Here is a 72,089-nt window from a genome sequence, read left to right as displayed (position 1 = left end):
GCCTATCACTCAGTCTCAAACCAACGCGTGTTATCTTGTAAAAAAAAAAAACTTTAAAAGAAGATTAAAGAATAAAAGAAAAAGAAACAAGCAAAACCGTATTAAATGTCCTCAGTATTTGACAAAAGTTTTAATTTTACCTCAAATATTTTTAAAGGATTTTAATTTATCTCTCTTCTAAAATTATGAATGATTGAATAGAATTGTAACAAAAATTACAATTTATAAAATTGAAAAACAAATAAAGAATCAAATTTAAGTTACTATATGGCAATACTAATAAGTTCAACATAAACATCAAATAGTGGCAAAGGTAGAAACACAATTTTACCATTAAGTGTATATAACTAATAAATAATTTCTTCTAAAATCAAGCTTAGCCAATAGGTGAACAAAATGCAACAAGCAAGCAAGCATGATAAGTAATACTCACATCACCAGGTACAGCTGATAATAGCGCTAAGAGAGTCACTGCAGCAGCTTGATAATCAATTAATACCTTGTGTGCTGACTCATCCAGCTTATCCTGAAAAGTTTTAAAGCTTGAAAAAATAAATCTTCGAGGACTTCTGAAATATGTTAATGTAAAATATTAGGTGATTGCTATATTATTAAATTTTAATATTAATAATAATAAATAAATCGATTTGCTGTTTAACTGGGAGTGTGATGATAACATAAAAACGTGCAAATTGTGTTCTCAATTTTTGAACTCTGTATGAGAAGAATTGAATCTAACATAAGACTCGAAAATCTCTTTATGAAATAGATAACAAAGTCCCAACTAAAGACTTGAAAACCAACAACTCAGTTACCTGCTGAAGATCAGAGACACGTTGTTCCAATCCCAGTTAGTTACAAAAACAAGTGCTACAAACAAACCCCCACAATTGAAAATGAAGTCCTGCAAATAAGCTTCTCAAAATTAGTAGAGAGTCAGTATTTGAAATAAACATTAAAAGAACACAGAATCTGTAAATTAAGGCGAAAAGAATTTGCAAAGAGGAAAGTCGAGATGAAGTTGATAACAAATGGATGTTGATAATAGAGAGTAAAATATAGAATCAAGTTAATTATTGACTTTTTTTTCTTTTCAATTACCAGAGAGACCAATAAACTAATATATTTATCACTCGGCCTTTCCACGGCTTAGCTTCATCAAATGGAACTGGACATGCAGCTTGAAGTTCAGGGTTGTAAAGTAGCTATTTTATCAAGGATTGTGTCTTAAGATCCTCAATAGGGTTACCAATATCATACTCAGCCTGTTCCAGATAATCTGCAGCCTGAAGTGGTATTCCTATAAAATAAATTATGCAAAATGCTTATACTTGTTACTATTATGCCAATACACTTATCGATAACATGTTAAATCTTATTTTAAATCTAAAGTATCCTTCATATATCGTAAAGTCTATTTTTCTGAATATGGATCTTTTATTCTACCAATGAACATCAAAAGAGGCAAAATGTTATCCAAGAAAAGAACCTAACACAAGCAATCAACTAAGATTTGTATGTTGCATTCTAGAAACAAAATGACTCTCCATTCTACCAAGATTTATGTATCTCTGTGCCATAATGAAAAGTCTAACGCTTTAGAAAAGCATTATGAATGTAGGACCTTGTTTGATGATTGAATCCTTGTATCTGATTAAATAAGAGATTAGATAGATAGCATTTGGGTGATTGAATCCTTGTATCACAAAAAAAGCAAGGTATATTTATATATATAAACCATATAAACTACTCGTCATTAATGATAAGTCAAATAAATGAATGATACACATCACTCAAGGCTTCAATTCATTCATCATCATCTCATGATGCTCCATTTTGGTAGCAGGGGAAGCACGTATATAATAATTATTGTAAATGAAGTTATCCCTCTAATAAACCATGCTTGCTTGAAATAACATAGAAATCTTAAAAACATAAAAACTGCAGTACACCTTGAAACTAACCAATAAATTGCAGAATTAGTGACCAATGGCAGAGAAGACAGAATAGGGAATGGCAGAGACGAAGGCACCAGTAGGGACGAAGGAGCAAAACCGAAATAGCGGAACCTCTTCAAACTTGTTCTTCTTCTCTCTCAATAGCTTCAGTGTTGTTATTGCATTGTTAGTGGTTGTTACTGCAAAACACAAAGCAGAATAACATTACTTTGTTAATTAGTTTCTATCATAATTTTCTATTTTCAATAAAATAATACATCAAAAAATTCATGTAAACGACAAGCAAAAATACACACAGAAATCAGATACAGTGAAATAATTGAAATTACCAATTCTGAATAATATAGTCACTTATCATAAAAACCTAGCTATAACAAAGGAAAAAAAAATCACTACCAAAATCAATTTGCAGGTGAACCTTGATAATGAAATTTTTTGAGAAGAAAAATCACTACCAAAATCAATTCGGTCATCTTCAATAGAAGAACAGGAAGATAGCAGGAGAGCGGCGAAATGACAAGGGAGGCGAAATGACGACGCTGGCACATAATGGAGATGACGACACAAAGTAGAGGCTAATGACGCTGACGCTGACGGTAAGAATTCTGGTAACGGCGACGAGGAGACGAGGTGGAGGGGAGGCTAACGGCGCAACAAGGGTGGTGCCGGTGACAGCGGGGATCTGAGCTCTTCTAAGGTAGCCATTGATGAGAGTGACCAAGGGATGTGAGCTTGACTCGTTAATTAGGGTGAAAGAGTGTCCCGATCGAAGCTTTTGAGTTGGGGGGTCAGGTTGGGGGCCGGGTCATTAGGGTTTTTTTAAACCTTTTGGCCACGCTTTTAAAGCGTGCCAAAAGAGTACCAGGATATGGCAACGTTTTGTAAGCGTGGCCGTAATGAAACCTTGTCACCACGCTTTCAAAACGTTCTTATTTCTCTCTATGGCCACGCTTTTGAAGTGTGGCAGAAAAAAAAACGTGGCTGTTTCTCTAATCAATTACCACCCTTACAAAAGCGTGGCCATTAACCATTTTTGTCACGCTTTTGAAGCGTGGCAAAAAAAATGTGGCCAAATCTCTATTTAATTGCCACCCTCACAAAAGCGTGGCCATAGGCCTTTTTTCTTGTAGTGATATCCATTTGGCATATGCAATATATTATCTGAGACACGAGTTTTTCTGGGTAGATGCAGTGGGTTGCCACCACTTACTCCAAGTTGAGACTCGATACTATGTTGACCTTCCGTTGCAAGATGTGACCGGGCACTTTAACTCTCTAGATTCTCCTAATGAGATGATAAATGAATGATTATATTTATGCATAGACTCCTAGGGATGCGCGCACGTAGGGACTGTCGAGTTTGGCTGTATAACTGACAGATGAGACTTATTGGTCATAGGACAGACATGCATCATATACACTCGTATGTTTTGTTTGAGTATGCAATTGTTTTGGCTTGCTTATTTGCTTAGCTGTAATTAACTGCTACTTAACCTAATTGTTGTATTTGTCTCCATATTTGTTCTTTCCTTGTCTGTCTTGCTTGTGTTTACTTCTGAGAATCCCTCTAGCAGGTGAAGGAGGCGCTGAGGGTTGTTTTACTTGGTGAATTGGAGGTTTGCAGAGAACGGAAAACGAAGAGTTAGATTAGGATCCTTAGACATAGTCACCATATTTCTAGTTTAGTGAAAACTTTAGGATATGAACATGGGATGTTGCCGTTTTAGAATACATTTGACTTCTCGGGACATTATTTATTATCTATACGGACACCTTTACCAAACTGAGAACCCCCGATTCTCATTCCATACATATTTTGTTATTTTCAGATGCAGGACACGGGGCACCTTGCTGAGCGTGCTAGAGGCTCTGTTGAAGCGAAGATCTACTTTGGGATATTGTGTTTTATATTTTGCATATATAAATATATGTAGTACTATCCACCTTTGTATAAATTTGTATTTTGTCCCTCTTAGAGGTTAACTTTGGAGAAACAGGATCTGTATTTATGTTTTGGTTTATTTTGAGTTATATATATATATATATATATATATATATATATATATATACTCTGGCCGGCCTTTGCTTTGCAGGTCGAGTCTGGAGCTAGCTATATGTTTCTTTGGAACTCTATAATCACATGTATATTATCTTTTCCATGCGCTGTTATTTATCCCTTCTATACTTAACATTTTCTTCAAGACTCCTAGTTAAACTATTATCCATATATGTATATGTGTACGTATTTTACTTTTAGAGGTCGTAATACTCCACCACCTCTAATTTACGGACTTAAGCATAAAGTTCTGTGTGATAGGGTCTTACAATTAATCCGCTGATAACTTAACAAAACGACGTGTTTCACTTAACCATGATATCGATGGAATATACCGAAGGAAAATTTGATAGTAAAATTGGCGCGGGTGAGTTACGTTTTGTGCCAACAATTACCGTCGGCTTTAGCAATGGAAAAGCTGTTCCGACGGCAATCTTTTTTGGGGACGAATTTCTCCTCCTTTCTGTCGGAAACCCTGACGCTAAATCCGCCGATACAGGTCGACGCTAAATTCGACGGTAATTCCGATGGTACTTTCTTGTAGTGGTTCCCAGTTCAAATTTAGGGTAACATTATCGACGAATAAATTTACTGATAACGAATCACTGAGTGGATAAAATGATGCGTTCCACTAAATATGTCTACAGTAGAAAAAAATTGACCCTAAAGCTAACGGTAAGTGTGGCACCAATTATTTCACATTTCTCTTCATTTGTTATGGACAAATTTATTGTCAGAAAATCGGATTTGGCAGTAAATTTTTTATCCGACAAATTTATTACGAAATCCGCCGGTAAAATCGCCGCTAACCTTTGACAGTAAATCCATTGGTATTTAACATTTTTCTTGTAGTGTATGCACCAAATAACTCATCCAATAATTCGTCCCCAATTGGCATGGAAAAAGAGTCCTTAGTTGCTGTTGCGTTAAGAGCACGACAATCAGTGCAAAAACACCATGAGTCATCCATTTTCTTTACCAACAGAGCCGATGATAAAAATGGACTACTGGAACTAGGTCAGACAATGCCCACAAAGAGTATCTCATTCACAAGCTTTTCAATCTCAAATTATTGACGGTGGGGATAACGATATGGACGAACTTTCACTAGGGCGGAATTTAGAAGCAACCCAATATGATGATCGTGGTACCGAGGAGGGGGCAAACCATGGGGAGGTTAGAACACATCCTAAAAAGAGACAAGGAGCTGCACCAATTTAGGCTCCATATCGGAAGGTATTTCAAAGGGAGAAGCCATATTATCAAGACCTGCATCTTGTAACTGAAGAGTATAAATTTCAGCAATACCATGTACTGAATGGAGCCGCTTAAGATTATGGAATTGAACTTGAACCGGACTAAGTGTCTTCTCCCCTTGGAGAGTCACCAATTTGGCCCCATCATAAAAGTGTCAAATTTTTCTCTGTAGTTAACCAAGTATGTATCTAGAGTTTTCAATCAACTATCACCCAAGACTAACTCCTCCGAAACGATGGACAAGAGAAAAGCCGAGATACATAGGATATGACCTTGTTCGAACACTGGGACATCCTTCACAACACTTTCACATTGCAACAAGTCACCACTACTAACCTCAACTTTGAATGGAGGACCATGATAGATAAGTAAAGCCAAGGCAACTACAAACAACGAATGAATAAAATTGTCGGAACTACCACCATCCATTAGAATACGGATTTGTTGGCCCTAAACAAAACTAGTTAAAGAAATGGAACAACCAGCCACAATGTCAGTCAAAACATTGAAAGATAGATGATGGGTCTTAATAGTTTTTGACGTGAAACCTACAAACTCGGAAACAAAATCAATATCAAAACCGACCATATGAAACGGAGATAATAGCGCAATTCAACCACAACTTGAGTACAGCTTCAAAACGAGTCAAACATCATCTCTAAACCGTTATCAATAACAAACAGTACTCACCACCCAATCAGAAAGATCGGAACAAACAAAGACAAGATAACACTTCACTCATCTATATAAACAAATCAGATACCCCAGAAGAAGCCAAGTCACACACCATATTTTATTTATATTTTAAATACTCCCTTTAATATACTCTCCTAACTTGAGTGTCAGAGTGCTTTTTACAGGTGCTCCCGCCGCTGTGTTGCGCACTGCCTAGGTGTTTCGACCCTTTCCCAGGACGAATTATAGCTCTCCACCAAGACTGAACAGTTGCTGGAAGGAGTCATCATACCTCGGTTACACACGTACAGAACATTTGGCGCCCACCGTGGGGCCGAGCATTCATCTGACCTTAGTATTTTTTGCCTAGCTTTTGTACTCTTTTTTCTGCAGGATTCCTAGCATGGCCGATAATGGGGTCCAACAACCCAAGCAAGAAGAACTCCTAGCTCGGATCGCTGAGCTCCAGGCAGATATTCAGAGGATAGCCGAGTTGTCCTCCGCCAATAATGTGGGAAAACATGAGAAAGGAAACTCTAAAGGCTCAGCTCAAGGCAATACAGACCCATTGAGCATCAATCCGCCAAAAGAAAAGCTGACCTTAGACAACCCCTTCTCCGAAGAGATCACCAAGTTTCAGATGCCAAAAAACTTTGTGCTACCTACTACTCTTGAGCCATATAAGGGGATTGGTGACCCTCGTGCTCATGTTAAAAAATTCCAATCTATGATATTTTTTAACGGCGCTAACAATGAACCTATACTTTGCCAAACTTTTCCTACTTATCTTGATGGTGCTGCATTACTTTAGTTTTCTAAATTGTCTGCAGGCACGATCTCCTCATTTGAAGAATTGGTGAGATCCTTCATCGACTACTTCGCAGCATCAAGGATATACGTACACGGATCAGATTACCTCGGTACTATCAGACAAGGACAACACGAAAGTTTAAAGGAATACATGACTCAGTTTGCTAAAGCAACCATGGAAATACCAAATCTAGACCCAGCAGTCCACCTGCACGCCCTTAAGGCCGGCCTCATACCTGGTAAATTCCGGGAGACCATCGCAATGACTAAACCGAAGACGCTGGAGGAATTCCGAGAAAGGGCCACGGGTCAAATGGAGATAGAAAAACTCCGAGAAGCTCAAAAAGCGGACAGGCAATGAAGAACTGAAGATTGATGGTTTAGAGGTTATGAAAACTCTCGTTGTAAGTATAGTTACTAAACCAAGCAATCAACCTTTCTTACAAAAGTTGTGGTTGTCACAAGTAACAAACCCCTTTTAAAATTGATAACCGAGTATTTAAACCTCGGGTCGTCTTCTCAAGGAATTGCAGGGAGATGTTCTTATTATTGGTTATGAGTCTTGTAAACTGGGGTTTTGAAAGTAAGGAAGAAGTATGTTAAATGATAAGAAAAATAAAATAGTAATAATAAAATAAACTCTTGGCAAGGTATTAGAACTAGAAATTCTGTCCTTGTTATCCTTATCAGATGTGATGAGAATTGGATTTTAATCCCACTTAGTTAAGTCAAGTGGACTAATTAGCTTGATCCTCAAGTCCTAGTCAACTCCTGTGGGGAGACTAGTGTTAGAGCAATCCTAGCTAAAGCAAAATCTGCCAATTTCAACCACTTGCTGAGTTTGATAACTCAAGTACTACCAATCACTTGACCAAAGCTAAAAGGAAGAAAATATCTAAATTAAATTAAAAGCATTGATATAAATAAAGCAAAGCAATCTTAAATATGAAATACCTCAAATAATATTAAATAAAATATGCAAATCTTAACATGAAAAGTTCATAAGCCAATTGGGCAACATATCTAATACAAGCATTGAAGCATCTAAAAGTAAAAAGAGGAATATAAAGTAAAAAGAATGTTGAACCTGGGATTTAGAGGCACTCCTAAAATTAAGAGAAATCCTAAATCCTAATCTTAAGAGAGAGGAGAGAACCTCTCTCTCTAAAAACTACATCTACTCCTAAAATTGTGAATATGAGAGCCTCCTCATGAATGGATGCATTTTCCTACTTTATAGCCTCTAATCTGTATTTTCTGGGCCGCAAAATGGGTCGAAAATAGCCTAGAATTCGCTGGTTGCGAAATCTGCCACGCTGGTTTTTCGTCACTGCGATGCGGCCGCATGGATCACACGGTCGCGTCGCCTAGCGTCAGAGGAACCATAACATATTATATATCAAATCGAAGCTCCGGACGTTAGCTTTCCAACGCAACTGGAACCGCGTCGTTTGGACTTCTGTAGCTAAAGTTATAGTCATTTGAGTGCGAAGAGGTCAGGCTGGACAGCTTAGCAATTTCTCCAACTTCTTGTATTTCTTCCACTTCTGCATGCTTCCTTTCCATCCTCCAAGCCATTCCTGCCCTATAATCTCTGAAATCACTTAACACACATATCAAGGCATCTAATGGTAATAAGAGAGGATTAATAATAAGCAAATATAAGATCAAAGAAGCATGTTTTCAATCATAGCACATAATTAGGAAGGAAATATAAAACCATGCAAATAGTATGAATAAGTGGGTAAAGAGTTAATAAAAACCACTCAATTGAGTATAAGATAAACCATAAAATAGTGGTTTATCAACCTCCACACACTTAAATAATAGCATGTCCTCATGCTAAGCTCAAGAGAAGCTATAAAGATGAAGAGGCATGATAGAATGTATGAAATGCAACCTATGAATGTATCTACATGCTAAGATGTTTCTACCTACTTGGTTAAAAATAAACAAATCTTTCAAGAACAAATATGAACTGGATTTCACTAATTCAAATCATAAAAATGAAGCACAAATAGACTTGCAAGAAGAAAATAGCTTATGAAAGCAGGGAACAAGGAATTGAGCATCGAACCCTTACTGGTAGTGTATACACTCTAATCACTCAGGTGTTTAAGGTTCGATCTCTCAATTCTCTACTAACCTTGCTTTCTAAGGCTTGCTCTTCATCTAACAATCAATATAAATTTAATGCACAGATACACATATCAAGAGGTCTTTTAAGGATTGCAATGGGGTCAGGGTCAAGGTAGGATTGTATTCGGTCAAGTGGACTAAAATCTGAATCCTTAATTAACTTAAACTTTTCCCACCTAACTTAAGACAATCAATGTAATCAAAGTACAAAACCTAACTGTCCATTAATCATATTTTCCACATATTCATGCATTCTTATTTCAAGTACAGTACATATGCATTGCTTTTACCACTTACTTTGGGGCATTTTGTCCCCTTTTTATTGTTTGCTCTTTTTCTTTTCTTTTTTTTCTTTTTTTTTATATATACTTTTTTTTTTATTTCTCTCAATGCATATGATTAAATTATTGGATGCATGAACATGTCCTAAACATTTCTTTCACATTTTCAGAAAATTCTAACATACTCAATTATCAAACCAAATGTTTTCAATCCCAATTTTCCCACACTTAAATCATAAGTACTATCACTAGTCTAAGCTAACCAAGGATTCAAATTAAGGACATTATTGTTTTTCACTTAGAGTTAATGATGTGCTAAATAAAAAGAACAAAGAGGTACAATAGGCTCAAAATTGGTTTGCAAGGGATAATGAAAGGTAAGGCCATATGGGTATGTAAGCTCAGTGAAACAAAGGCCTCAATCATATAGGTGCATGCATACATCAAACCATGGAAATATAGAATTAAGTAAGACAAAGATCACAATTTTAGAGAGAAAAAAACACACATCAAAAATAAAATATTGTTTGAAAAATGCAACCAATTCGAATAGGCTCAAAATCTCACAGGTTTTGTGTGTTCGAGCTCTAAACCATGTTCCAGTATAATATTTCTTCAAACAAGTGTAACATTAAATTTTATTCAAATTAGTGAAATTTTCTAAAAAGGATTCTTGAAAAAGAAAATATTACTTTAACCAAGTGGTAAAATATGCAAAAAAAAATCAAATAATCATGCAATCAAACATGCAAATGCAACAATTAACAAGGAAAATAAAATATTGGTGTTTGAGAAGAAAATACTAACCCATGGAGATCGGTATCGACCTCCCCACACTTAAAGATTGCACCGTCCTCGGTGCACGCTAAGATGTGCAGGTGGACGGGTTGTTCCTCAGCTGGGGCTCTTGTTGTTCCTTTCCTTGCCGGTAGTTTGGGAGTAGCTTTCTCTTTACCCTTCTTGGTGGCCATCCTGAAAAGAGAGGAGAAAGTAAATTAAATTCAAATAGATATATAGTAAGGAAGAGAACGGAAGAGTGGTGATGGATGCACATTAGGATGTAGTTGACATTAACACATGATCTCGAGTACATGTGAAAAGCCAACAATGAAAAATAGTCAGTGCATTGAAAGATAAGTGGATGCAAGGTGTTTATTGGCATGCCGGAAAAGGGCATGAGTAGCATAGACCAAGCATCAGTTGTAACAAGCCAAAATGTTTGTATTGACAATTAAATTCAATGAAAACAATAGTAAGGAGAATTTGTGAAAAGCAAGCATTGAATAGTAGAGTAAAGTAGTGTAGAAAAGTGCATAATGCTATATGGGCTTTTTCACAAACACATGGCATGCATGGTAAATAAGATATAGAAAGTATGAAGGTGAACATGCAAGCAATCCTTTAAAAAATAATAATTGTCAAACAAATTGCAACAATCCACAAGCATATAATGAGGGATAATGACTCAAATAAATTTCTAACACCATGTAAAAATAATGCAATGAATGAAAGTATGCAAATAAATTAAAATAAAATAAAAAGAAAAATAAGAAGAATGAGAAGGGAAAGAAGATAAGAAAGGAAGAAGAAAGAAATAAGAAAAGAAAAGATAAGAAAAATAAGGATTAGAGAAGAAAAGATATGAAAATTGGCTGATCTGGATATTCTGTGCGCCGCTTGTGACGCGGACGCGTGGGTCACACGATCGCGTGGCCTGTTTTGTGCGATTGGCGCGAGTGCAGCCTCGCGGTCGTGCAACTCTCTATTCGAAACTCTTTTTGCCAAAATTCTGGGTGATGCGATCGCGTGGGGCATGCGATCGCGTGAATGGCCTTATTTCCAACATGACGCGGACGCGTGGGGCACGCGTTCGCGTGGGAGGGCTTGGGCTTCCAGCACGAGTCCAGCCAACTCCAGCACAACTTTCGGCCATGCACCCTTATGACGTTGATTTTAAGGTCACGCGGCCGCGTGGGTGACGCGGTCGCGTGGGAGGCCAAAGTTCCCATGTGACGCGGACGCGTCGGCGACGCGGTCGCGTGGGGCGATTTGTGCCACTGGCACGCCTCCAGCCACGCTCCAGCGTGACTCTCTGTTCGTTTTTATTTTTCTCCCCTCTCCTTGCGATGCGGACGCGTAGCTGATGCAGTCGCGTCGCGTGGCATTTTTTTTTCTGAAAAGAAAATGCAGAATGCAGTGTTAATATGAATGTGATGCAAAACTCCAGGTTCAATATAATAAAATAAAATTCAAAAACAAACAAAACTAAATAAAATTAAAATTGAGAAAGGAATGATTATACCATGGTGGGTTGTCTCCTACCTAGCACTTTTAGTTAGAGTCCTTAAGTTGGACATTTGGTGAGCTCCTTGTTATGGTGGCTTGTGCTTGAACTCATCCAGGAATCTCCACCAATGTTTGTGATTCCAGTGTCCTCCGGGATCCCAAACTAGGTGCAGAAAGCCTTCAAGTAAGTTAAAGCAAGTGACAAGGCCCCAAGAGTGCTGATTTCTAGATTGAATTCCGGGGTCCTAGACCTTGCCTTTGCACCCATCTTCTTGTTGATCATCATTTTTCCACTTGGGTGGTGAACAGTCAGAATTCTCACTGAGACATCCAAACAGCTTCCTAGACCCATTCAGTTGAGCTTTATACCAACCTTTGCGTTTAAACTTAAAGTTTCTAACCATAATGAACCTTGCAGGACAATTCTTACCACTGGCCATCTTCCTCTTACTCTTAATGCCACAAAGAGCTCTAAGTTGACCATCCGTCTCCAGTAGCCCATATTCAAGTGGGATTAGAAAGCTAAGGGATATGAATTTTACCCACTTGAATGTTGTGAAGGATGATGGCAACTTAGGGGGAGGGGTTTCCAACAACTTTGGCAAGGTAATTTCAAGCTCCACTCCCTTGTGCTCTTCTTTGACATCTTCTACCTCTTGATCAACCTCTACAAAATCTTCAACCATGATCTGCCTTGGAGGTTGTACACTCTTCTCAACATCAAACACCGGGGAAGGAGGCTCTGTGACTGGACTTTCCAATGGAGGTACATCATCTCTTAAGTCTGCAACTACTTCTTCCTTAATAATTGCTGCTTTGTCCAGTTGTTTAAGTATAAAATCGTACTCATCCTCGATGTTTTTCTTTCTATGACAACTCCTTTCAACTATTCTTTCATCTTCAAGGGTCTCTCCTATCCTTACCCGTAGGGCCTCCTCTAGCTCTTTATGAAGTATGGATTCGCGAAGATGATTCCTTCTTTCCTGTTCCATATCAACAGCATAATTGGGATCATCTTGCTTTTGGATTGATGGATGTGGGTGTTCTTCCATGGAGGGTGGTGATGGGATAAAAATATCATTATGTGGTTGAAAAGGAAGTGCACTAGAGCTTGAGGGTTGATTGTTGAAGGTATTTGGTGGTCTGATTTGGGTGACGAGAGCTTGTATAGTAGAGTTTAGATTGGCAAGTGCTTTCTCTATGGAGGTTTGGGGTGGATCTATGTATAGTTCATTTGGTTCATAAGGTGGTTGGTATGGTGGATGTGGGTTAGGGTCATATGGAGGTGAATGGTGGAAAGGGGCTTATGAGTATGGTGGTCCAAAGTCATGTTGAGGAAAGGGTTCATAGGCAGATGGTGGTGGTTGTTGCCATGAGGGTTGATCAAATCCTTGTGGCTCCTCCCATCTTTGATTGTTCCAACCTTGATGCCTGTTCTCATTGTAATTTATTCTTCCTGCAACATAATTGTAACCAGACTCATAGCCAAAGGGGTGAGAGTTCATAGTAGCAAAATAAAAATTAAAAATGAAAATAAAAACAAATTTAAATTAAAAGGTTATTTAAATTTTGAATTTGAAAATTAAATTTTGAAATTTGAATTTTGAAATTTGATTTTTGAAATAAGATAAGATAAAAATTTTAAAAATAAAAATCTGAAATTTTTTTTTCGAAAAAATTAATAAAAAATATTTTTGAATTTAATGAGGAAAGAGAAAAACAAAAAAAATGACACCAAATTTCAAATTTTTAGATCAAAACGAAGAAAACAACTGAGAACAGCTTGAAGGTCAAGATGAATGTGAAGAACAACTGAAGATCAAGATGAACACTAAGAACAAATTTTTGAAAAAAAAAATTTTTAATAACTAAATAAAAATAAATAACCTCTTAATTTATGGAAAAGCAAAAATAAAAACAAAAATAAAAACAAATAAACAAGCAAAAATCAAAAAAATATTTACAATAACCAATAATAAGGCACACGTTTGCAATTCCCCGGCAACGGCGCCATTTTGAAGAACTAAACCAAGCAATCAACCTTTCTTACAAAAGTTGTGGTTGTCACAAGTAACAAACCCCTTTTAAAATTGATAACTGAGTATTTAAACCTCGGGTTGTCTTCTCAAGGAATTGCAGGGAGATGTTCTTATTATTAGTTATGAGTCTTGTAAACTGGGGTTTTGAAAGTAAGAAAAAAGTATGTTAAATGATAAGAAAAATAAAATAGTAATAATAAAATAAACTCTTGGCAAGATATTAGAACTGGAAATCCTGTCCTTGTTATCCTTATCAGATGTGATGAGAATTGGATTTTAATCCCACTTAGTTAAGTCAGGTGGACTAATTAGCTTGATCCTCAAGTCCTAGTCAACTCCTGTGGGGAGACTAGTGTTAGAGCAATCCTAGCTAAAGCAAAATCTGCCAATTTCAACCACTTGCTGAGTTTGATAACTCAAGTACTACCAATCACTTGACCAAAGCTAAAAGGAAGAAAATATCTAAATTAAATTAAAAGCATTAATATAAATAAAGCAAAGCAATCTTAAATCTGAAATACCTCAAATAATATTAAATAAAATACGCAGATCTTAACATGAAAAGTTCATAAGCCAATTGGGCAACATATCTAATACAAGCATTGAAGCATCTGAAAGTAAAAAGAGGAATATAAAGTAAAAAGAATGTTGAACCTGGGATTTAGAGGCACTCCTAAAATTAAGAGAAATCCTAAATCCTAATCTTAAGAGAGAGGAGAGAACCTCTCTCTCTAAAAACTACATCTACTCCTAAAATTGTGAATATGAGAGCCTCCTCATGAATGGATGCATTCCCCTACTTTATAGCCTCTAATCTGTGTTTTCTGGGCCGCAAAATGGGTCGAAAACAGCCCAGAATTCGCTGGTTGCGAAATCTGCCACGCTGGTTTTTCGTCACTGCGACGCGGCCGCATAGATCACGCGGTCGCATCGCTTAGCTTCAGAGGAATTATAGCATATTATATATCAAATCGAAGCCCCAGATGTTAGCTTTCCAACGCAACTAAAACCGCGTCGTTTGGACCTTCATAGCTAAAATTATAGCCGTTTGAGTGCGAAGAGGTCAGGCTGGACAGCTTAGCAATTTCTCCAACTTCTTGTATTCCTTCCACTTCTGCATGCTCCCTTTCCATCCTCCAAGCCATTCCTGCCCTATAATCTCTGAAAGCACTTAACACACATATCAAGGTATCTAATGGTAATAAGAGAGGATTAATAATAAGCAAATATAAGATCAAAGAAGCATGTTTTCAATCATAGCACATAATTAGGAAGGAAATATAAAACCATGCAAATAGTATGAATAAGTGGGTAAAGAGTTAATAAAAACCACTCAATTGAGTACAAGATAAACCATAAAATAGTGGTTTATCAACCTCCACACACTTAAATAATAGCATGTCCTCATACTAAGCTCAAGAGAAGCTATAAAGATGAAGAGGCATGATAGAATGTATGAAATGCAACCTATGAATGTAACTACATGCTAAGATGTTTCTACCTACTTGGTTAAAAATAAACAAATCTTTCAAGAACAAATATGAACTGAATTTCACTAATTCAAATCATAAAAATGAAGCACAAATAGACTTGCAAGAAGAAAATAGCTTATGAAAGCAGGGAACAAGGAATTGAGCATCGAACCCTTACTGATAGTGTATACACTCTAATCACTCAGGTGTTTAAGGTTCGATCTCTCAATTCTCTACTAACCTTGCTTTCTAAGGCTTGCTCTTCATCTAACAATCAATATAAATTTAATGCACAGATACACATATCAAGAGGTCTTTTAAGGATTGTAATGGGGTCAGGGTCAAGGTAGGATTGTATTCGGTCAAGTGGACTAAAATCTGAATCCTTAATTAACTTAAACTTTTCCCACCTAACTTAAGACAATCCATGTAATCAAAGTACAAAACCTAACTGTCCATTAATCATGTTTTTCACATATTCATGCATTCTTATTTCAAGTACAGTACATATGCATTGCTTTTACCACTTACTTTGGGGCATTTTGTCCCCTTTTTATTGTTTTCTCTTTTTCTTTTCTTTTTTTTTCTCTTTTTTTATATATACTTTTTTTTATTTCTCTCAATGCATATGATTAAATTATTGGATGCATGAACATGTCCTAAACATTTCTTTCACATTTTCAGAAAATTCTAACATACTCAATTATCAAACCAAATGTTTTCAATCCCAATTTTCCCACACTTAAATCATAAGTACTATCACTAGTCTAAGCTAACCAAGGATTCAAATTAAGGACATTATTGTTTTTCGCTTAGAGTTAATGATGTGCTAAATAAAAAGAACAAAGAGGTACAATAGGCTCAAAATTGGTTTGCAAGGGATAATGAAAGGTAAGGCCATATGGGTATGTAAGCTCAGTGAAACAAAGGCCTCAATCATATAGGTGCATGCATACATCAAACCATGGAAATATAGAATTAAGCAAGACAAAGATCACAATTTTAGAGAGAAAAAACACACATCAAAAATAAAATATTGGTTGAAAAATACAACCAATTCGAATAGGCTCAAAATCTCACAGGTTTTGTGTGTTCGAGCTCTAAACCATGTTCCAGTATAATATTTCTTCAAACAAGTGTAACATTAAATTTTATTCAAATTAGTGAAATTTTCTAAAAAGGATTCTTGAAAAAGAAAATATTACTTTAACCAAGTGGTAAAATATGCAAAAAAATCAAATAATCATGCAATCAAACATGCAAATGCAACAATTAACAAGGAAAATAAAATATTGGTGTTTGAGAAGAAAATACTAACCCATGGAGATCGGTATCGACCTCCCCCCACTTAAAGATTGCACCGTCCTCGGTGCATGCTAAGATGTGCAGGTGGATGGGTTGTTCCTCAGCTGGGGCTCTTGTTGTTCCTTTCCTTGTCGGTAGTTTGGGAGTAGCTTTCTCTTTACCCTTCTTGGTGGCCATCCTGAAAAGAGAGGAGAAAGTAAATTAAATTCAAATAGATATATAGCAAGGAAGAGAACGGAAGAGTGGTGATGGATGCACATTAGGATGTAGTTGACATTAACACATGATCTCGAGTACATGTGAAAAGCCAACAATGAAAAATAGTCAGTGCATTGAAAGATAAGTGGATGCAAGGTGTTTATTGGCATGCCGAAAAAGGGCATGAGTAGCATAGACCAATCATCAGTTGTAACAAGCCAAAATATTTGTATTGACAATTAAATTCAATGAAAACAATAGTAAGGAGAATTTGTGAAAAGAAAGCATTGAATAGTAGAGTAAAGTAGTGTAGAAAAGTGCATAATGCTATATGGGCTTTTTCACAAACACATGGCATGCATGGTAAATAAGATATAGAAAGTATGAAGGTGAACATGCAAGTAATCCCTTAAAAAATAATAATTGTCAAACAAATTGCAACAATCCACAAGCATATAATGAGGGATAATGACTCAAATAAATTTCTAACACCATGTAAAAATAATGCAATGAATGAAAGTATGCAAATAAATTAAAATAAAATAAAAAGAAAAATAAGAAGAATGAGAAGGGAAAGAAGATAAGAAAGGAAGAAGAAAGAAATAAGAAAAGATAAGAAAAATAAGGATTAGAGAAGAAAAGATAAGAAAATTGGCTGATCTGGATATTTTGTGTGCTGCGTGGGTCACGCGATCGCGTGGCCTGTTTTGTGCGATTGGCGCGAGTGCAGCCTCGCGGTCGCGCAACTCTCTGTTCGAAACTCTTTTTGCCAAAATTCTGGGTGATGCGATCGCGTGGGACATGCGATCGCGTGAATGGCCTTATTTCCAACATGACGCGGACGCGTGGGGCACGCGTTCGCGTGGGAGGGCTTGGGCTTCCAGCACGAGTCCAGCCAACTCCAGCACAACTTTCGGCCATGCACCCTTTTGACGTTGATTTTAAGGTCACACGGCCGCGTGGGTGACGCGGTCGCGTGGGAGGCCAAAGTTCCCATGTGACGCAGACGCGTCAGCGATGCGGTCGCGTGGGGCGATTTGTGCCACTGGCACGCCTCCAGCCACGCTCCAGCGTGACTCTCTGTTCGTTTTTATTTTTCTCCCCTCTCCTTGCGATGCGGACGCGTAGCTTATGCGGTCGCGTCGCGTGGCATTTTTTTCTGAAAAGAAAATGCAGAATGCAGTGTTAATATGAATGTGATGCAAAACTCCAGGTTCAATATAATAAAATAAAATTCAAAAACAAACAAAACTAAATAAAATTAAAATTGAGAAAGGAATGATTATACCATGGTGGGTTGTCTCCTACCTAGCACTTTTAGTTAGAGTCCTTAAGTTGGACATTTGGTGAGCTCCTTGTTATGGTGGCTTGTGCTTGAACTCATCCAGGAATCTCCACCAATGTTTGTGATTCCAGTGTCCTTCGGGATCCCAAACTAGGCGCAAAAAGCCTTCAAGTAAGTTAAAGCAAGTGACAAGGCCCCAAGAGTGCTGATTTCTAGATTGAATTCCGGGGTCCCAGACCTTGCCTTTGCACCCATCTTCTTGTTGATCATCATTTTTCCACTTGGGTGGTGAACAGTCAGAATTCTCACTGAGACATCCAAACAGCTTCCTAGACCCATTCAGTTGAGCTTTATACCAACCTTTGCGTTTAAACTTAAAGTTTCCAACCATAATGAACCTTGCAGGACAATTCTTACCACTGGCCATCTTCCTCTTACTCTTAATGCCACAAAGAGCTCTAAGTTGACCATCCGTCTCCAGTAGCCCATATTCAAGTGGGATTAGAAAGCTAAGGGATATGAATTTTACCCACTTGAATGTTGTGAAGGATGATGGCAACTTAGGGGGAGGGGTTTCCAACAACTTTGGCAAGGTAATTTCAAGCTCCACTCCCTTGTGCTCTTCTTTGACATCTTCTACCTCTTGATCAACCTCTACAAAATCTTCAACCATGATCTTCCTTGGAGGTTGTACGCTCTTCTCAACATCAAACACCGTGGAAGGAGGCTCTGTGACTGGACTTTCCAATGGAGGTACATCATCTCTTAAGTCTGCAACTACTTCTTCCTTAATAATTGCTGCTTTGTCCAGTTGTTTAAGTATAAAATCGTACTCATCCTCGATGTTTTTCTTTCTATGACAACTCCTTTCAACTATTCTTTCATCTTCAAGGGTCTCTCCTATCCTTACCCGTAGGGCCTCCTCTAGCTCTTTATGAAGTATGGATTCGCGAAGATGATTCCTTCTTTCCTGTTCCATATCAACAGCATAATTGGGATCATCTTGCTTTTGGATTGATGGATGTGGGTGTTCTTCCATGGAGGGTGGTGATGGGATGAAAAGATCATTATGTGGTTGAAAAGGAAGTGCACTAGAGCTTGAGGGTTGATTGTTGAAGGTATTTGGTGGTCTGATTTGGGTGACAAGAGCTTGTATAGTAGAGTTTAGATTGGAAAGTGCTTTCTCTATGGAGGTTTGGGGTGGATCTATGTATGGTTCATTTGGTTCATAAGGTGGTTGGTATGGTAGATGTGGGTTAGGGTCATATGGAGGTGAATGGTGGAAAGGGGCTTGTGAGTATGGTGGTCCAAAGTCATGTTGAGGAAAGGGTTCATAGGCAAATGGTGGTGGTTGTTGCCATGAGGGTTGATCAAATCCTTGTGGCTCCTCCCATCTTTGATTGTTCCAACCTTGATGCCTGTTCTCATTGTAATTTATTCTTCCTGCAACATAATTGTAACCAGACTCATAGCCAAAGGGGTGAGAGTTCATAGTAGCAAAATAAAAATTAAAAATGAAAATAAAAACAAATTTAAATTAAAAGGTTATTTAAATTTTGAATTTAAAAATTAAATTTTGAAATTTGAAATTTGAAATTTTGAAATTTGAATTTTGAAATTTGAATTTTAAATTTTTGAAATTTGAATTTTTGAAATTTGAAATTTGAAATTTGAAAATTTTTAAATTTAAATTTTGAAAATTTTTTAATTTGAATTTTGAAATTTGATTTTTGAAATAAGATAAAGATAAAAATTTTAAAAATAAAAATCTGAATTTTTTTTCGAAAAAATTAATAAAAAATATTTTTGAATTTAATGAGGAAAGAGAAAAACAAAAAAAATGACACCAAATTTCAAATTTTTAGATCAAAACGAAGAAAACAACTGAGAACAGCTTGAAGGTCAAGATGAACATGAAGAACAACTGAAGATCAAGATGAACACTAAGAACAAATTTTTGAAAAAAAAATTTTTTTTAATAACTAAATAAAAACAAATAACCTCTTAATTTATGGAAAAGCAAAAATAAAAACAAAAATAAAAACAAATAAACAAGCAAAAATCAAAAAAATATTTACAATAACCAATAATAAGGCACACGTTTGCAATTCCCCGGCAACGGCGCCATTTTGAAGACCTGAAGATTGATGGTTTAGAGGTTATGGAAACTCTCGTTGTAAGTATAGTTACTAAACCAGGCAATCAACCTTTCTTACAAAAGTTGTGGTTGTCACAAGTAACAAACCCCTTTTAAAATTGATAACCGAGTATTTAAACCTCGGGTCGTCTTCTCAAGGAATTGCAGGGAGATGTTCTTATTATTGGTTATGGGTCTTGTAAACTGGGGTTTTGAAAGTAAGGAAGAAGTATGTTAAATGATAAGAAAAATAAAATAGTAATAATAAAATAAACTATTGGCAAGGTATTAGAACTGAAAATTCTGTCCTTGTTATCCTTATCAGATGTGATGAGAATTGGATTTTAATCCCACTTAGTTAAGTCAAGTGGACTAATTAGCTTGATCCTCAAGTCCTAGTCAACTCCTGTGGGGAGACTAGTGTTAGAGCAATCCTAGCTAAAGCAAAATCTGCCAGTTTCAACCACTTGCTGAGTTTGATAACTCAAGTACTACCAATCACTTGACCAAAGCTAAAAGGAAGAAAATATCTAAATTAAATTAAAAGCATTAATATAAATAAAGCAAAGCAATCTTAAATCTGAAATACCTCAAATAATATTAAATAAAATATGCAGATCTTAACATGAAAAGTTCATAAGCCAATTGGGTAACATATCTAATACAAGCATTGAAGCATCTGAAAGTAAAAAGAGGAATATAAAGTAAAAAGAATGTTGAACCTGGGATTTAGAGGCACTCCTAAAACCAAGAGAAATCCTAAATCCTAATCTTAAGAGAGAGGAGAGAACCTCTCTCTCTAAAAACTACATCTACTCCTAAAATTGTGAATATGAGAGCCTCCTCATGAATGGATGCATTCCCTTACTTTATAGCCTTTAATCTGTTTTTTCTGGGCCGCAAACTGGGTCGGAAACCGCCCAGAATTTGCTGGTTGTGAAATCTGCCACGCTGGTTTTTCGTCACTACAACGCGGCCGCATGGATCACGCGGTCGCGTCGCCTAGCCTCAGAGGAACTATAGTATATTATATATCAAATCGAAGCCCCGGACGTTAGCTTTCCAACGCAACTAGAACCGCGTCGTTTGGACTTCTGTAGCTAAAGTTATAGCCGTTTGAGTGCGAAGAGGTCAGGCTGGACAGCTTAGCAATTTCTCCAACTTCTTGTATTCCTTCCACTTTTGCATGCTTCCTTTCCATCCTCCAAGCCATTCCTGTCCTATAATCTCTGAAAGCACTTAACACACATATCAAGACATCTAATGGTAATAAGAGAGGATTAATAATAAGCAAATATAAGATCAAAGAAGCATGTTTTTAATCATAGCACATAATTAGGAAGGAAATATAAAACCATGCAAATAGTATGAATAAGTGGGTAAGGAGTTAATAAAAACCACTCAATTGAGTACAAGATAAAATATAAAATAGTGGTTTATCAGGCAACCCTCCCGGAGAGAAGAAGATAAGACCATAAGATCGCCATACAATAAGGAACCAAGGAAGCCAGTCAAGCTAACTCCAAAATTTGATACCTATACCAGATTCAACACCAAGAGAGAAAAAAATAATCAAGGAGATTCTCAATGCCAAAATAATAAAACCCCCTACCCGAGTAGGAAGCTATCAGGACCAACGATTCGTAGACAAGAACAAACACTGCGCTTTCCATCAAAAGTACGGACACACAACGGAAAAATGCATAATCGCCAAGTACTTATTAGAGAGATTAGCCCGACAACGCCTCCTTGACAAATATGTCGAAGGAAGAAGAAGCAAGGAAAACACTCGAGACCGAGAAGAGCGTCAACGAACCTCGGAGGAAAAGGATGACAGTAGATGGTCCAACCCTAACCCACCAAAGGGGATTATAAACTGCATATCCGGAGGATTCGCCAGGGGAGGCGAGACAAATGCGGCACGCAAACGCAATTACCGAGCAATGCTGGCTATCGAAGGAACAGTACCTCCAAGGAGCAAGGACACAACAGACCTCAAAATTACCTTCAGCCAGGCCGACATATCCTTGCCTGGCCCAAACCTAGATGATCCAGTGGTGATTTCCATCAAAACAGGTGAATTATTGGTAAGAAAATTCCTCTTGGATCCAGGTAGTAGTGCAGATGTCCTCTTTTACTCTACCTTCCAAAAAATGAAAATATCTGAAAAAGCCATGCAACCTTCATCCGAAGAACTTGTAGGGTTCTCCGGAGAAAGGGTCCCAATAAAAGGCTACATATGGCTAAAAATGACAATGGGGGACACCCCATTATCACGGACCATTGATGTCCAGTACCTTATAGTTGACTGCCCCAGTCCTTATAATATTATTCTCGGAAGACCTGCTCTGAACATATTCAGAGCAGTGGTGTCTACCTTACATTTATGTGTTAAGTTTCAGGCACAGGAAAGAAAGATAGCGATAGTCCACTGAGACCGCCAACAAGCTCGGCAATGTTACAATGCAAGCCTAAAAAGGGCCAGCACAAGGGGAAAACATCAACAAGAGGTCAAGGCTATGCACAGCACAAATGAAGTATTGTCCCTAGCAGAACTCGATCCTCGGGAGGATTCCCAGGAAAGAGCTCAACCAGCAAATGAACTCCAAAAAGTCCCCCTGACCTTAAAACCAGAACAATTTACTTACATTGGCCGAGCTCTAGAAGGATAGGAACAACTAAAACTTATAAAGGTACTATAAGACAATGCCGATTTGTTCGCCTGAACCCCAGCAGACATGCCAGGAATAGACCCAAACATTATTTGCCACAAACTCGCCATTGACAGAGCGATCCGACCTGTAGCTCAAAAGAAAAGGAACCTCGGAGCGGAAAAGGCAAACACAGCCCAAGAAGAGACTAAGAAGCTCCTCAGTGCCGACTTCATTAAAGAAATCCGCTTCATCATGTAACACCCTACTGCACAGAGTTTTACGCTTAAGTCGTAGAATAGAGGTAGTGTGGTGTTACGGACCTCTAATCAGAAAATATTTACATATAATAGTGAAAAGAGATAATATACTAGGAGCCTTGAAAAATGGGTAAAACAAAATCGCAAAATAAAAAAACGCAACGCTCAATAAATAGAGTTACTTGCGTGCTAAGAAACTTAAAAGTTAAGGATAGGAACAAGTGAAAGAGTCACAAGAGTGCCAATAATACAGAGGAACTAGCTCCTGACTCAGCTTTCGAAGCTAAGGCTGGCTGGAGAATATTTACATATATATACATAAGTATCCTAACATCCAAAATACAGAAACAAGTCCCTAACTCTCATGTAACCTCTATTAGGAACAAAATAATCAAGTTTCTTGGAGAGCAAGCTAGTACGTATACACATACATATACAAACTAGAAACCCAAAATACACTGGGGACTGCTCCACTTCAAGGAATCCAGACGCCTAGCGAGGAGCCTCTCGACCTGCATCTGAAAATAACAACACAGTATGGGATGAGAACCGAAGGTTCTCAGCATGGTAAAGGTGGCACGCGTATAATAAATAAGGTCCTGAGAATGCCAGAGGCAATCCTAGAACTCCGTCATACAATTATAAAACTTAATCTCTAAGCAGAAGCCATAAAAAGGGGTAGGTGGCCTAATGAATTCTAATCTTACATATTTTAAACCTAACATTAACTCCAAACCAGTTAACCCTTCCTCCGCTCCTCCATCACCAATTAGTTTACACAGACAAATAAGCAAACAAGGCAAGCACAAGTAACTTACAAGTAATACAGATAACAAGTACAATAGATAGCATGTTATAATCACGTAGGCATTCCCAAATAGTTCACAAACAAGCAATTCAAACAATGTGCACATGATGCATGCCTGTCCTATGGCTGTTGATATCAACTGTCGGTTATGTAGCCATCCCGATATGTTCTCAAGCTCAGAAATACACCATGGGGAGAATTCCCAAGCTGACATGGGGAAGAGAACGCCCCCAAGCTCAATAATATCCATGGGACGGATCCCAAGTTGACATGGGAAAAACAATACCCCAAGCTCAATAACCACTACGGGAAAAATCCCGGCTGACATGGAGACAACGCCCCAAGCCTAAGTTATTCAATCATTTTCTCATAATTATCATTTTCATTCTCGAAACCAATTCATATCTCATCTCATCATTCTCAACTTTACTTAACTCATTGCTCATACATTTTATTATTCTTGATTGATTAACATCATCAATTCTCAACTTTTATTTCATTCCTTGTTCCTCATTCTTCTTTCTTCTTGTTATCTCTCAATATCATTGTCTTTAACTTTAACCCTTCCTAGGGACAACTTACATTTCTTTTCATTTTCTAAGCTTGTTTAATCTAAAACCTTCTTGTGTTGTAAATACTTATGCAAGACCTATTTTTCTTGGTAAGGTAACTCTAGAGATCCTAATCTTCAATTTAAGTTAGGTTTTGCGGAACTTGGATTAGAATTGAATTTTTTACAAAATTTAGAATTCTGCTACTTCATTTACAAAATTCCAGAAAAACAGACAGCAGCAGTATTTTTATAAATTCCACAATAATTCTAATTCTAATCCGTTGCCTCTAAATTTTGGTGGGATTACAGTCAATCATTTCCAAGTTTAAAAATCCACAAGTTTCAGGTTCATATCACTTCATTTGAGTAATTAATTATCAATTGGAAGCGGTGCCTTGTTTTTATGAATCAGTTCAGAATTTCCAGCAAACAACCCATCTTCTAAATGACTTATCTAAGTCTACAAAATAGGTATAGACCTGAAACTTGTGCTCACTTAAAATAGACTGAATAATATTTTAATCCATTTTGAAAGCAACTCAAAATTCCGTTTAAATCCAAAGTTATAGCGTCTGGAAGTTGGTACTGCAGAACCAGAAAACCAGAAAAATCTGCAGCAACCACTAAACTTCAAAAAACCATATCTTCCAAACCACTTGGCCAAATTCCCTAAATTTTTTCTGGAATAATCTTAACTTATAAAAATTTGTTCGAAAATCATGTTCAGATTATTCCCAGTTTTCGTTTTAAGTTGCTGTCCAAACAGATTAGGAATTTCTGATCTGCAGCAAGACTTCTCAATTTGACTAACCAAATTTAGTCCTCTAGGTTTCCGACATAGACTAATCCACCATTCCTCTCATCCATCATCATATCTACTTTAATTATATCATAACCCTACTCCAAAACCTACAAATTTACCACATATCAAGTCCCTTTTTACTAACACTAACCACTAGCACACTAGTACACACTATTCCATAAAATCCATACATTAATTCTAACCACAAGCTACAACTTTTAAAACTTCATTAATTTACTTCTTCAATTCATTAATAACCAATCAACAAGTCATAACCACAAAATCTCATTGACATATATAAACAACATCATCAATTCACCATTATTAATTCCAATAATACATTCTCATTAATTCCATTCATCTTATGACAATACCAACACAAGCCTAATCATCAAGTTGCCATCAGCATCACAAAACTAACCATCTAATGCTTAAAACCATTTCAACTTATCCTATAGTTCTCTAGCCTAAGTTTTCACACAACCTTACATATTAAACGCATGAAACCTAAACCATATCTTGGCCGATCACTTTATTTAGTCCAAGGCAGCCCCCAAGGTCACAACATAGCCCCTCAAGCTTAGAGAAACCAGCCACAAGTTTAGCCTTAATCACCACCAAGCTTCCAAATGCTCACTTTTCAATTCCAATGCTTATATACAAACTTAATTCACACCTAATTCACATATATATTCCAAATTCAGATTTTACATAATGAAATCAAAATTGGATTAGGGTTTGAGTGATCCTTACCGTACCCACACATTCGTAGCAACTCAAACCCAATAAGCTCCGCAAGCTAAATCAAACCTAGAACACCAAAATTGAATAATTTTCAACATAATTGTATATGAATTTTCAAAATTGGGGGAAGCTGGATGAGAAGGAAATAGTGAGTTACATACCAAATTATTCCATGGGTTTCGTACAGCTCGTTGCGGTGAACGCGTAGTCGCAAATAGTTCGTCAATTGGAGCTCCGGATCAAAAGTTATATTTGTTTGAAGATCAAGCTAGGTTTATGTTTGTGAGAGAGTTCCTTCCCCCTTCATGTTGAGTTTCAGCGTGAAAATGAATGTCACAAGGGAGGAGGGTGTTGTTTTGCTTAATTGGGCTGAGTTTGGTTGGGCCTTGGGCCCAATATGGTCCCGGTCCACTCGGTTCGGTCCGTTCGGTCCAATCTTGGGCCAAATTCTTTGAAATTAGTGTCAAAATTTTTATTTTAATTTGCTCTATCATATTTTTCTATAAAATTTACTTTTCCAATTTAATTTATTAAAATTTAATTTATTTACAATTATTCGCTAATTTTACGGGGTTTACACACCACATGGCTTTCGAATGTGGTAATGATAAGGAAAAACACTGGTAAGTAGCGCATGTGCGTCAACTTTACAAACCTCAACAAGGCATGTCCGAAAGATGCCTATCCACTGCCTTGTATTGACAAACTGGTAGATAATGCTTCAGGATTCAAAAGCTTAAGCTTCATGGACGCATACTCTGGTTACAACCAGATTCTTATGCATCCAGAAGACCAAAGCAAAATAGCTTTCATAACTGAACATGGGAATTTTTGTTATACAGTAATGCCATTTGGTCTAAAGAATGCAGGTGCAACATATCAACGACTAATGGACAAGGTATTCCACCAACAAATATGTTAGAACATGGAGATCTACGTGGATGACATGGTGGCCAAGACTACGCCAGAAAGATCGCACTGCGACGACCTCGAAGAAATATTTAAGCAGACCCGAGTATATAATATGAGACTCAATCCAGAGAAATGTGCTTTCGGGGTACAAGGAGGAAAGTTCCTCGGCTTCATGCTGACTTCACGAGAAATCAAAGCAAACCCTGAAAAATGTGAGGCAATACTCAAAATGGCAAGCCCAAAAACAATAAAGAAAGTACAACAGCTAGCAGGGAGAGTGGCCACTTTGTCATGATTTCTGCCCGCAGTATCAAACCGATCATATCATTTTTTCCAGACGATCTCCAAAAACAAAAAGTTTGAGTGGACAAAAGAATGTGAGATAGCATTTGCCGAACTCAAAGCCATCTTGTCCTCGCCACCAGTACTACAAAGTCCAGAAGTCGGTAAACCCTTGTATTTATACTTATCTGTTTCCAATCATTCTGTAAGCTCGGTTCTTGTTACTGAGACAGGAAAAGCACAAAAACCAGTATACTTTGTTAGTAGAGTCATGTAACCAACCGAAAGAAGATATCCCATAATAGAACAACTGGCCTTGGCACTAGTAACAACAGCAAGGAGGCTAAGACACTATTTCAAAAGCCACACAATAATCCTAAGGACGAACTAGCCACTAAGGCAAATACTGACAAAACCAGAATTGGCAGGACGGCTGACCAAGTGGTCCATCGAACTTTCTGAGTTCGATATTCAGTTTCAATCAAGACTGGCTCTGAAATCACAGATGCTGGCAAACTTCGTTTCCGAACTTTCATCTGACAAGCATCACCACGAATAGACCTGGTAGTTGCATGTAGATGGAGCATCAAATAGAAAGGAGTAGAGCCGGGATAGTACTAAAGGAAGCAGAAATAGTAATGGCCGAACAATCCCTTCAATTCCACTTCTCGGAAAGCAATAACCAAGCCAAATATGAGGCGCTCATAGCAGGCCTCAAGCTCGCCCTCAGCTTCCAAGTACAAAGCCTGATAGTACATTGTGACTCCCTCTTAGTGGTCCAACAAATCAAAGGAGATTTTCAGGTAAATGATCTTCTGTCAGAGCAGTATTGGCTCATAGCAAAGGATCTTATTTCAAAGTTTGATAAATTTATCATAAAATATGTGCATAGAGAGAAGAACACTAGAACGGACATATTATCTAAACTCGCCGCTAGTAGAACAAGTACACACACATCGGCACTATCACAACTTACACTAGAAAAACCTAGCATCGAATCATTATACATAATGAACATCACTCATATAAATGACTGGAGAATACCTTTTCTTGAGTATATTAATACAGGGATTATCCCCAGAAACGAGACTAATCCCCAAAGCTTTAGGCAAAAAGCAAGTTTTTTACAACTGTGGCAAGAGAACTATACAGACGTCGTTTCTCACACCCATTACTAAAATGTCTCGGCAAAAACGAAGCTAATGAAGTTATAAACGAGGTCCACGAGGGCGTATGTGGTAACCACATAAGAGGACGAGCTCTGGCCGCCAAGATTATCCGAACAGGATATTACTGGCCAACAATGCAAAGGGACTGCATAGCAAAAGTCAAAACATGCGATAATTGTCAAAAGCATGCCGCCATCTCAATGAAGCCCGTCGAGGTAATGCACAGTATGGAGGTAAGCTAGCCTTTCTACAGATGGGGGCTTGATATCCTCAGCCCGTTTCCAATAGCACCAGACAGGTAAAATTTCTTAGTCTCAATTGATTATTTCTCAAAATGGATAGATGCACAACCACTAGCAAGAATAACAGCCGAAAAGGTACGTTCTTTCATATGGAAAAATATCATATGTAGATTCGGAATACCTAAGGAGATAATATCGGATAATGGTAGGCAATTTACAGATAACAAACTTGCACCGTTCTTGAAAAACTTTAACATACAACATCAATTTAGCTCAGTCGAGCACCCACAGACAAATGAGTAGGCCGAAGCTACTAACCAAATAATCTTGCAGGCAATGAGGAAAAAGCTCACTGATGCAAAAGGTGACTGGGCAGACTTGATCCCAGAAATACTGTGGAGCTATAATACGACAATACAAACTACTACAGGCAAAACCCCATTCAAGTTATTCAACGGAACAGAGGCACTAATACCAATCGAGGTCGGCACCCCACCTTAAGGGCTGAGCTATACAATCAAAACCACAATATTGATACAAGGAAGACCGATCTAGATCTCGTGGAGGAAGATAGAGATGTCGCCGCTATCAAACAAAGAGCAATGAAGCAACTAGTAGAAAGAAGACACAATAAAAAAGTAATACCCAGAACATTCAACGAAGGGGGCCTAGTCCTAAGAAGAACAGAGGAAGCAAGATGACCTCATCGCACGGCAAACTCGCCGCGAATTGAGAAGGACCATTCCGGATTGCAAAAGTACTCGGAATGAGGGCTTACCAACTGCAAATACTAAAAGGCGACTCACTATCAGGAAATTGGAATATCTCTCCACTAAAGTTGTATAGATCATAACCTGTACAATCCACGGATGAAGGTACTCTTTTTTCCCCTTAGAGGTTTTTTCCCAAATAAGAGTTTTACCTAAGGAGGGTTTTAATGAGGCCGAACACCCAATATGTCAAATTATCAAAGTTCAACAATGTACTGACATATGAATAACCGATCTGTTCCTTACTTTTTCTCTTCTCCTATTCTACTTTCAAATGCAAAAACATTAACCAAGCATGCATAGCTATATATATATTATCAAAATACTAAATTGTCAAACGGACCCGACCTTGGTCAGCACAAACAGGAGTTACTCCAATCCAAAAAAAAAAAATAAACATCAAAACAAACAAACCACAGAAATATACATAAATTAAAAAGGAGGAACGTTCTTATCATAGTCCTCCACGGTTCCATCCACAACCAGCTTCCCGCCAATAACTATCTTGGTTACATCAAGCTGATCACAATCAAACTCGGGGGCTAACACAGCAATTTGACTGACAGCTCGATCAAAACTGGAGGAGAACATCTCCATCCCCTCCTCTTCCAACTCATGAACGCTGGAGGTCAGCTGCTCCTTAGTCTTATCATTCTCTTTCACCTCTGCCTGCAGAAGCCGGACTTGGTCTCGAAGGCGAACGACCTCCTCTTCAAACTCTTTCAATTTTGCCGTAACATCTACAATGATGTCGTCCTTCTCTTTTAACGATTTCTCTAAGTCAGAAACCCTATCCACAGCCACTTTTTGTTTGGCCCCGAGCAGTTCAGTAGTGCGACCTACACACATCAAACGTGAAGCGACAATCTGCAATAGAAGACAAACACAAATCAACAAAACATAAACAATAATAAAGACAAAGACACAAAAAACACACAAATATATATGGCTGACCTGAATGAACTTTTCCATCCCCTCCATGCCAATACGACGAGTCATCAGCTTATCTCGAGGGTACTGAGAAACCCTGTCAGAAAGCTTGGCAAAGGGAAATTGATCACTCCACAACGAATGCGAGCTCGTGGCAGGAATGAAGCCATGAAGCCTCTTCTGCCTCTCAAAAGCAGATCTATTGCCACCAGCAAAATTCTTATCACCCTCCGAAATCACCTTAAGAGACTTCTCAGTGTCATCCCTCTTCCTCTTAAAAGATGACGCCGGTTGGGCAACAGATTAAGCGGCACCCCCTCCCCCCACCCTCCTTCACGGTCCCAGAGCCACATGTACCTTTCTCCTTTTTCTTTTTGAGAAATGACTAAAATCGCGAAGGATTAAGAAGAGGAACTCTCCCACCTACAGACAGAAAGCAAAAAATCAAGAAAATGAAAACTTGATAGCAAAAATAACAACCAGCATTACCTATGTAAGCTTTCAAACCCTCACTGTCACCAGAATCATGAAAATGAAGAACTTCGGGAATAGAGAAACACTCCCCATCAGAAAAACTCTCTATAAAAAAGTCTAAGAAACAGTCTTCTTCCTCGTTCTGCTCTGTAGCCTCGAGAATTTGGATCGGCTCAGAGCACCAATAAAGCAGAAACCTTTTTATAAGCTCGTCGTCTAGATAGAAGGGATACTTGGTCTCTACTGACCGCACTTTAACAAACATAGATTTAAAGGTTTTGAAAGAAGATTTATATAAAAGGAAAGGGGAATGCCCGGGAAAGCTACTCAAACATACCCACAACCCTTTCCGAACCCCTTTTGATTGAAACAATGAGAAAAAATAGACAGAGAATAGGGAAAAGAAAGAAACTCCATCAAACACTGAAAAGCATGAAGAAATGCCCAAGAGTTTGGATGCAACTGCGAGGGCACGCAGTTGAGTTGAGTCAAAACATCACACTCAAATTCAGAAAAAGGGAATCTCACACGGAGTTCAGTGAGACAAAGGGTATACATATAAAAATACTGTCAATCCCCCTCCTCTCACAAACCCTATCCCCACCAGAACAGTGAAGAAGCTCAACCACCGCACCCGAACCATTTTTCACAAGCTTCAAACCCTTGAGTTCACAAGTGACTCGACGTCCACATACGATGAGGAACGAGTCCTCACATCATTATGTACCCAAGGGTACGGGTTATCTTTTTTCACTTCAACCACCTTCTGCTTTTCCTTCTCTTTCTCTTTCTCTCACGCCATTACAAAAAACAGAAACAAAAATCTCTAGAGAAGGAAACTAACCTTTAGAAGTCATGCTGGGGTCAACTGGAAAGATGAAATTGAAAAAGCAGAATGTCAATTTCAAAGTAGCAACAACTATTATTACAAGCCTACTAACTTAGTGGGTATCGCAAGTAATAACCGCTCAAAGCATTGAAAACCCAAACGGTGAAGAAGCACATTAATCATAACACATTTCACGAGGTAAAAAGTCCCTTAACTTTCAGTCTCTCCCATATCCATTTTTTCTTTTCATTCTCAATACTAAAAACGCATCACATGGAAAGCCCAAGATCGTAAGGAGGCCCGATACATCACGAAACTAATCAACACCATACGTGCGGAAAAAACACAAACAAAGGCCGACCATTTAAAAGCTTACATGTTGCTTTTGAACAAAGCCATACAAGTTTGGGGGCTATGACGTCTACCCTACAAACTCGGAAACAAAATCAATATCAAAACCGACCATATGAAACGGAGATAATAGTGCAATTCAACCACAACTTGAGTACAGCTTCAAAACGAATCAAACATAATCTCTAAACCGTTATCAATAACAAACGGTACTCACCACCCAATCAGAAAAGATCGGAACAAACAAAGACAAGCTAGCACTTCACTCGTCTATATAAACAAACCAGATATCCCAGAAGAAGCCAGGTCACACACCACGTTTTATTTATCTTTTAAATTCTCCCTTTAATATACTCTCCTAACTTGAGCGTCAGAGTACTTTTTGCAGGTGCTCCCGCCGCTGTGTTGCGCATTGTCGAAGTGTTTCGACCCTTTCTCAGGACGAATTATAGCTCTCCACCAAGACTAAACAGTCGTTGGAAGGAGTCATCATACCTCGATTACACACGAACAGAACAGTTTTATTATACAAGTGTAATTTTTTTTATACAATACAGAAGAAAATAATAAAATTACTTTTTAACGGATGAATTATCTTAAGAAAAAAATTTATTATCATATATAAATAATAATATAAAACATACCATAGTTATATAAATACAAAAATAATATGTGTATATCAAAAATTAGTTATCAAGTATATATATATATAAATATAAAATTTATTTTTAATATATATTTTATATTTTAATGTATATTTTATATTGATAACTGATTTTAGTTATTAATTTTAATATACAGTTAATACACGATTGATATAAATATAAGTGATAGTTGCTTTCTTGATAGATTTTATTATTACTTTTATTATATTTTATTCTGATAAGTCTTTCTAACTTCTTTGTACAGTATTACTAAACCAATATATTTAAATATAAATAAATTACACCAAAATACATTAATTCAAAAAAACATATAAGAAAAATTAAAATAACGAACCCGGCAATGTATAACAAAAGACATATTTGATTGTGGATCGATCTCATCAAGGATGTGATGCTATACCCCATTCACTTCCCAATTTATCTTTAAGTTGTTCAACTTCTTTTTCTGGCAGAGAAACTGTGACCAACCTTCCAATTTTGCCACCATCTTCCTTATCCTGAGGTGCTGGAAGTACCAAAACTACCCCTTCATCACCCACCCCATGAAGGGCACAATTGGCAACCATTGGTTTCTCTCCATTAAGCTTCACCCCATAAATAACGTTACCTTCTTCTTCCAAGTTCACAAAAGTCAACCTCGTTCCATACACTATAAAATCCTCTTTCCCTTCACTTTCTTCCACCAATTTCTCCATGACATGCTTCTCAACCTTCTTTTTCTCACTGCCCATGAGCCTTGCCAATTCCAAAACATCAGATTCCGAAACAGAAACTTTGCTACTAGCTTCAACTGTACTAAATTCCAAGCCAATATTTGTAGGGAACTCGTAGTTTTCCCTATGATATTCGCAAATTACAACATCTTTTGGCTCTGAATAGCTCCTGATCTGAGCCAAACACTTCCATAATAATGCCGAAACGATTTCGAAACAACAGGTGTTGTTAGATTCTTGGCTACTTGTGACTGAATCTTGAAGTTGGTTGTAACTGACATAGAAAGTGTGAGTAACGATTTTGGTGTCAGTTGCGGCGATCCAGTGTTCTTCGTCAAGAATTGTGGCCCTTTTCACGATGGGAATCTGTGAATCTTGAATGGAATTAATAGGAAGAGATTGTAACTCTTCATTATTAGGGTTTACGTGAAGGGATTTTGGTGGCACGTGACCGGCGAGCGCGTGACTCCACTTGGTGATGAAATTGAAAGCCGAGAAAGCGTCTCCAAGGACATGAGACCAACTTAGTCCCACACACAGCCCTCCACATTTGAACCAAGTGAACTGCATAAAACACAAAAGTTGAAGCAGCTGATTAGTTACAAAAACTGTTACACAGTAAAAAAAAAAAAAAAAATAATTACAACAGTTTTGAGAAGTGATGTACTAAACTACTAATGTTGGTGGTTGGTGGTTGCATCAACCGGCAATAAATGAATAACATTGCTCTTTATTATTATTATTAAGTTTATTGTCAAATTATTTTTTTCTTAATATTAAAACGAGAAAGTATGAAGAACAAACTTATAGTTAACCAATTTTAAAATTTAGGGTTATAATTTAGGATTTAAAGTAAAAAAGATTTATAATTTAAGATCTAAGATAAATAAAATAATTTTAAAAAGATTAATTGATGTTGAGTAATGTTCTGAAAAAAATATTTTTTATCCAATAACATCAGTCAATTTTTTTAAAATAGTCTTGTTTATCTTAAATTTTAGATCTTAAAATCATAAACTCTTAATACTAAATTATAAATTTTAAATTCTAAATTTTTTTTATATTCTCAAAAAATGTTAAAGAATTACTACTTTTTATTAATATTAGCTAATACTTCAAACTAATAATATCTTAGTTTTACCCTATTAGAATTTATGATTTAAGTTTAAGATTTAGAATTTAATTTTTAGGATTTAAAATTAAACAAATATTGACTGAAAATGATAAATGTTGTTGTTCATGTATCATTTACCAATATATAATATTATTTTTATCATTTTAAAAGAATATATATTATCTCTTTACAATTACTATCCCTTTTTCATCTAATAGAGTTCGTTGCCACTCTTGCCATTGTAACAAATAACGTCCGTTAACTTAACTTTTTTTTTTCACCCTAGTATCTGATTGATTTAATTAACTTAACTTTTCTAAAGATATACTACTTATAATTTGGATAAAATCAAATTTCAAAATCAACAGTTCAACACTACTTATTTGTTATGGGAGAGAGCATTGAATATTGATGTTTAATTTGGTTATACAAATTGCATGCAATATAAAGTACACGTGGCTTATTATCAGAAGAAGAGAATAAATATTTAGACGAGAGTTAGTTGGCAAGAGAAGATTATAATATGATTTTATTGGTTTAGCCTAATATACATGGGTACGTGTTTCTTTGTCATAGAATGCTGCATCTACTTGCTCTCTTTGCTTGTGGCTGGTTCCTCTTTTTCGGTTAGATATTATGGCTTCTATAAATTTTTTTACATAAACTAATATACATACTGAAACTATGGGGAGATATATAGAGAAATATATACCTAGGCAAGAGAATGTTACATGGTTGACGTATTTGGTGAATAATAATTTATATTTATTAAAATTTATATAAATTAATTAATAATTTTATGTTTATATTTTTTAAAATTTATATACATAAATTAATAATTTATTTATTAAAGATAATCTAATATTTATATTAATTAAATAATGACTAAAAATATTAAAAATTACTAACTTTAACAATTTTTCTTACGTAATGTATAGAACTTTTTTACAATACCATATAACCGAAAAAAAAATAGTTGTTTAACTGAATTCTTAAAATTAAATATAGAACGAAAATGCAAACAGACTATTTCAGTGTCCAATAATCACCATATCTGATCTCCTGCTTTAAAAAAAAAACACTATAAATTGTATATATGTTTTTGCTTAATAAAATGCATAATTTGTTTTAAAAAAATTTAAAATTAATATTGCTTGATTCAAATTAAATATTAGTCCATTTGGAAAACTTAAAATAAATTTAAATTGTGGGAATTAATTTTTAAAGAATGTTTTGAGTGAATACATAACTGAACCCCTAAAAGCTATGTCCACATGGAAATATAATTCTTCGAATTCTTACAAATACTATCTTGACATATCCATAAATGATAAGGACTGTAATATAATAATATTTGATAAGTTAATTAATTTCTTAATAAAATTATGAAAGTTTAAAAAATTGTTAAAAATTACTCTTAAGAATCATTGATGAGAAGAGTCAATTAACGAAAAATATCATTTATGTCAAAGTTAGCAAAATAGTTCTGTTCAATTCATATTTAAAGAGAAGGACCATCAATAATTTTTACAGAGACAATAATAATTTTTTATCTTTAGAGATTACTCTAGCTAGCTAGATGTTATGCTTTTAATGATTCCTTTATTAATTGATCGTACCCTTCTTAATAGTCTTTAGAAGTATTCTTTTCCTAACTACTTTCTAAAGCTAGAAAGTAATGGTTCTTGGTTAACATACACGTGACACATACGTATTTATATTATTAAAAGTCCCATTAAAATTAAAAAAAAAAAATTGTACAGTCATACCATAATATAAAGGCCACACATTTAAATAACAAAAGTGATATATCATGAAAACTAAGAATTTCTAGGGAAAAAAACACGTAGAAATACTATCTGTAGCATAGGAAAGTAGTAGACCCGTGAAACAATACAAAAATAGGTGCACACAAAGGTTCACAGACTTTCAGCTCCGTGAATAATGAAAGCAATGAACGAGCAACATATAAACATATATGTCGGACTCACCTAATTGGATTATTAATAAATAGGTGGACATATATATAATTTTTTAGATCTTTCTAAAATTTAAGTAAAAAAAAACAACTTTATTATATTATATAAATAACATAATTGATTCAGATATGTATTCGGGAAAAGAAAAAAAAATCCAAAATTTTAGATTACCTTAATTATTAAAACTATCTTCCAGCAAAAAATTCAAATTAAATATAAATTGAGTATTCATATGATAATTAATATATGAAAGAAAAAAAAAGCCATAACATAACTACGACATAAGAGTAGTCTAACCACTAAATTCCATGATCAATTATATATAATTACAATGTATTGAGAGTATAATAAAAAAATTTACACAATAATTAAATTATATTTATTCTTTTAAATAATTATTTTTATTTACGTAATATTATATAATTAGATATATGTATGTATAAAATTATTTTATATTTATAGTGCATTAAAACTATATATCTAATATAAGTTTTTATAAATAAAAAGATTTGATATAATAAGATACCTAGGTAGTTAGGAGATTAAAAGTAGAAAGAATTTACACATACCTTGAGGAAGAGCAAGGGTGAGAAAGCAAGGTGAGGACCAAGCACGTGATCATGGACAAGTTCATGAATGGAGTACCCTTTTTGGTTGAACCATTCCTCAAGTGTCTTATCACAATGAGACTCAACTATGCGGACACCAGCATCGTTGCACTTGATGAACGGTCGCCCGGACGATTCGGACCTCCGGATCCGGCCCGAGATGTGTGAATACGGATCCAACAGGGGAAACATAGGTTTCTTCAAGTCAAAGATTGAGAGCCCTTGTGCTGCTTGAGGGCTAAAGAAATGAACGGTTCTTACGTAGTGAAGCTTCATGAGGAGGTCCATGTAGCCAAGGTTGTACGTGCCGCGCTCGTTGCCACGTGGCGTGGCTGGCACCACCGTTGAGATCTTGGAGGTTAGAGATGGTTGGCTTTCTTCTCCCATGTTGGTAGTTAAAGAACCCATAACCGAGAGAGATAGAAGGGGTTAGATTTTGTGTGTCTGGATTACTCGTCTACATTTATAATGTTGGTTTGGGAGGATCTGTTATACTTCAACTTATGAGGCAGCATTATGAGTTTATGACGGGGAAGAGAAAGGGGTAAGTTAGAGACGTGTTCGGTTAGGATTGGAGAAATTTAATGGGTAAGTGTGAAGATATAGACGTATTATAGGTGTATATTAACATTCCTCATCTATTTTTTAAATAATTTTTTTTACAGAGAGTGTTAGGTAAACAACGGACCATCTTAAACAACACGAACAACTACCAATCAAATAAAAATATATTACATCTTAATTTAATGATACTAATTAAATTTAAGATAAATTTATTTTTTTAACCCTATTAATTTACATTATTCAAAAATATTGTTAATTACTTATGTTTTTCTATTTTTTATTTTCGTACAACAAAAATTCTAAAACACCAAATGTTTCACCTAATCAATTTCAATCAAGTCATAATATGTATACGTTTTTTTTTCATTATTTTTTCTCTTTTTCCTCTTCTTCCTCTTCTTCTTTCTCTTTTTCCATTATCATTATCATCATCATATTATTATCGTGTTATCATTATTATCGTCATTATCTTTTTCATTTTATACGTCGACCCCACTGTTTTATTTGTCTTTGAATTTTTGCACTTGTGTTACTTGATTTTATTATTTCTTTTGTAGATTTTTTTCACTTATGCTCTATTCGAACAAAATTTATAAATCGGTAATTCATGTGTTCATGAAATCAATTTTTAATTCTAATACATCATTTAATTTAGTTGTAAATGACACAAAAATTATTATTGAATAATGTTCGGTGGGTCGGTTACTGAACGGTTCAGATTGCGATCCGGAATGATGGTAGGGGCTCGTCAGGTCGTGGACTGCCGGTCGATGGGTACGAGGTCCCGATATCCCGTGTTCTTCATGGAGAGGGGGGTGCCACCTGCAAAGACACTCCGACGCTCTTGTCAGTAAATGTGCAGGCGGAAAGGGTAGTGTGATATGTGACGTACCTTGGGGAAAGAGCAAGTCTTCCCCTTATATACCTGTCAGAGGTGGGCCCGTCCAGAATAGGCCCATGTTCCCAGAGACGTTGTCCCCCAGCAGCACATGAGCTGTCCTGGACGCGTGTCCGGGTCGGTTTGCGGGGCGTCTGTCCGGATCGGGTGGTGTTCGGGTCGGCCCGGCCCGTGGAGGTTCTGGGTCAGGCCGTAACAGTGCCCCCGACGCGCCAGTGATGGTTGTGAGGGACATTGGTGGCGCGTGATTTCTTCGTTCGTGTGTTGTCGTCGGGTCGGCTGACCGTGGGAGGGACGTGCCCCCTGCGCGCGTGTCTCTTGGTTGCTAAGGCGACCGTTTTGTCGCTTCGTTCTTCGCGCTGAGCATTAAATGCTCATAATGGGTTACGAAAAATCCCGCGCACAAAGACCATTTTATCCCTGGCCTTTTCGCGCTTTACGCAGCGGTTTTTAAACAGTTTCTTATTTCCTTTGCTCCCACTTTCGCTATTCCTATTTTCTTCTCTCCCTGATATCCAAAAATTCTTGTTCGAGCGTCTCTGTGCCTCTTCCTTCACTTTCCAGTTCCTACAATCAATTCAGGTAATTCAAGAATCCTTCTCTTTTCTGTTTCGTTCTTGCATGCTTGTTGTATGTATTTGTGTTGCCATTTTTGTTGTTGTGTGGCCATTTGATGCTAGGTAGATGTGTTGGGGGAGGGGTACCATTCTTGGGTAGGTTTCTAGGTGATTTGTGCGATTGGTATAGCTCTTAGCCGTATTTGGTCATGATTGAGTAGAAAGGGTGTAGTTTCTTGGGTTTTCCCCGGACTCCCGACCTCGTAGACTAACGGAATGGTACCCCGCTGTAGGTATGCCTTATGTCGTCTCCCGGGCTTCCCCTTTCGCGGCGAGCTATGATCCGTACGCTTGGGTAACCTCGGATGTAAAGGATTCGCCAAACCAGATGGATCTGGCGAAGTTGACGGAGTTCCGGCAAGCTGGGTACTTGTGCGGGGGAACAGACGAAGAGGCCAATTATGAGACCTCCGTGCCTGCCCCCCATGAGCGGCTGTACGAGATCAATCTTCACTCTCCCCGGATTGCCGACTGGATTTGGTTTTACAAATCCATGTTCACCCAGGTCGGGGTTTGCCTTCCGTTTTTCGAATTCCAGATGTCGCTCTTGAATCGGATATCCGTGTCACCGTCACAGCTCCATCCGAACAGCTGGGCTTCTATCCGCTGTTTTGAGATGGTTTGCGAGTATCTCGAGCTGCCGGTGTCGGTGGATGTCTTTCTTTTCTTCTTCAACCTTACCAACCCTTCAAAACAAGGGAAAGCGAGGAAAGGGTTCCTCTCTTTCCGGTCTGCCCAGGGTAGGAGAATATTTGGTCTGTTCGAGGACTCCTACCATGGGTTTAAAGATAAGTTCTTCAAAGTCCGTCCCGTTAAAGGTCGCCACCCCTTTTGGTTGTCCTTGGAGGGGGAACGCCTCATCCCCACTTACTGGAGCTTTGGGGCGGGGTCGAATCCTTTTATTAAGGTAACGTATAAGAGGATGTCCTCGGTAGATAAGCAAATAGCCGATGTGCTATTTGCTCTTTTTGAAAAAAACCCCGTGAATCCTCATCTCCTTATGGGTGAACGGGAGGCCGCCAGGAGCTATATCCGTGAGTCGTCTTGTTTTGTATTTTTTGTGTTGTTTATTATTGTTTGCTTTCGCGATCTAACGACTGATGTGTTTGTTTGTTTGCTGCTGTGGAGATGTCTGCTACAGTGACGAGTCTTGAGAACCTGATGAAGACCTTCTTCAAAGAAAGCGATGACGAGAAAGCTGAGGAGAAGGATGCCGGGAACTCGATTGGACCTTCTAGGGAGAAGGAGGACCAGACTGAGCCCCCTCCCCAGGATACTGATATGTCGGGTAAGAACCCAGAGGGGGCGCAGGCTTCTCCCCCTCCCGAGGTCATCGTTGGCGGGCACTCGCCCTCTGCCCCTCAGGAAGATGACGATGTGGAACTCATCCACACCCCTAAGAGGCGGAGGGCGTCTTCGAGCCCGGAGGGGGCTCTCACCATCATGGAGAGGAATTTCGATGCCACAACCTTTATCGACTCGCAGCTGATCCTTGGGATAGAGGAGCATTTCCATGGAACCGACCTGGCCGGGCAGGCGAGATGGATGTATCGGACTTTGCTCCGGGGGGCCGTGATAGCTCGAAAGGCTGAGTTCGAGCTGTCGGGAATGCAGGCCCTCCGGAGGAAGCTCGAGTCCTCTGCCAAGGTGAACAACGACTTCAAGATGCAGGTTGAGCTATTCCAGAGCCAGTTGTCTGAGATGGGGGAGAGACTCAAGGCATCCAAGGAAAGGGCGACATCCGCCGAGGAAAAATTGAAGGCCTTCGACGAGACGGTGGCCCGTTTAGCTGAGCGGGAGATGACCTTGGAGAGCCAGCTAAACGCCGCTCAGGGTCAGGTAGCGATCTTGGAGAAAGAGCGTGACCAGGCCGTGTCGTCGGCTAAAGCCGCTAAAGTCGAGGTCGAGGAGCTCCGGAAGAAGCTAAAAGCGACCAAAGAGCAAGGGAAGAGCGTGATTTCTATGACTGAAGATGCTTTGAAAGCCCAAGTGAAGATCGTGGCTCCCAACTTCGACATATCGGCTATTGGGGTCTTCAAAATGATCCAAGACGGTAAGATTGTCGACATGCCTAGGAAGTGATTTCTTTTAACTTGAACATTTTGATGTAGATTTGTTGAACATTTGTTGCGTGTTCTGTAATTTGACACTTCGTAATAGTTATGTTTAGTCGGTCGTTTGGCCGAGTGGCCGTTACTATCTTTCGCCTTACTCGTCGTATTATTTTTGTTACCGTCTTTTTGGGGTGGGCTCATTGCTTGTGCCCGTTTTGTCGTTTTTGCTTTGGTAACGATTTAGACCGATTTTGGTCACGTTGTCGCTGTGTTAATTATTGCTATGGTCCGTCTGGCTTTCGGGGTGGGCTCCTTGCTTGTGCCCGTTTTGTCGTTTTTGCTTTGGTAACGATTTGGACCGATTTGGTCGCGTTGTCGCTGTGTTAATTATTGCTATGGTCCGTCTGGCTCCCGGGGTGATCAGTCCCGGGTTGCCATTTTAGGACGTAATCGTGTGAAGCGCGTATTGGGAAGCAAAAGATAAGTAGGAGAATATTTTCACAAGTGAGAATTAATCGTCAGCTATGCAAGCTTGTTAATATGGCAAGTATTCGATAAGAGTAAATAGCTAAAAATGGACTAAAATTTAATCATGTGAACAGAGAGATCATTCGTGAGTCCGTTAGGCCTCCTGGTCGGCTTGTCCGAGTCAGGAGTAGAACTTTCTCAAGTTACCTGCATTCCATGTTCTAGGGATCTCTGTGCCGTCGAGTCTCTCGAGCTTGTAGGCATCCTTTCCAAGTACTTCCCTAATTCTATAGGGACCTTCCCAATTTGCCGCCAGCTTTCCTTCTCCAGGGGTCGGTAGACCGACATCGTTGCGTCGCAGAACGAGGTCTCTTTCCCCAAAATCCCTCCTGAGGACTTTAGCGTTGTAGCGCAAGGCTATTCTTTGTTTCAATGCTGTTTCTGACAAATGGGCCATCTCCCTCGTCTCCTCCACCAGGTCCTTTTCTACTGCTTCGTCCACACCTGCGAGCAGTAGCCGCGGGCTCGGTTCGCCGATTTCGACGGGTATCACGGCGTCGACCTCGTATGTTAAGCAAAAAGGGGTTTCTCCCGTAGCGCTTTGCTCGGTTGTTCGGTAGGACCATAGGACCGAAGCGAGCTCGTCAGCCCAAGCGCCTTTCTTGTTGTCTAGGCATTTCTTAAGGCCAAGCAAGATGACCTTGTTTGCGGATTCCACTTGCCCGTTTGTCTGGGGGTGTTCAACTGAGGAAAACTTTTGCTTTACCCCTAGGCCGGTGAGGAACTCCGTGAACTTCTTGTCAGTGAATTGTGTTCCATTATCCGAGATGACGACCTCCGAGATGCCGAACCGGGTTATCACCTGTCTCCACATGAACTTCCTGCAATTGGAGGAAGATGCGCTGGCCAGTGGCTCGGCCTCTATCCACTTGGTGTAGTAATCGATGGCCACTATGAGATATTTGACTTGTCCCGGGCCAACCGGGAAAGGTCCTAAAAGGTCGACTCCCCATTGAGCGAAGGGTCTTGTGGTCGTCAAAAGGCTTAACTCGGAGGCCGGCGCCTTGTGGAAGTTCGCGTTTTGTTGACACTTTACGCATTTTTTAACGAATTCTCTTGAGTCTTTCATCATTGATGGCCAGTAATATCCAGCTCGGATGAGCTTCCTCACTAGGGCCTTGCCCCCGATGTGGTGGCCGCAGCATCCCTCGTGGACTTCTCTAAGTACGTAGTCCGTCTGGTCGGGGTGCAAGCATTTCAATAGGGGTTGGCTGAGCCCCTTTCTGAATAATTGCCCTTGTATGATTGCATATCTGGCTGCCTCCCTTCTCAACGTTCTAGCTGTCTTCTCGTCGTCTGGTAATTTACCGAGCTCCAGGAAGTTTGTGATGGGGTCCAGCCAGGAGGGACTCACTTCCGTCAAGTGGAGGGCGACCGTTGGCTCTTTCACCATGCCTTGAATGAGAGACCGGTTACCCGCTCCTGGTTTCGTGCTGGCTAGTTTGGACAGGAGGTCCGCCCGTGTGTTCCTTTCTCTGGGGACGTGTTGGATCGTGACCTCTTGGAACTGACTTATCATTTCTTTAATCTTTTCCAAGTATTTTTGCAGGAGGGGGTCCTGGGCTTGGTAACTTCCGTTTACTTGCGAGGTGACGACTTGTGAATCACTGCATACTTCGACCTTCGTTGCTCTGACTTTCCGTGCTAGTATTAGTCTGCTTAAGAGAGCTTCATATTCCGCTTGGTTGTTCGACATAGGAAACTCGAACTTGGTCGATTGCTCGTAGATGACTCCTACTGGGCTTTCTAAGATGACCCCGGCTCCCCCAGACGTTTGGTTGGAGGCTCCGTCCACGTGGAGCCTCCACCGTGTGCCCGTTTCGTCGGGGGGATCACTTGCTACCTCAACCAAAAAGTCTGCCATTGCCTGGGCCTTGATTGCGTGCCGGGGCGCATACTGCAAGTCATATTGGGAGAGCTCGATGGCCCAGGTCATCATCCTACCAGCCAAATCAGGTTTTTGGAGTACTTGGCGAATTGCCTGATCCGTTCTCACGACTATACGATGGCCCTGGAAGTATTGCCTTAACCTTCGGGAGGAAGTTAGGAGTGTCAACGCCAGTTTTTCCAATTTGCTGTACCTCAGCTCGGCTCCTTGTAGGGCCCTGCTCACGAAGTAGATCGGCTGCTGAGCTTTCCATTCTTCTCTTACAAGCACTGCTGCAAGCGCTTCTTCTGTTACTGCCAGGTAGAGGTAGAGTGATTCTCCGGCCTTGGGCTTCCCGAGCACCGGAGGTGCTGCTAGGATCTCCTTGAAGTGGTTGAATGCCTCCTCGCACGTTGGGGTCCATTCGAATGCTATTCCCTTTTTCATCAGATTGAAGAAGGGTAGGACTTTTGCTGCCGATGCGCCGACGAAACGGGATAAAGCCGTCAGTCTTCCCGCCAATCGTTGGACATCTTTGATACAACCCGGGCTCTTCATCTGGAGAATCGCCTGGAACTTCTCGGGGTTGGCTTCTACTCCTCTTTGGGTGATCATGAATCCCAGGAACTTTCCAGCTTCCATGGCAAAGGCACATTTAAGCGGGTTGAGCCTCATGCCGTGTTGTCGGAGGGAGGCGAATACACTTCCCAAGTCGCTCAAGAGATCTTCGGGTCATGCGGTTTTTGCGAGGATGTCGTCCACATAGACTTCCACTGTCCTGCCTATGAGCTCACTGAATATCTTGTTCATCAATCTCTGGTACGTGGCGCCAGCATTTTTCAGACCAAATGGCATCACTTTGTAGCAATAGGTCCCCCCGGGCGTTATGAATGCCGTTTTCTCCTCGTCGGGTTGGTGCATCGGTATCTGGTTGTACCCGGAGTAGGCGTCCATGAAGCTCAGATACCGGTACCCCGCTGCTGCGTCGACGAGTGCGTCAATGTTGGGCAGGGGGTAGCAGTCCTTAGGACATGCCTTATTGAGGTTAGAGTAGTCCACACACATTCTCCACCTCCCATTGTGTTTCTTCACCAAAACTACGTTCGACAGCCAGGTCGAGTAGTCCAGTTCCCGGATGAACCCTGCTTCAAGGGGGCTGGCCGCCTGCTTGGCCACCTCCTCTGCCCTTTCCCGTGACATCTTTCTCTTTCTCTGGGCCACTGGCTTGGCTTCTGGTTTGACGGCCAGATGGTGTGACATGGGCTGGGGATCTATCCCTGGCATGTCGGCTGGCGTCCAAGCAAAGAGGTCGGCATTGGCTCTGATCATCTCCATCAAAGGCTCCTTTAATTCATGGGGAAGGTTCCTGTTTATGAACGTGAACTTCTCGTCCCCGTCACCGACCCTAAATTTCTCCAAATCCCCTTCTGGCTCGGGTCTGGGCTTGTCTTCTATCCTGGCGTCCAGGTCGGCGAGGAAGACCCCCGATGCTTCTTTGGACTTTTTCCTGAGAGAGAGGCTGGCGTGGTCGCAGGCGACCACCGTTTCCAAGTCTCCTCTGATGGATCCTACGGATCCGTCATCAGCAACAAACTTCATCACGAGCAGCTTCGTACTAATAGCTGCCCCCAGGTCGTTGATGGTTTTTCTCCCCAAGATGATGTTGTAAGCTGTGGAATCTCGTAAGATTACGAAATCGGCCATCACCGTCCTTCGCCTCTGCCCTTGCCCCACGGAGGTCGGGAGGGAGATGATTCCATCTGGTTTGATGAAGTGGTCTCCCAACCCTACCACACCGTGCTGGTGGGTCGCCAGATCAGCATCTCGTAGTCCCAGGGCGTCAAAAACATTTCGAAACATGATGTTCGAATCTGCCCCCGTATCAACCAGGATCCGCTTGACAAGGCCAGTTTCGACCCTGGCCGTGATGACCATGGGGGGACTTTCCGGCGCCTCGTCGAACCATTGGTCTTCCGGGCCGAAAGAGATGGATGGGAGTCCCCGGGAACTTCTAGCAGACGAGGAGGAGACCGCGAGGACCTTGGCATCTTTTTTCTGTGCCGATTTCGACCTTGGGACGGAGTTCCTCGCCGTTACTACATTCACCACCGTGAGACCGTGGTCGTCCCTCTCTGGTTCTTAGCGTCGTCTCGTCGCCCGGGACCCGTCTTCGTTTTCGCGGTCCCGATTGCGTCTCCTCGGCTCCCTGATAAGATGGGAGAAGTCGGCAAGTTTTCCGTCCCTGATTGCCTGCTCCAGGGCGTCTTTTAGGTCGAAGCAGTATTGGGTTTTGTGCCCGTATCCCTTGTGATATTCACAGTAGAGGTTCTTGTCTCCCCCCGTCCTGCCCTTCAGAGGTCGAGGTTTCGTCAGTATCCCCTTCTCTGCTATCTGTTGGTGAACTTCCGTGATCGGTGCCGCGAGGGGGGTATAATTGGTGAATTTCCTGATTCGGGGGAATGGCTTCGGCACCTTACTTGGGCCGCCGTCCCTGGCGTGTTCCCTTGGTTTTTCTCTACCTTCGTAGTGCCGGGTTTGGTTGTAGACGGGCTGTTGTTTATTGGCAGCCACGACCTGGCTTACTTCCTCGTCGTTGATGTACTCCTTGGCCACGCACTGGATCTCCTGCATTGTCCAGACGGGCTTTGTGGTAAGGTGCTTCCTGAAGTCCTCATTCAGGAGCCCGTTCGTCAAACACAAGCTCGCCACCGAGTCCGTCAAACCATCAATTTCCAAGCATTCGTCGTTGAAACGATCTAAGTATTTCCTGGTCGGTTCCCCGGCTTTCTGAGTCACCTCTAGCAAATTGATCGGGTGCTTGGCTTTGGCGATCCTGGTTGTGAACTGAGCCAGGAAGGCATGGCTGATGTCGGAGAATTGGGTCACCGAGCCCTGTGGGAGGTTATTGAACCACCGTATTGTAGGTCCCGCCAAGGTGACCGGGAAGGCGCGACATCTTACCTCGTCTCCTACTCCTTCTAAGTTCATCCTGGCCTCGAAGGACGTTAGGTGCTCTAGGGGGTCCTGCGTTCCGTTATACCTCATGTCCGTTGGCTTGTCGAAATATTTTGGCAGCCGGACCTCGAGTATGGAGCGGTGGAATGGGGTGGCCCCTATTATCACGGGTCCCCGAGTATTCGTTCTCCCCTCGTCATCCTCCCGGCGAGCATCTTCGTCCCCACGGTTTGTGGTACGCCGCCCTTCGCGCCTGGCGTAAATGACAGGGTCATGACGCCTTCTCGCGCGCCCTCTCTCCCCAGTGCTTTCTGACTCGACCTGGGGGCTAGGCGTGCGCCGGGAGCGGCTCCTAGAGCGGGAACGAGAGTGACTCCGTTCCGGGGTGCGCTGGTCGCGTTCTCTGTCCGCTAACCGGCGCTCTAAGTCTTGCATTCTATGGTGTAGCTCTTGCATTATTTTGGCGTGGTTGTCGCCAGTCCCCCCGAAGGGGCGTCTCTCATGTGTCTGGGTCGCGTCCCTCGGGGGAGATCTCGGATGTTGTCGGGTTCCCGTCCCGGCGACGTCGCCTCCGGGTACGGCCTCTTGGTTTGCCTCCATTTCGACTAGCACGAAGTCCATGGACGAGTCCCCACAGATGGCGCCAATGTTCGGTGGGTCGGTTACTGGACGGTTCGGATTGCGATCCGGGATGATGGTAGGGGCTCGTCAGGTCATGGACTGCCGGTCGATGGGTACGAGGTCCCGATATCCCGTATTCTTCGTGGAGAGGGGGGTGCCACCTGCAAAGACACTCCAACGCTCTTGTCAGTAAATGTGCAGGCAGAAAGGGTAGTGTGATATGTGACGTACCTTGGGGGAAGAGCAAGTCTTCCCCTTATATACCTGTTAGAGGTGGGCCCGTCCAAAATAGGCCCATGTTCCCAGAGACGTTGTCCCCCAGCAGCACATGAACTGTCCTGGACGCGTGTCCGGGTCGGTTTGCGGGGCGTCTGTCCGGATCGGGTGGTGTTCGGGTCGGCCCGGCCCGTGGAGGTTCTGGGTCAGGCCGTAACAAATAATATAAAAGATTTTTAAAGGACTATAAATTCAAAATTTTGACTTACTCAACTAATAAAATATATTCAAATATGTTTTAAATTTAAAAAATACATCAATTTATTGTAAATGATACATAAATAACTAAATCATTTTATATATTACTTCAATACCACACAATTATATCGATGATAATAAAAATACATGATTTAGTTAAAAATGACATAGTAATTTTTTATAAATGACACAATACAAAAAATCTTTAATTAACCACAAGTCCAAAATTTTAATTCACTCAACTAATAAAATACATTCAATTAAGTTTTGGATCCAAAAAATACATTAATTTATTAAAAATGACACAAGAATAGCTATACTTCTCTTATATAGAAGTAATTCGATACCATTCAATCAGTTTAGTACATCATTTAGTTGGAAATAATATAAAAATTTTTATGAATGATACAAGAAATCTTCAAAGGATAACAAGTTAAAAAATTTTCTAAAACTTCTAATTGGTTAAGAAATTTTATATGCCACAGTTAAAAAATTTCTTGTGTCACAGTTAAAAATTTTCGGTGTTATTATTTTTGTTTCTGATAACTTCTAATTGATTGGTTAAAAAAATTTTTGTTCTACGGTTAAGAAATTTTTATGTCAAAATTAAAAAATTTTCTCTCAATTAAAAAATTTCGGTACTATTTTTTTTGATAAATCTTACATTCAAAATTTTGGTGTTGTTTCTGTTGTTGTTCTTCTTCTTCTCCTTCTTATTTCACCTTCCCATAATTATTCTTGTTTTAACCTCTTGACACGAACTTGTGTCATAATTAAAAAATTCTTGTGTGAAAAATTTTGATAAGTTTTGCACAATTTAAAACTCTCATTTTTTCTTCTCCTCCTCACCACCACCACCAATTGTTAAGAAATTTTCTTCTTCTTCTTAACAAGAATAAAAACTAAAAAGTCTCCTTTTTTTTAAACAAAAAAAAATTAAATAAAAAATAAAAATTACTGCAATAACACTAGAAGGAGGAGGAAGATGAGGAGAATAAATAAAAAAGTGTAACAATATATTGCAGCAGCAATTAAAGAACGACGATAAAGAGGGAACATGCGAAAAAGAAACAAAGAAGAAGAAGTGCGTCGTTCAAATGCACATTGTGTTAGCGGTTTTTGTTGGGTTTAGACCAATTTTGTTAGATTTAGTTGATAAAAACGTTTGCACACGTAGAGAGACCGTTTACAAAATACTTCTTTTGTACTATGATATGTTAGTATTAATTTAATGGAATAAAATCAAAATTTAATTTTGATACAATGATAGTATAAAGAAATTTTATATGTATCCAATTAGGTATTACACTACAATAAAAATTATTTTTTGTGACAAATTTTTAGTAGCAATAACATAATGGTCACTGTATATCTTATTTAACTTATCTTTTTGTGGTAATTATATATTTATCATTATTACTATATGTTATAATGACAAATATATACTTTTTATAACCATTAAAAAGGTCTTTACTAACAATTGTATGATTGCCGTTAAAATTTTTTAGTAATAAAAATAAGATAGTTAATGTCTAATTTCTGCTAAAAGTAAAGTAAATAACCACTAAAAATAATTTTTCTAGTGTGTCGCTAAGTTAACAAAAGTAACTACTTTTAATAATTAACACGTGAATAGTCATCTAAACAAATGAAAGTAATTGAATGATTACGTAAAATAATTTACATGGTCAAATCATTAAAATTAAACTCATAAATTAATTATGAAAAATTTTCTTGCGTGCTTTATGTGCTCTCTGTTCACTACAAGGAACAACATATTTTTTAGCACTAAAAATCGACGGTCAGATTTTTTGTCGATATTTTTCGGTACATTGTTATCGATATAATTAAAAAATAATTAAAAATAACATATTAAAATCGACAGTCAAGTCATCTATTATTTTTATGATATTAAAACATTCTCCTACTATTATCACATTATCGACCAAGTGCTGGACGAGAATACTTTTTCTTTAGAATTGACGGATATGGCGTTTATTTTAGTCTTTAAAATATCAACACTATGTTGTCATCGATAAATTTAAATGATCTAAATCACTTTTGAAAATCAGATAAATAGTGTTAGATTTAATGCATAAAATAAATGCCTAAGGTGTTCTTTTTTCTAAATTAAGAGTAAAAATTCGTCTCTCGAAAAATTACTGTCGCCTTAGAAATTTTGTCACTAAATCTGACGGTAAGTAGTGGCGCAAAATTTGTGCCAAGTTTACTGTCGGATTTTACAGCAAAATTTTTCGACGATAACAGGTTTCAGTGAAACGCATCGTTTTGGCAACGACGAATACCTTCCCCCTCATTTTTACGAACTCTCTCTCTCTTCTTTTCTCTTCTCTCTCATCTTCGCTGCTCCATTGAAGATACCGCCATCGCCACCTTCTGGAGCTGCTGCTGTCACCGCCGCTACATGTGGTCGTCAGTACTATTAGAGCTATCGCTGCTGCCATCGCTGTTGTGTCTGTTCCTATCGGAAGTTTTCACCCTGTCGCCGTCACTGCCACCTCCTGTCACCACCACACTTCCACCATGCTGCAACCACCATCAGAGGTAATTTTTTTATAATTTTTTATTTTTTCATTTTTTTTTGCAAAATTTTAGGTTTTTATTAAGTATTTTATTAAATTATTGATTAATTTTGTTTAATGATGTATGTGATTAGGATTTGTTATGTTAATTTATATAATTAGAAATTAAATAATGTTAGGGTAGGTTAAGGTAGGGTGAAATTAAGAGTGCTTGAGCCATTAGAAGATTTTATTTGAGTATTAAGAGTGCTTGAGACTTAAAGAGTTCTATGTTGAAGGCATACGCAACAAACTTGTCAACTCCCTCAAAGAACTTAGATTTTAAAATCCCCCTCCACCGTTATCCCTATCGTACATCCATAGATGATGAGTGAGAATTATTTTGTAACAAAAATCCTAGAATTCAACCAATAACGCAACATTTTCTCACTTTCGTCGTAAAACTCTATCCTAGGAACAATAAGTGTAGCATAAAACTTAAATAATTTCAGTATATTCAGAGATAGAAAATCAACTTGGAATATAACTGCACAGATTACGAAAGAAGTAAACTCCAATTGATGTTAGAGAAAATAATACCGTCCTAATAAAAAGGACAACTTATTAAATTAACAAGTTAAAACTTCTTCAAAGACTAATTTTCAAGGAATAAATAAAACTCAGTATTGAAATTAATTAAAACCTAATTCTAATTTCACCAAATTAACAGTAGGAATAACAAAAATAAACGATATAAATTGAATGCAATTGAAAGAAACTCATTCACTAAACTCAAACTACTCTTGTTGGCCTCTTGTAATGACTCCTTATAACCTACCTCCGAAATGTGCATGAATGACCTATACATGTTCCTAACGTATGTACCTGGTCCAAGCAACCCAAAGGTCAAAATAGATGTCTTCTTGCAACCTTTGGTGGATGAGTTGATGGAGTTGTGGATTCATGGTGTAGAAACGTATGATATGTCAACGAAGACAAATTTTCAACTGTATATTGCATTGATGTGAACCATTAATGACTTTCCTGCATATGGGATGTTATCAGGTTAGTCCATTTAGGACAGAATATCGTGCCCCATTTGTATGGAGGATACGAATGCATTTTGGCTAACGAATGGGGTAACAATTCGTGGTTTGGTTGTCATCGAAGGTTCCTCGATATTGATCATCCTTTTTGGTGCAACAAGGATTCGTTTAGGAAGAATAAAACTAGACAAGAAGAGGCACCCATGAGGTTGAGTGGTTTGCAAGTTTGGCATCCTGTAAGTAAAATCGCAAGGATCATCAATAACGGAACAGGGTTGAGACCTCTGGGATATGGCAGGGAGCATAATTGGACGAAACAGAGTATATTTTGGGAGTTGCCTTATTGAAAAGACAACTTGGTTCATCATTATCTTGATAAGGCAAGGTTAGACTTGGTGGACATTTGCAGACAATCAGATCTAAACTTAAAGAGAGTTGAAAACGGCCGGTGGGTTAAACCAAATGCAGTGTTCACTCTAACAAAGAACTAGAGACAAAATGTTTGTAGGTAAATTAGGGGATTGGGATTTTCTGATGGTTATACCTCTAACTTGGGTAGGTGTGCAAAGGTCTCACAGGGTAGACTTGCTGGATTGAAGAGTCATGATTGTCATGTCTTTGTGGAGTCATTACTTCTTATCGCGTTCAAAAAACTTCCTACCAATATCTAAAAATCTCTCACATAAATAAGTGAGTTCTTTAGGGAGTTATGTGCTTTGAAACTTAGTATTAATTATCTTACAGTCATGGAGAAGAACATTCTCATCATACTTTGTAAGTTAGAGAGGATATTCCCTCTAGGATTTTTTGATGTTATGGAACACTTGGCAATCCACCCCCCGTACGAAGCAAGAGTATGTGAGCCGGTCCAATTTAGGTGGATGTAACCTTTTGAAAGAATGATTGGATCCTTTAAGCTCACCGTAAAGAACAAAGCTCAAAGATCGAGGGTAGCATCTGCGAAGTATTTCTAGCTAAAGAAACATCCGCATTTTGCTCCTTCTATTTTGAGCCTCATGTTAAGTCACGTAGAACAAGATTTAGAAGGAACGATGAGAGGGGAGAATCCTCGTCAACTAGAATAACCTATCCTCCATAAGGAGTTGCAATAGGCGCGTGTAGTGAATATTGGTTAGAGAAAAAGAAAATCGATGTCACACGTCTGCATGTATTGCTTAACTATGACCAGGTTTCACCCTACTTGAGGTCAGTTTTTTAAGTCTTTGTAAATATTGCAATTAGTAAGATAATAACTTATTCAACTAATCAAAACTTCAGTACATTGAAATTTTATTATTTATCATATTGTATCATAGGTTATTCTAGAAAAAAAATTCTGATACATCATAAAATAATTTTTTACATTGGTTCAGAGAATACGTCAGTGTCTCTCTAATTTACACAACAGATTGGAAACTAGTTGCACTTAGTTGCACAATGAATAAGGGCACAAGCTATCCGATATACAATATTAATGGATATCAGTTCAATTCTTTACAATGGTCGGTGGGAAATAAAATAGATAAAACTGGAGTTTGGGTTCGTGGAAATGTAGGTAGTGGTCATTCTGATTGGTATGATGTGTTGCACAATATAATTCAATTAGAGTATTTTTGTCACACTACGTATAAGGTGCGCATGTTTAAATGTTAATGGTATGATTTAAGTTCGTAACCGAGAACACGAAAGCACAAGGACTACAATATCACTGAAATAAATATAACCAAAAAAATATAAGCATTACGATCCTTTTATTCTACCTCAAAATGCACGACATGTATACTATTTGCTTTATCTAGGGTCATGCAAGTCTAGTTGGGTTATTATGGTTAAGACTAAGCTAAGAAATCGCATCGAGTCTGATGGGACAGAGGGTCAGCAACCTTACTAAATTGATTAGCAAACTCCTTCGAAAATGGTGGTTGATATCGCTGATCCGATCACTCTTAGGTTGGCTGTTATGGATGAGACATCATTGACCTTAGGGTAGATGATGACACACTACCACTAGCGGACGACGATCTTCAAGAAGAAAAGGGGGTCGATAGAGACAAAAAAGAAGACGAATTCGATGATTGAGAAATTACCTTGGAATAGGAGGATGATGAACCATAAGAAGAAGATGATGAATTTAAATAAGATTAACCTAAATATAGTTTAACTAGCTTGTTGTATGTTTAAGCCTTATTTTAGCCAGATCATATAATTGCAATGCATGCTAGCCTTACTTGTATCTTATGTATTTCTTTATTCCTTTCATGTTTTTATTCTGTATGTTTGATCTTTCACATCATATATAAATCACTTTTCTTAGATAAATTATTAATTTATTATTTATTTATTGGGAGTTATTCTTTACTTATTGGGAGTTGATTATCGATTATTAATTATCGGGATCCATTATAAATTGAAGAAGAAAATAAAACCGATTATTCCACTAGATTTACTGTCAGAATTTTTTCAACTGTAATAATTTTCCAGATTTAAAAAAAAAATTAAAAATTGGCGCTACTATCAGATTTACTGTCGGAAAAATCCAATAGTAACGCGATGTGAAGTTTTACTATTTGGCGCCATAGTTACCATTGGAATTTAAGTGGCATCAGATTGCTGTTACTTAAATATCGTATTCCTCCGGTAATTTTGCCGCTAGTTACCGTCGGAAAAAAATCCATCGATAAACATTTACCGGCGAGATTTATACCGTCAAATATAATCCGATGCAAAATCCAACGGTAATTAATTTAACAACAGATTATATTTTATTTTTCAGCAGGTAAATCCGACGGTACTCAGCAATTTTTTTGTAATGGTTATTTACTTTTCTTTGAATATTTTGTATTATTAGTGGATTTAGACGAATATTTTGTATTTAATTATTTCTCTTCTCTTAAATCTCTATGTTAGAGGATTGTTTATTATCTTGATAAGTTTACAAACGCATGATTTAATATTTAGTATAAATTTTATTTTTTATTTAAAAATGTATTTGCATTAGTTGTCTACTGTTTTCAAATAAAAAAATTAATTAAAACATATGACTATTAATATCGATAACAATGTTATCGTTTTCTTAATTTAAAATAGATAAAAGAAAAAAATAGATGACGACATTGTTGATACGTTAATAATTAAATCGACGGTTAATTTGTCAATTTTAATAAATCAAATATCGACAGACGTGTCATTAATTTTACATAAGATTATCGACATTTAGAATGTCGTTTTTTATTAAATATGTAAAAATCTTAAATTCATATTATTGACAAAAAAATTATCGATTTTATTTAAAATTTAACAACAGTCTAATAAATCGTCGATCTTATTAAATTTTTAAAAAATTGACTTATTTAAAAGTGATATGTCATACTGTTGATTTTTAATTTTATCACAATTCCACCGTCAATTTTAACCGTGTTTTTATAGTGTGGTTAGATAACTCAATTGTTCAATCGTAGTTGAACTTGCTATTCTTTTTTCAGATGAAATATATTTCGACAATAAAAAATATATATAAAGTGTAAATATTTACACGAGATTCTGATACTTAAAGTCAATATCGATGAATATTCAGTGGTCTATCTCATCGGGAAAACAAAAAAAATTTCTCCTATGAAACTTGAAATGTTTCTCTCATAAGTGAGTTGTAGATTGAATTATCAACGTTGCACATAATCAGTTACGAGATGCCAAATGAATGATTATAATGAAAATAATAAGGGTCCATCTAGTGTACAGATGTGTTTTGGTACAGATTTACAGATTTTTGTTTTTATTTGGTTGTTTATTGATTTAAAAGCGTATCACTAAAAGTGTTGCTTAAAGAGAAAGTGTTACCCTTAATCGTTAACTTGGCTCTGATACCAATTTTCTTTCTTTTAGTATTTATAATTCTGATTTTATTTTTATAGTTTTTCAATCTTGTTTTAGTTTATAATATTCTTTTTTGCATGGATTATGGTATATAAAATCTTTTATCTGTTTGTCTTTTTCTTTAATATAATTTCTCAAATCTTCAAAAACTTCTTTTATTTCTACACTTTCTATTGTTTCTAAATATCTTTTTAATTTTTCAACCTCATTCTCCATTTTTTCTTTCAACAGCTTTAATTCTTTTAAGTCATAATATGATTTTCCAGGCATTTATAATTTTTTTAAGTTTAACTTCAACTTGTTTATATTTATTCTTATTTCTATCCTTTTTATTATAAGGTCATCAATTTCGATCTGAAGATTATTTAATTCCCTTTTATACTCCTTTATTTTACTTTTTAATTTTTTCGCTCTTTTTCTTTTTATTTTATTTTCTGGTCTTTCAATCTTTGTATGTTTCATTATTTATTTTAGAATTTCTGCAAATTCTATCATCGCTTCATCACTATTTTCTAGAGATTCTATTAATTTTTCTAGCTCTTTAACTTCTCTTTTTAACTTGTCATAGATTATTTTTAGAGCTTCAAATGCTCTTTGATTTATTTCAGAAAACTGCAAATAATTCAAATGATTTTCTCTTTCAAAGAGCTCTTGTTTCTTATCTTGATAAGTTACATATATTTCTTCTTTATTTATTGTCATAATTTAGTATTTAAGGTTTCATTTAATTTTTCGACCTTTTTTGTTAATTCTTTTATTTCAGAATTTTCTTCTTTAATCTTTAACTTAGATAAACTTAAAGGGCTATTAATTTTAGATTCTCTTATTTGAAAATTTGATGAAACCAATTTTCCTGATAGTTCTTTTAATAATAGAACTGAGTTTTCAATAGCTTTATATTTTGGTATTTCTGTTTTTACAATTTTCTGAAATAATTCATCGACATAAATTCTTTCTCTGTTTTTAAATATTATACTATGATGGCTATTTGTTAAAGCATAATTTATTGCATATGTAATTGAAAATGGTTCATCATCTTGTTCCATTAGATTCTTTCTATGAAATTTATAAGCCAAACTTATAGATCTTCCAAGATTTTCAGTTGATAAAGGTATAGCATATCCAAGATGGGCATTAAATTTAACATTTACGTTTGCCAAATTTCCATGAACAATTCCAATTATTTGATCTATTGGGTCATCGGTAATTCTTTTGTCACAGATTGCTAAACTTATTGGTGAATTAATTCCTTTCATATATGTAGATTTGATTAAGACTTGTATAGTACTAATATGAATCCATCCAATTTTAGATCTTTTTTGTTGATCCTTAATTTTCTCAATCTGTTTACTCAATTCTTCATTATTTATCAAAGCTATTTCAAGTTCTCCATTGGCAGATTTTATCTTTATAGGAGCTTCAAGTTGAATTTTTCCATAGTATATTATATTTTTTCTATTAAAAACTTCTTTTAAGAGATTTTGTTTATTAAAATTTTCATTTGATTTGAGATTTAATTCTGTTTTTAGAACAGCCTGCTTTTCATTATCTAATAAAGCAGTTAATCTATAATAATCAGATTCTTCTGTTAATTCTAAATTTTCTAAATAATTCATAATTGAAAGACTAGAATGAAGATGTACCTTTCTGGAGAAAAACTTCCTTTATTTAGTATATTTTACATAAGGAGTTTTTATATCCAGAGGGGAGATTGTAGATACTAACTCCAGAGGGGAGTTTAGAACTATTTTTCCCTAAGGGAATTCTTCCTCAGACTATAGAATCGCCTCGGCAGCTTCCTCCTTGCTCTCCTAGCATATGAGTACTCTTAGCCTCCTGCTTTCTATTGTCTGATGCCTTTACAATTGCCTAAGCAACCTATTTATAATATTTGGGTTTGATGGACAATTCCCATCCTTACCCTTCTTATGACGTCATTGCTTACGTCATTGTTTGTTCTCTTTCACCAGCTACATTGTTGGTGCTCTATGACCTAAGTGCTTATGTCACTATGCAATAATGTTGAGAGATGCTTCAGATGCGCTGTCCTCTTCTTTTATCATGTGACCGTCAGATGCATTATCTTCTTCCTTCATCATGTGAGTTGATTCCGTTTCATTATTGCTTTCTTCAGATATCTCTGAGGCACATAGCTGGCACTTGTGGTCTTCTCTGTCTTTTATCAAATAGCAGAGATTCCTCTTTATCCTTTCAGGGAGCTTTTCTAAAAGTCCAGATAAGTTGTAGAATGCTGATTCAAATTCCACCAAGAGTCTCATCTCTCTTTCTTCAATTTCATTTCTTTTACTGGACACAAACAGAGTATTTCTACTTTTATAATTAATCCTTGTGTGAGATTCCTTCGTTATTTTTTGAGTTCTTTCAAAGACCCTTGCTAATGTGCTGGCTAGCCTTCCTTCATGACTGTAAATTGTTAAATCTTGAATCTGATCAATTGGTTGAAAATTTCCTGGGAATACGGACATGAATATTACTTGGTGTGCTGGAACCAAGCATTCTTCTTCTTCATTAAAAATAGGTTGACTGTTTGTAAATTTTAGGGATATATCCCTTAGATTTACATTGTCAATCATATTTTTAAATCTCTTTACTGCATCAACGAATCCTGCAGGAAACTCACTAATAATTTTTAGATCATTAAAAATTAAAATTGTATCAATTAATCCATACTGGAAAAACTGATAGGTGTCAGATGGAGAAGTATCTGGAAATATAACCAGCTTTGTTAGCTGTTCTTTGGCAATAGGATAATATCCCAAAATTGCCCTTTTTTCTTCAGTCCAATTCAGGACTATGTTAAGGGTTTCTCTGAGATTTGATCTACAGACCCTTTTCTTTTCCTTGATTTCAGCCCTTGTAGGAATGTTTCTGATTATCCCTGTTCTCTGGGTTTGAATTGGAGCTTTATCTGCTCTTTTTAGGGTTTGCTCTGGATGGAGAGCTTCATATTCCCTGAAGGATTCCTTTGCTTCTTCTAGTGTTAGAAACCCTCCTTTATGAATTATCCTTGATTGATGTGTGAATGGTGCTGCTTTTTCCCAGGCATCATATACTCCCTTCATGGGACCATTATAAATTACATAATATTTTTTATCTTGGGTGGACTTTTTAATGATTTCAGCAATTGTTTTATTTTCTGAAATTTTTTCTTCACCTGATTTGTCCACCATGCTTAGCTGGCTGAACTCTGATGGTTTTGCTTGTTGTGTTAATTTCATTGCTTCAATGGCCTTCTTGAGAGATTGGATCTGTGTCCTTATTTGCTGACAATGCTTGCATTTTTTGAGTTCTTGCTCATATTTTTGAATTTCTTGATCTAATGCGTTGTAGACGAACTCCATTCTCTTGTTAATGTATCTGCAATAACATTTTTGTCACCCTTAATATATTCAATTTTTATTGGATATTGTAACAAAAATAATTGCCATCTTACCAATCGTCCATGATTATAATTAACTTTTAAATTATATCGTATGAAACCTGTTAGGTAACTTGAATCTGTCCTTAATGTAAATTCTCTGGGCAGTAAATCAATTTTCCATTTCTTAAGAGATTTAATTGCTACTAGAGTTTCCTTTTCATAAGTGGTATATCTCTGTTCTGTTGGAGTAAAAGTCCCTGAAATATACCTGCAAAGTAATTCCTTTGGGGAATATTTAGAATCTAGTGATTCTTTTTCTTGTTCCAAACTTTTTATAGCTTTCTTAGCTTTTAGACATCCTGACCAGGTTATGTCTGAAGCATCTGTTTCTACTATTAAGTAGTCATTTTCTTCTGGAATATAAAGTTCTGGAAGTTTTTCACATAATTCTTTAATTCTTTGAATTTGCATACTATCTTTTTCATCCCATTTCCATTCTTTTTTAGTACTTATTTTTGGAAATAAGCTTTTAGTGTATTCTGTTATATTTTTTAAAAATCCTTGATCAGAAATATAATTTATACACCCTAAAAATCTTTGTAATTGTTTTCTATCTTCTATTTTATTAGGAAATAAATTTACCTTTTCTAGAACATTTGGTTGAAGTTTTAGTTTTCCTTGAGTGGATAAAATTAATCCAAGAAACTCTATTTCTTGTTTTTCTATTCTTGCTTTCTTTTTGCTAAGAACTAAACCTTTTTCTTTACATCTCTCTAAAACTATTAATAATTTTTGAAGATGATCTTCTTTATCCTGTTTTGTAAAAATTAGTATATCATCAATGTATACTAAAGCAAATTCATTTAACTCTTTTAGATTTTCTTCCATAAATCTTTGGTAAATACCTGGGGCTTGTTTTAATCCGAATGGTAATACATTCCATTCATAGAGCAACACACTTGTTGATTCTTTTGTTGGGCAAGTAAAAGCAGTTAATTTCTTTGTTTCTTCGTCTAAACGAAGTTGCCAATATCCTGATTTTGCATCAAGAGATGAAAACCAAGTTGCTCCTTTGATTTTTTCTAAAATAGAATCTTTTCTTAGAAGTTTATGAGCATCACCAATAGTTGCTTCATTCATCTTCTTATAGTTAATAACCATTCTTCGTTTTCCCCTTTTAATTTCATTAATATTTTCGACATAAAAGGCTGGAGCCGCATGAGGACTTTTACTTAATCTTATAATTCCTTTTTCCAAAAGATCTTTACATTCTAATGAGAACTCTTCTCTATCTCTTGCGGAATAAGGAATTTTATTTGGAACATTTATCTCTTTTGTAGGATCTTTTAATTTAATGCTTACTAATTCGTTATTTGTATTTTTAATATCTAAAGGATTTTCAACACAAATTTCATCCAAAAGTTCTTCTATCTTTATTTCAAGATTATTTTTTGGGATATTTATCTGAAAGTATAAATTTAAATAACATGCCTCTAATATAGAAAATATTTTAAATTTTAAGATCTTATCTATAGTAGTAGTTGGTATTTTTATACGTTTTGATTTTTGATTTATTGAAGAATCGTGTGGAGCTTTTAAAACTATATATGTTAATTCTTGAATGAATGGATGATATAGCTTTAAAAAGTTATTTCCTATGATAAAATCCATTCCAGAGTCTAACATATATATAGATGGAACAATGAACCTATAATTTTGAATAAAAATTTCAGCCATTTTTGCTTTTTGGTCAATTTTATGTATTGATTTGTCAGCTATTCTAACTCTTAATGGTTTCTTTAATTTTTTCCAATCCAGTTTTATATTTGTACTAGCAAAGCATTGTGTTGCTCCAGTATCTATGAAAGCATTTATAAACTTTTCTGATATTTTTATAGTAATAAATGTGGCATTATTACTCAGTCTCTGAGTCTGTTTCTGAGACATATTCAAAAATATAGTCTAGGTTATTATCAGATTCTTCTAATGGTTCCATGAAACAAGACTTAGCAATTTCTATTTGTTTGGTAAGATCCTTTTTATCCTTCTTTTTTGGACATTCATTTGCATAGTGTCCTTCTTCTTAGCAGTACCAACACTTACAATTTTCTTTTTTATTTGGGCAATAGTCATTTTTTGTCTTTTGTTTTTATTGTTATTTCTCTTCCTAAAATACCTCTTTTTTCTCCAGTTTGGATAGTATTTTCTTTTTCTAAATTGATATTTTCTTTTTCTTTGAAAAATTTTATTAAGACCATATTTTTGAGGTATCTCTTCATTATCCTGACAGCAAATTCTAATTATATTTGCAAATCTTTTTTGAGTTGCTTCTTGCATACAACGTTCTTTTATTTCCTCTCTTATTGCAGAGGTTGCTCCACCAAAATTATTTTCAATTGTCCCTCTATTTATTTCTCTTATAAATCTTCCCATTATAAATTCATTAGCAGGATATGGAAGTTTTGTTATATACATACTAAGATAATGATTTTTATCTTCTTCTTTTAATTTGTAATAATGTATTCTATATTCACATATATAAGACTCCACATTACATAAATCATATATCTGAATATTAGCTAAATGGTTTTTTGCTTCTTGATATTCTTTATTATAGACTTCTTGTCTATGATCTATAATATTTTTTCCAAAAAATTCTTTATATAGAATCATCATTATATAATATCTTATCATAAGCTGTTGTTTTTGTTGCTAATTCTTCTATTATTTGGTTTTCTATTGATGTCATATAATCTCTTACAGTTCCTTTAGTATGAAACCCTATGTAATTCCAAATGTTTCTTCCAGACAATTCACTAAGTTTTGGATTAGTAAAGGCTTCTAATAAGAAGGAATTCAACCAGTTTTCGAAAATTTCTTTTTGATTCTTTTTACAGTCTAAATCGAGCATTCTTTCTCCTTCCATTTCCTGGATTTTAGGAACGTATTTTGATGGTATTTTTGTATATTTTGAATCTTTATTTATAAATCCTTTTTTAAAAGCATAATTATCAAAACCTGTTTCCCATTTAAATTGAGATTGATTATCCTTAGATGTTCCAGCTTCATTTTTTACTTGTATTGGAATTGCTGGTTCTTCGTCACTTGAATAATCTAGGATGTGTTCTTCATTTTCTATATTTTCCATAATATTATTTTCTTGAGCCATTTTTAATTGTTTAAAAAGCATTGTAACTTCTTCTAATTTTTCTTCAATATTCATAATTTTAGTGGTGGTTTTACTTTTAAATCTGTTATGTTGATTATATTTTGAAAATTTTCTTCTTTGGGATTCTCTTTTTCCTTATTTCTTTGAAATTTTATGGATACTAATATTTCTTCAAGCATATCTACTATAGAATTTAATTGTGGGTTAAAAGTATGATAAAGATGTGGGGAATCATTTCCATGGTAACATTTTTTAGAAATTCCGTGTGAAAAATAAGTTTTTTCAGGTTTTTGAAGTCCTTCAATAAAACTTATAGTAAAATAAAGATTTTGAGAAAAATCATTTTGTATTGATTTTAAGAATTCGGTGTCATTACAGTTAACATTAGTTAAAATCATTAATTTTTGATCTATTAATTTTGATAACTTAATTATTTCTTCTCTTAAATCTTCTAATTTACTTTTTTCCATTAGGTGACGCTTTTCTTTGTGAAGAGCTACGGTTTTAAGTGAAAAGTGTGACTTTGGAAAGTATAATTTAGGTAAGCAAATCTTTAAATCTGTATGACTTTTGCTCTGTACCCTATAATTCACTAAATAATAATTGCATAAATAAAACCTACTTATAACGTTGAACAAAGTTGTTTTTATCTGAGGTGATTTTTGGTTACTATCGAGTTATGATGACTAGATAAAAAACTAAAATGAATAAGTTTTAAATTGTATTAAACAAAAATCAAAAGTACGTTTAATTTTATATAAATTAAAACAAAAAAAAAAAAAAACAAAACTAAACAAAATATTTTATAAGAACACTTTATAATATATTCGCAATTGCAATATTGTCTACTGTCAAGTACGTAAAGATCAGATGATGCATCTTTTGTTACTCTTGTAAGCACTTCAATAAAGTAGGATAAGTGAACTAAATTTAACAATTTTTTCCATGTTTAACAAGAAGATTGGCTCCCAATAATATATACTTAATTACTTAAAGAATTGATATATTTATTAATAATTAAAGAATTTGTATTTTTATATATTTGTTAATAACTAATATTATTTTTTCTTTTGTAAATGTTTGCCAAATCTATATACAAAAAGATGAACCCTTTTTTTCTATTTTTAAGAAGTCGATTTTTTTTTGTTCTCAAATATTCACTTTATTAAGACACTTTTCAATAATTTGATTTTAAATATATTCCTAAAAATAGAAATCTCTTAGCATTAAAGCCAGTTTTATTTTGTTATTTTCCCTATTTTTATACTTTTGAACGCTACCCTCAAAACTCTTTTTATATGTTTAATTTTGAGAAATTGTCTCAGCATTGAAATGAACTTATTAGTAATAAAATGGCGTTTTTTTTTTTTTTTTTTTTGTGAATTCTACCAAACCCCCTCTAAATCAACATATAAATTACCCTCTATGACGTGGCACATTTTAATTGAATGTTTAGTTTTAATTTGAGTTAATTTAACTCAATAAGAGTTAACATCTTAACTAAAATAGCATTATTTTGTAATTAAATATTTTTTAAGATGGATGATTATATAATTTTTGTAAATATTAAAAAATAAATTTATATGTTTTTTACCAAATCAGTATTAATTTGATTCGTTCCATCCTTCCATTGAAGAACACCTCCCTTGGTGAATGAAGAATATTTCTTCCCTTTCACTGTTCCTTCCTACTCAAATTCGTTCCTGCTAAGTTTCTCCTTCCCCTTTTTAATTTTTTTCATGTTAGTTATTTTAGAAAATTTATACGTGTATTTGAGTGGAACGCAATTTATGCACCTTTAATGGTAGATTTTCGGTTAAACAAGTTTTGTGGGACAGAATTAGATATTTGGCCTCTATACGATGCAAAGACTCGCATCTTTTTAGAGAACTTCCCTGTTTAGATATATTGTGAGATCGAAAGGCTATGATTCACTGGTTGTTTTTTCTTTTCTCTTTGTTTTTCCCTTTTGTAAGACATATTGTGAGATCGAAAGGCTATGATTTTCTGATTTTTTTTTCTCTTTGTTTTTTCCTTTTGTAAGATAGGTCTGTTATCCTCCCAACTTGTGGCATTCTCCCTATATTAACAATACATTTCTTTCCAAGTCTGATATAATTTCTTATCACAAATGCTTACAGTTTTAAAATATGACAAACCAAGAGTGGACTAGGAAGTTGAAGTTACGAACCTAGATTGGTAGGATTCACTACAAGAAAAAAGGCCTATGGCCACACTTTTTTTTGTCACGCTTTAAAAGCATGGCCAAAAGTGGTCAATGGCCACGCTTTTGTGAGGGTGGCGATTGAATAGAGATTCGGCCACGTTTTTTCTCGCCACACTTCAAAAGCGTGGCGAAAAGGGTCAATGGCCACGCTTTTGTAAAGGTGGCAACTGATTAGAGATACGGCCACATTTTTTTTGCCACGCTTCAAAAGCGTGGCCATAGAGAGAAACAGAGACGTTTTAAAAGCGTGGCAACAGAGTTTCGATATAGTAGCGTTTATAAAACGTGGCCATATCCTGGTACTATTTTGGCACGCTTTAAAAGCGTGGCCAAAAGGTTTTAAAAAAAACTAATAACCCCAATGCCAATAACCCCTGCATCTTAATAACCCTAAAACTTGGCCAAAAGCTTCGCGAGACTCTCTCACTCTCCCCTCTTACCGTCATTCTTATCTATGCCATTTCTTGAAGAATGTCACAAAATGACCGCCCGGAGGCGCCGTCCCCGGCGACAGCGGCAAACGGCTCCGCGGCGGCGAAGGAGGAGAATCCAGCTACGAGGGCGTTGGTTTCTTCGAGCAAGGCTGAGGCTGAATCCGAACAAGGAGCACAAAGCGGAGGAGTACGAAGACTTGCAATTGATGTACTGCCCAGCGGTTTTCACCGCGCTGGAGAGGTACCTTCCGCCGAACATGCTCAATGCGCGACGAACACAAGGTATATGCCCCGCGCAGCGCAGACCAGAGTATGGTGCCTCTTTGTTTCTTTCTTTCTTTCTTTCTTTCTTTTAAGTTTTTTTTTTATTTTTCAGTTAATTTTCAGTTGAGGCTGGTAAATTGCAGAATAGTAAACCTTAGGATTCCTTACAATGAACAGATTTCTCCAACTAAAATTTGCGGTGCGCTTGGATCTAATCAACTTCTTCCGAGAATTTATATCGCTTTTGTGTTGTTGGTCGGAATTCTTCTGTTTAGTTCTCTTTTCTTGAACGTGTCTTGAATCTGGTCGTGTTTGGAAGCCCCTTCTTTCACTAGTAATTTCTTTTTCATTTTAGTCCGTACACACATACACACACTAACCAAAGAAGTAAAATCTATATGTTGCTCCAAGCTGAGTTAATTTCTGTCTTCGTCATAATCATTTTACTTTGTTTACTCATTTGTGCAAAGGGGTTATGTTTTATTGTTTTGCACTTATCTTCCATTTGATGAGATTTATATGAATACTTTATTTGTTAACCTTTTATCATAAAGTTTGGAGAGACACACTTGGATTATTGTTGCACAACAAATTTTATTATGTGAAAGATGTTCTTTTGAAATTGGAGTCGTGATCTGATCCTTTATTTTAGCAAATCTAGTTTTTCACCTTGTTGGGATGCACCCACCAGATACCATGACATCCAATCCAAGCATTGGTGTAGGGGAAGATTAGTATGAGTCGTCATATATGAAAGTTTACTTTGACAGGCTTTTCAGTTGAGGCTGTTGTGGTCAAGATCAAGCAACACACAAAGATTGTGTTTGTTTGATAATGGATATTTGGTTACTGATATTTTGCATTTGATAAATACATATTTGGCTGCTATAAATTATTTTAACATTTCTGATCTTGTTTATATATTTTATATTGACTGCTTGGGTGATTCCTTACAATGAACAGATTTCTCCAACTGAAATTCGCGGTGTGCTTGGATCTGTTAATCAACTTTTTATATGTATTGGGATTCTTGCAGTATTAGTAGCCGGTTTGCCTCTTGCAGGAAATCCTATATGGTATTGATCTATTTATTTTTCTTCTGAATACAAATATCAAATAGAGATAGTAACATATATATGATTGTTAACCTTGAAATTTTGTTGGCAGACAATGTTCGGAATTTTGGTTATGCATGACTTAACAGCAGCAAGTCAAGGTTCTTCTGAACCTGAAGCAAAATGGTTTGATCTTTTTAGTAGCCGGTATCGGAAAGGTATTCAATAATTTATGATTAATCCCAAATTCCATTAACCAGGAGAAATAAAAATCTAGTGTAACTAAGCACAAGTTTGGTGCTCCCTTTTCAAAATATAAGATTGCTTTCAATATTTAGTTTACTCTGAAATTAATTGATGCTTTGTGAATTGGTATTGCAGTTGTCAGTGTTGGAGCAGCACTTTTCTTGTTCCAGCAGTTTGCCGCATCAATGGAAGATTTGGAACCCTTACGGCTATTCCAATACACCATATGGTTAGTCTTATGAGATCTCTTCTTACAAGCTTTTATAGTGTGCGATCAATTAGTCTTTTCACAATTCCATCACTAGAAAACCACTCTTCCTTAAAATTCAACTGATAGGTAGGTTTAAAGATATTTTTCTTTAAGATATTTTTCTGTGTTTTTTTGTTATTCTTTTAATTTGCTTCTATTTCATTTACCCAGGATATTTATTCGTTGCAATCCTGAGGCTTATAGATCGGCCTGAAGCTTTTGTTTCCGGAATTTTTTAAAAAATTTTGTTTTCCCTGGTAATCAGGTTAGATTATTCACCTTTTGGATGCTTCTTTTTTTTCGTTTTTATTTTATATTATATCACCTTTTTTAAGGAATCTAAGTTTGTGCTGGGTGAATTTTGGAAACACTAATCTGTACATGCAAATTTGTAGAAAGGGTAGAGATTTAGGGCCGTGTTCTGACGTGTTGGCAAATTTTGCAATTAATTTTATTAAATTTTCAGTGTTTTTTGAATTGCGAGCTATGTCCCCTGATTGCTACTACTATGATTAATACTTTAATGCTTTTTGGGCCTGGTTATTGTTTTATGCTGTCTTTAAGGAATTTTGTCAAACTGAACTTTTTTTCCTTTTGATTCTTCCATCTCCTCCTTTCTTTTTATCTTTTCGTCAACCTTCCTTCCTTTCTTGTTGAATAAGAGGAGATAGATTGATGTAGTTTTTTTTTATTTAGCAGATATGAATACTTTTCAAATGGTTTTGAATATTTTAAGAGATGGTTAAGTTCGAGTCAGCTATAGATACTGTCATTTTAAATTTGCTTGATCTGGTAAATTTTGTGGTTGAATGTATATTAAAGAGAGATTTGAGATGACAATTCATATATCATATCACAGAAAAACGTTTCATTTTTATCAACTCATGATTAATTATTAAATGGGTCAACATCTTTAAGCTTGCTTTGTTATATGCTTATTAAAATGGAGTTCTGTAAAACCATTTAACTTCTTTATTTTTTGGGGGATTAGGACTCGAGGTTATTAAAAATGAAGATTTTGTTCCATGCTTTTTCTTTATTTATTACTGAAATGAAAGTTTATTTCTTCTGGTGTTAAATGACCCAAAATGAATAAGTTCTTTTCAGCTGGAAGGCAAAATTCTAATAAGTTCTTTTCCTTCTCTTCTCTCTTGGCCTCAGATCTTTTCTTGTTTTTATCGAGACTTCCTCCTTGTCATGGTTTTGGAGATTGCAGGAGGAGTCATGGATGAACTTGCAAGCCCTATAAGTCCAGTTTTGGAGATTTGGAGATTGCAGGAGGAGTCATGGATGAACTTGCAGGAGGAGTCATTGTGTTTCTGCCTTTGCCACTATTTGATGTTTATGCTGCACTTATTGGTATTGCCATATAGTAACTTAAATTTGATTCTTTATTTGTTTTTTGATTTTATAAATTGTAATTTTTGTTACACTTCTATTTACATTCAATCATTCATAATTTTAGAAGAGAGATAAATTGAAATCCTTTAAAAATATTTGAGGTAAAATTAAAACTTGATATAGTTTTGCTCTCGATTAGTGACTATTGTAATACTATAGGGTAATTTCTGACTATCTAGATTGCATTTGCACCCCTGTAGTGGAGACACTTCTCCCATTTGTATTACCATGTTGCAGTTATGAACATAACTTTTCTTGTTATTGATTTGGTTTGAAATCTATAGTTTTGTACGGAATTAGTCATGTTTTTTGGTTCAGGGTTTCTTTAATAATTGAAAACTACGGATAAGATAGTTTTTGCATTATATTCTTGATTATTTAGAGTTCACGTATGACTTTCTCCAATCATATGATATCTAAATATTTCTTTGCTTTTGCATTGATGCATTTATTCTTATAGAGCTGCTCATGTTTATTCGGAAGCTAGGAGGGTGCATGCTTTCAATGACGTTATGTCATCAAATCTAAGGTGAGATCGAACCCTTGTTCTTTTATTAGTGTTTCATTTTCTGTGCTCTTCATTTTCTATTTGAGTGAACATTTTTATTTTACTGTATTAATAGTACATGAATAGTTGACTCAAGCTTCCTGTACAGTCCAAACCCCAAGCAGTATTATATATATATACTTGATTTTCTGTTTGATTTCTCAAGCTTTCTGTTTCATATGTTGATTCCTTTCATGATTTGTAAATGTTGGACACTAGATTTCTCAACCAAGTAAATGTGCAATGCAGGTTTAGTCACACAAAATTCTAAATCAACTGGATATGGGTCGCGGGGTCAGTGTGGGTGGTGGTCAACTGGATATAGTCTAAGATCTATATATGATCTTGCTTGCTTAGAGGATGAAGTTGATTTCCTCACAGCTCAATCAGAGCAAGACCGACTGAAAAGGAATAATGTCAAATTCTGGCATGTTTTTCGATCAAAGGAAATCAAATTGGCTTTCCTTGTTGGAGGAGGACTTCTGGTAATAATGCTTGTTTCCTTTTCTTTTATTCTTTAATCTTCTTTTAAAGTTTTTTTACAAGATAACACATGTTTTGGTTTGCGGCTTTGAGTAATAAGCTTAAAGAAAATAAAGCTAGTGTTGCCTAGAATGGAAAGTGAAGCTTCAAAATAATTTATCAATTTTGTATTTGGTTTTGCCATCTTTTGCAGGTAAAAAAGTTCACAAATATTTCCGAAACAATTATGTATGATCTAAGGGAAGGAAGTTTAAGAGGGCTAGAGGAAAGAAGAATAGCAAAGGACTTAGGATTTAAGTTGTATTGTTTCTGTATTTTTCTTCAGTTTTTAGTTTTAGAATTTGAACTCGAGATTTATTTTGTATTGGAGTATTAGTTTTTAATGTATAAAACAATTATAGCAAAAATTATATATGTCACTAATTATTATTTGAGTTGTCTTGTAATAAAAATTGCATATTATATTTATAAGTTTGATAATAAAAAAGAACTGAAAAATTTATATTTTGTATTGATGAAGGTAAAAATTAGAAAAAGGATTTTTTTTTTAAATTTTATAAGGCTATTGCCACGCTTTTAAAGTGTGGCCGTATCTCTGGTTAAAAGCGTGGCCATATCTCTCTGTCGCCACGCTTTGAAAGTGTGGCCATATCTCTCTCTATCGTCATGCTTTGAAAGCGTTGCCATATCTCTCTATCGCCATGCTTCAAAAGTGTGGCCATATCTCCTACATACAGCCACGCTTTAAAGGGTGGCCATTTGTAAAAATCGTGGCAAAAAAAAAAGCGTAGCGATAGGTCACCAAAAGCGTGGCGATAGAGCAACCGCCACGCTTACATACGCCACCCTTTTAAAAGCGTGGCGGTAGCTCAAAAAGCGTGGCAACAGAGCTGTTTTCTTGTAGTGATTCATTGAAGATAGACATCAAATATTCACTCATTGAAAGTAGAGCAGGTCCTAGAGTTGGTCCTACTACTTCCACTGCATCAACTAATGTCTTCCCTAAATTAGGGTTTTTTGGAAGCATGATTTGGGGAAGAAATAAAGATTCAGTTTTTAATATTTTAGTAAATTATACAATTACTCATTTTGGGCTATAATTTAATTTTAAAATAGCTTAACCATAGTTAACATAACAACCAATTAAAGAACGACATATCACAAAGAGTAATTTGCATGTTATTATAAGAAGGGTACAGTAGAATTTACCTTTTTTTTTTTTGGTGTAGTTCCATGCTTAATTATTTCCTTTAATTTTCTTAGCTTAGTTCTTATTTCTACTTTAAATTGTTATTATCACCGTTATTATAATATTATTATATGTGTTGCAAGTTGCAACTACTGAACAACTCTAGATAAATCCGTTGTCTCAGCTCTAAAAATATTGTTATAGATCAAAAACATCTTTTATTAATTTTTAGATAATACATTTTAAATATTGTCTCCAACAAAAAAAATATTGTGATGGTATCAAAATTTCGATACAGAATCAATATCTAAAAAAGAGTATCACATTAGAGGATTAACACCTCAAAAAAGTCTTATATATAGCCTTAGACTCTCCTATTATATATATGTGCTAGTTTTTGTGGTAATAATTCTTTTTAAGTTTTTGTAACTCATTAAATTGGTGTTTTCGTTGAGAATTAGCCAACCAAAAAAGATTATCTATAGAAAATTCTGACGGACAAAAAAAAAATCAAATAAGATGTCACTGAGTGAATTATTAAAGAACAGAACCATTAGCGACGCTGGCTCTTAAAAGAAATGTTATGTTATAAGTCTCACGAAATCAATACCAGACAAAAAGAGTTCCCACATGGAGAGATGAGAGAAAACGAGGGGAGAGAGCGAAGGGAGGAGAATACATGAAAAAGAATTTTATAAATTTTGGGTTCTCCCATCATATGAGTTAGCTTTTGTGGTAATAGTTATAAAATTTTAATACTTATTACATATATACTCCTAAAAAATACTAGAGATAAAAAACTTTCGCTAAAAGTTGAAGGGAAAGCTATTGAGTGATAATACCATTAGAGTGAAAAAGAATTAAATCAATAATGGATTTGAAAAAAAAAAAGACACAGCACTGTACCGAAAATTATATTAACTAGTAAATTATATTTTCAATTTAATTAATTTTTTGATATTTTGTCTACATTAAAATTTACAATTTTACTAGATAATCAATAAAGGATGCAGTCAATTACATCCAACTAGCATTTTTTTATTGAATTTTTTCTTTAGAAAAATGTAAATTCAAACTATCATGAAAACATCTAAAACCTAAAAAAAGAAACATCCAAAATCTAAAAAAAAAAAAAAAAAAATCTAAAACCATTTTAAAAAATTTAAAATTCATTTTTAAAATTCCAAAATTTATTTTAAAAGTTCTAGAATTATTTCTAAAATTTCAAAATCACTATAAAAAATTTTAATAAAAAGAAACATATGAAAAGTAACAAAAAAAACATCCAAAACCTAACAAAAAAGAGATATCCGAAATCATTTTAAAATTCTAAAACCTAACAAAACATCCAAAAAATATTAGGAAAAAACATTCGAAACTAAACAAGAAAGGTATAAAAATATTAAAAAATATCCAAAAACACAAAAACAAGAAACATCCAAAACATAGAAAAAAATACATCCGAAACTTGAGAGAAAAAAATATCTAAAACTTGAGAGAGCACGAGTAGCATTCTCAATGGAGATTGTTGCGTTTGTGATGGGCATGCGTGCCGCGGAAGGAGATTACGGTGCATTCTTGCGTGTGTACAGCAAAAGGAGGGCACCGCGGTCGTAAAGGGAGGGCGTTGCATGCATGCGGCGCCGCTGCAATCACGAGGGAAGGGCGTTCTGTGTGGTCGGCGGAACTACATTCGCGAAGGGAGAGCACTGCAGGCCTGCGACTGGGAGAGGGTGGTGCAGCAACGTCGCATCGGCTTTGGAGAGGGTGGCATGGCAACGTGCAGTGGCTCTAGAAAGGGTGGCGTGCGGCGGCTCTAGGAGGGAAGGATAGGGAGTGTTATAGCTGCAGAAGAGAGAGATAAAGATTTGTGTAGTTATTTTTACGGTAATAGAGTGGGAGTAAAATTAAGTTTACTCTTTGGGTCCTAATTTTTTTTTAGTAATTACCTAAATCATTCCCTAAGGTTTTTTAAATTGGATACTATAGTCCCTCAGGTGTCAAAATACACAAACAGTCCCCAACATTTTTTTTATAAACAATATAGTATTTTCCATTAATTACTGCTGATGTGGAACGTTAGCTTGCACACATGGCCGTTAAGTGTCCAAGTGTGCGAGCTGGACAAATCAATCCCCAAAGTGAAGTACAAATGATGAGTCAAAACTTGATACGATCGAATATTGTCAAGTGCATTGAATCGCTCCAAATAATACCAAAGTGATGGATATCATTCCCATGAAGACTAAAGGATTGAGGCAAGCAACTTCTTGTTGAACATTCTAATTAAATCAATCAAACATTTGCAAGAGGATGTGAATCTTGAAGTAGAATCTTGAAGTAATAAAGAACAGTGAAGGAGAGTTTTTGTTTGTGAAAGAGAGAATGCTTGTAAATTTGGGGAAGAAATTAGTGAATGAGATGTTAAAGACTTCGGAGATGTTTAACCTTTAGAAAAAGTAATGCTTATGTTTTCTTACTTTGACTCATGCAAAAACACTTTCACAACAAATCATATATAACCAAATTTCAATTCTTTGACAATTTAATTTCTCTTAACTTAATTAATCGCTAATTCTTTGGCCAACTAATTAGGAGAAGAGGTTAAGCACGATTTCAATTTAAAATCACACAACTTTCAAAATAATATTCCTAATCAAGTTGAAAAT

The 72,089-nt window shown here is 36.6% G+C and overlaps 6 protein-coding genes across 6 annotated transcripts; 2 read left to right on the top strand and 4 right to left on the bottom strand.

Annotated features, from left to right (window-relative positions):
- Positions 1-21,841: 21,841 nt before the first annotated feature.
- LOC148550911 (uncharacterized) lies at positions 21,842-22,333 on the top strand. The gene has a single exon (XM_088494666.1). The coding sequence runs from the start codon at positions 21,842-21,844 to the stop codon at positions 22,331-22,333; it is 492 nt and encodes a 163-aa protein (XP_088350792.1).
- Positions 22,334-29,469: 7,136 nt separating this feature from the next.
- Positions 29,470-29,940, bottom strand: LOC110264565 (uncharacterized). The gene has a single exon (XM_021106697.2). It carries the CDS (start codon positions 29,938-29,940, stop codon positions 29,524-29,526), a length of 417 nt encoding a protein of 138 aa, XP_020962356.2. The 3' UTR covers positions 29,470-29,523.
- A 2,635-nt stretch (positions 29,941-32,575) lies between these two features.
- Positions 32,576-37,350, bottom strand: LOC107609706 (protein ECERIFERUM 2). The gene is made up of 2 exons (XM_021107643.2): positions 36,716-37,350; positions 32,576-33,617 (listed from the first exon to the last, which is right to left on the bottom strand). Exons 1-2 carry the CDS (start codon positions 37,160-37,162, stop codon positions 32,721-32,723), a joined length of 1,344 nt encoding a protein of 447 aa, XP_020963302.2. The 5' UTR covers positions 37,163-37,350; the 3' UTR covers positions 32,576-32,720.
- Positions 37,351-44,072: 6,722 nt separating this feature from the next.
- LOC148550910 (uncharacterized) lies at positions 44,073-45,217 on the bottom strand. Its single transcript, XM_088494665.1, has 2 exons — positions 44,314-45,217; positions 44,073-44,209 (listed from the first exon to the last, which is right to left on the bottom strand). Exons 1-2 carry the CDS (start codon positions 45,215-45,217, stop codon positions 44,073-44,075), a joined length of 1,041 nt encoding a protein of 346 aa, XP_088350791.1.
- A 204-nt stretch (positions 45,218-45,421) lies between these two features.
- On the bottom strand, positions 45,422-46,327 carry LOC148550909 (uncharacterized). Its single transcript, XM_088494664.1, has one exon. It carries the CDS (start codon positions 46,325-46,327, stop codon positions 45,422-45,424), a length of 906 nt encoding a protein of 301 aa, XP_088350790.1.
- Positions 46,328-65,265: 18,938 nt separating this feature from the next.
- On the top strand, positions 65,266-66,014 carry LOC107610140 (plastidic glucose transporter 4-like). The gene is made up of 4 exons (XM_016312221.3): positions 65,266-65,325; positions 65,417-65,522; positions 65,686-65,779; positions 65,972-66,014. Exons 1-4 carry the CDS (start codon positions 65,266-65,268, stop codon positions 66,012-66,014), a joined length of 303 nt encoding a protein of 100 aa, XP_016167707.2.
- Positions 66,015-72,089: the final 6,075 nt, after the last annotated feature.

The sequence above is a fragment of the Arachis ipaensis genome, chromosome B7, assembly GCF_059453495.1.
Source record: "Arachis ipaensis isolate K30076 ecotype BB chromosome B7, ASM5945349v1, whole genome shotgun sequence".
Taxonomy (NCBI): Eukaryota; Viridiplantae; Streptophyta; class Magnoliopsida; order Fabales; family Fabaceae; genus Arachis; species Arachis ipaensis.
Note: the sequence above shows the minus strand (reverse complement) of the source record. Positions and strands in the feature narration are given on the sequence as shown.

Coding starts and splice junctions, on each gene's coding strand:
- LOC107610140 (XM_016312221.3), top strand. CDS start 65,266: ATGTATTGGGATTCTTGCAGTATTAGTAGCCGGTTTGCCTCTTGCAGG. Junction 65,326..65,416: donor CTTGCAGGAAATCCTATATG/GTATTGATCTAT, acceptor TTTTGTTGGCAG/ACAATGTTCGGAATTTTGGT. Junction 65,780..65,971: donor CTATTCCAATACACCATATG/GTTAGTCTTATG, acceptor TCATTTACCCAG/GATATTTATTCGTTGCAATC.
- LOC148550909 (XM_088494664.1), bottom strand. CDS start 46,327: ATGAGGTATAACGGAACGCAGGACCCCCTAGAGCACCTAACGTCCTTC.
- LOC107609706 (XM_021107643.2), bottom strand. CDS start 37,162: ATGGGTTCTTTAACTACCAACATGGGAGAAGAAAGCCAACCATCTCTA. Junction 33,618..36,715: donor CACCCTTGCTCTTCCTCAAG/GTATGTGTAAAT, acceptor TGTTTTATGCAG/TTCACTTGGTTCAAATGTGG.
- LOC148550911 (XM_088494666.1), top strand. CDS start 21,842: ATGCTGGCTATCGAAGGAACAGTACCTCCAAGGAGCAAGGACACAACA.
- LOC148550910 (XM_088494665.1), bottom strand. CDS start 45,217: ATGGTCATCACGGCCAGGGTCGAAACTGGCCTTGTCAAGCGGATCCTG. Junction 44,210..44,313: donor CTCTAACCTCAATAAGGCAT/GTCCTAAGGACT, acceptor GGGTACAACCAG/ATACCGATGCACCAACCCGA.
- LOC110264565 (XM_021106697.2), bottom strand. CDS start 29,940: ATGTGTGTAGGTCGCACTACTGAACTGCTCGGGGCCAAACAAAAAGTG.